Source organism: Coregonus lavaretus, assembly GCF_964263955.1.
Source record: "Coregonus lavaretus genome assembly, chromosome: 2".
Classification (NCBI taxonomy): Eukaryota; Metazoa; Chordata; class Actinopteri; order Salmoniformes; family Salmonidae; genus Coregonus; species Coregonus lavaretus.
In genome coordinates this window covers 54,615,814-54,676,761 of record NC_139989.1, presented here as the reverse complement: position 1 = coordinate 54,676,761, position 60,948 = coordinate 54,615,814, and the positions used below count along the sequence as shown (strand labels likewise).

Genomic DNA, 60,948 nt, shown 5'->3' with positions numbered 1-60,948 from the left:
TCTTCTTGAAATAAGGAGTTGTCAAAGAATATGATTCCTTAACCAATGAGGTTAAAAAAGGGCCATCCTGGGATTATGATAATGTTTGCCTGGAAACCCAATGTTGAATTTAATAGAATTCTACGTCGAGCAGAAATAAGAATTTGAACCAAAGTTTCCTCTCACGACCTCTACAAGCCAGAATGTTGAATACAATTATATTTTAAACTACTTTAACGGTTGTCTGTGCAGTTGGTCGTTTTGGCGGTAGGAATGTGAGACAATATACCCACAGGAAAGTATAATGCAACAATTTCAATGATTTTACTGAGTTACAGTTCATATAAGGAAATCAGTCAATTGAAAAAGTCATTAGGACCTAATCTATGGATTTCACATGATTGGGCACAGCCATGGGTGGGCCTGTGAGGGAATAGGCCCACCCACTTGTGAGCCAGGCCCACCCACTTGTGAGCCAGACCCACCCACCCACAGGGGAGCCAGGCCCAGCCAATCAGAATGAGCTTTTCCCCACAAAAGGGCTTTATTACAGACAGAAATACTCCTCAGTTTCATCAGCTGTCCGGGTGGCCGGTCTCAGACGATCCCACAGGTGAAGAAGCCGGATATGGAGGTCCTGGGCTGGCGTGGTTACACGTGGTCTGCGGTTGTGAGGCCGGTTGGACGTACTGCCAAATTCTCTAGGTGGCTTATTGTAGAGAAATGAACATTACATTCTCTGGCGACAGCTCTGTTGGACATTCCTGCAGTCAGCATGCCAATTGCACGCTCCCTCAAAACTTGAGACATCTGTGGCATTGTGTTGTGTGACAAAACTGCACATTTTAGAGTGCCCTTTTATTGTCTCCAGCACAAGGTGCACGTGTGTAATGATCATGCTGTTTAATCAACTTCTTGATATGCCACACCTGTCAGGGGGATGGATTATCTTGGCAAAGGAGAAATGCTCACTAACAGGGATGTAAACAAATGTGTGCACAAAATGTGTGAGAAATAAGGGATCTGAATTCTGGGATCTTTTATTTCAGCTCATGAAACACGGGACCAACACTTTATGTGTTGCGTTAATTATTTTGTTCTGTATACATACATTTTTCAAAGCACTGGCAGTGCCTTGAGATTTCTATCACCTGAAGCATGCACAGAACCATGTAAACACATGCACAGAACCATGTAAACACATGCACAGAACCATGTAAACACATGCACAGAACCATGTAAACACATGCACAAACTCGGCAAGTAGTGCTGAGGGATTAGTGCTTTATGATTAGTGCTTTTTGAGGTCAGTTCGGTTTCGGTTCGATTATAAAAAAATAATCACTGTTTTGATTTCGGTTTAGATAATTTTTTCAACATTAAATGCATTGTGCATTATGTGGGTTGAGTGCTGTAACGACACAGAATAAAACAATTAATACAAGTCCCATGATGGTAGTGACTGTCCATTACTGCTTATCACTTATTAACCATCATTTATTCACATTACTTAACTTTAATAAAATATTTAAATTGTTGTTTTATTTGATGACTTTATTATTTCATTCCAAGTCATCTAATCTCTATAGAGCTGCTGCTTGTGCTGTCTGACAAAATCACTATTTTAGTAGTTCTTCAAAGTAAATAAGGCAGACTTTTATGACTGCTGAATACCAACTATCAATCACTTAGATCATGTATTTTCAGGTAGAGATACCTCACGAAGCAACAGCTGCTTTCTATATCACCTCACCATCACGCATTCTTCTCTCTTCAGTAGCAGGTGTAAAAGAAACACAGACCGGACAAGTAGATGCACAATGGATTATGGTCATTGTAGTTAATTACCACATTTTATGGGTTAAACTAGGTAGAATATTGGCCTACTACTTCGCAAGGTTCAGGCTGGATCTGATTTATCTCTAGAGAAACTGTGCGATGTGCGCATTGAGCTCACAGAAAAAAAACGAACGAAATGGAATTCAAATAATTGAACCTACAGTGGGGAGAACAAGTATTTGATACACTGCCAATTGTGCAGGTTTTCCTACTTACAAAGCATGTAGAGGTCTGTAATTTGTATCATAGGTACACTTCAAATGTGAGAGACGGAATCTAAAACAAAAATCCAGAAAATCACATTGTATGATTTTTAAGTAATTAATTTGCATTTTATTGCATGACATATGTATTTGATACATCAGAAAAGCAGAACTTAATATTTGGTACAGAAACCTTTGTTTGCAATTACAGAGATCATACGTTTCCTGTAGGTCTTGACCAGGTTTGCACACACTGCAGCAGGGATTTTGGCCTGCTCCTCCATACAGACCTTCTCCAGATCCTTCAGGTTTCGGGGCTGTCACTGGGCAATACGGACTTTCAGCTCCCTCCAAAGATTTTCTATTGGGTTCAGGACTGGAGACTGGCTAGGCCACTCCAGGACCTTGAGATGCTTCTTACGGAGCCACTCCTTACTTGCCCTGGCTGTGTGTTTCGGGTCGTTGTCATGCTGGAAGACCCAGCCACGACCCATCTTCAATGCTCTTACTGAGGGAAGGAGGTTGTTGGCCAAGATCTCACGATACATGGCCCCATCCATCCTCCCCTCAATAATGTGCAGTCGTCCTGTCCCCTTTGCAGAAAAGCATCCCCAAGGAATGATGTTTCCACCTCCATGCTTCACGGTTGGGATGTTGTTCTTGGGGTTGTACTCATCCTTCTTCTTCCTCCAAACACGGCGAGTAGAGTTTAGACCAAACAGCTATATTTTTGTTTCATCAGACCACATGACCTTCTCCCATTCCTCCTCTGGAACATCCAGATGGTCATTGGCAAACTTCAGACAGGCCTGGACATGCGCTGGCTTGAGCAGGGGGACCTTGCGTGCGCTGCAGGATTTTAATCCATGACGGCGTAGTGTGTTACTAATGGTTTTCTTTGAGACTGTGGTCCCAGCTCTCTTCAGGTCATTGACCAGGTCCTGCCATGTAGTTCTGGGCTGATCCCTCACCTTCCTCATGATCATTGATGCCCCACGAGGTGAGATCTTGCATGGAGCCCCAGACCGAGGGTGATTGACCGTCATCTTGAACTTCTTCCATTTTCTAATAATTGCGCCAACAGTTGTTGCCTTCTCACCAAGCTGCTTGCCTATTGTCCTGTAGCCCATCCCAGCCTTGTGCAGGTCTACAATTTTATCCCTGATGTCCTTACACAGCTCTCTGGTCTTGGCCATTGTGGAGAGGTTGGAGTCTGTTTGATTGAGTGTGTGGACAGGTGTCTTTTATACAGGTAACGAGTTCAAACAGGTGCAGTTAATACAGGTAATGAGTGGAGAACAGGAGGGCTTCTTAAAGAAAAACTAACAGGTCTGTGAGAGCCGGAATTCTTACTGGTTGGTAGGTGATCAAATACTTATGTCATGCAATAAAATGCAAATCAATTACTTAAAAATCATACAATGTGATTTTCTGGATTTTTGTTTTAGATTCCGTCTCTCACAGTTGAAGTGTACCTATGATAAAAATTACAGACCTCTACATGCTTTGTAAGTAGGAAAACCTGCAAAATCGGCAGTGTATCAAATACTTGTTCTCCCCACTGTATGTCTGTCAATTAGTTTTTTTTTTTTACGCTTCAGGTGATAGAAATCTGAAGGCACTACCTTCCCTCCCTTCTTATCCTCTCCTGTAAAGTCTGTGTACAGCAGAGGAGGCTGGTTGGAGGAGCTATTGGAGGACGGGCTCATTGTAATGGCAGGAATGGAATAAATGGAACGGTATCAAACACAAACATAAGGAAACCGTATGTTTGTTTGACTCTGGTCCATCAGTTCCAGTCCAGTCATTACAATGTGCCGGTCCTTTTATAGCTCCTCCCACCAGCCTCCTCTGGTGGACAGGTGTCTGACAGATGGCTGTATGGCTAAGATCATTCATGAACAGAATCAATGGGTATTGATCACACTGAAGCCCCAGTCAGTCTGTGACAGTGCTGTGCTGCTGTTTTGTTATTCCCCCGTGGCCACAGAGCTCACAGGGTTACTGCCTCTGTCTGAACTGTGTCTCACTACAAACTCTACTTACTACTCTGAATGGCTCCAACTGTTCCTCTAGGCCTACACTACAGGGAGCTGCTGGCTTCTGCCCTTTCTTAAGGGTTGCGCAAAGAGGATGCTAGTTACTTTGGCTTGTCTTACAGATGCCTTTGAGTAACTCTTTTAGAAGAAGAAGTCAAGAGTGTCATACTGTGTTGTATGTCATTAGATAAGAGGTGATGCCCAATTTATCCATGTTAATAAGCCCCCGGCCTATGGGGATGTTGCACACTGCAAAGGTGTTGCAGAAGGTTGCACACTTTTACCAAGGGTTGCATAATGCACAATATTGCTATTCTGAATGAAGGTTGGAGTGGGTTTTATAGTGGGTTTTCATAGGTGAACAGGTGTGATGGAAGCGGCCAGTACTTCCCTCAGAGATGACTGCCCTCCCTGGGAAGATGTGTCTCTGTCTGCCCCTCACAGAGATGATGGGTCAGAACTTTTTCACTGAGGCGCTTTGTGAATACGTGCCCAGGTCCCTAGCACCCCTAGCTCGTTCCATGTTACAAATGCATGCCCTATCAGCCTCCATCCAACTTAGCCCATCTGGGAAGTTATTGCCTGAGCAAGGCTGCCTGAACAGCCACGTATGACCTAATAGCAGTTGCCCTTGTCCCCTGCTCTGACCTCTCTCTGTTGGTGGCAGGGCTGGGGAGGACAGAGGCCTCAGCAGACAGCTGGAGATCACTGCTGCAGCACTCACTCACTTTGACTTCCAGCTGTATCAGTGAGTACTCCTCTCTTAGCACCCACACACACACACAAAATGCGTGCAAACTCACACACACACACTGGCATGTGGTGCCACGCACGCATAGGCACACATACACACACTGGCATGCACCTACGCAGGCATGCAAGCATGGACGCGCACACACACACAAAACATGTGCTGTCAACCACACTCACATAGCTGCAACCGTGACTGCCACTGTTTGTGATAATGAATTTGTTGTTTGGACTCTACAGGGCCATTGAGCTGTACCATGGCAGGATAAGATGGCTGAACCAAGGAAGTATGAAGGTATGGCATAGTAGATCTTCTTCTTCTTCTTCTTCTTCTTCTTCATCAACACCCTCACCATCACCATCATCATAATATACAGTATATAACTATTGCTATACAAACTAAAGTGTCCAGAGTGACTGTATAACTGTACCATTCCCCTGTGGGTGTGGCAGGTGTTTGGGCTGGTGAAGGGGTCCAGAGTAGGGGTCATAGTTGAAACCTCAGATGCAGTGGCGGCTCCTGAAAAAATTCTCAGGAGGGGCAATTTTTCTGATGATTTAGGTGACCTACACACATTTTAAAAAAGATATGTCCAGCAACAACATGAAGACAGGGGCAGCATATAAGTCAATACCAGAAGCATTTATTGACTGATCTGGGGAGATGGATTCCAGTTTCTGTGACAGATTATAAATAATCTCTGATGCCTTTGTTATATTAGCTTTTGGTTGAATGTACTGTCGTAGTAAATATATAATGTTATAGCTTGGTCTGACTAAAATCTTGTGCATGACCCATTTTGTGTTGGGCATTTGTTTTCAATCAATGCTGTTCCTATCCTATAACAATGGACAAAAGAGTCCTATCTTGTCAGCCTTGTCAGCAGGTGGCCAAGGACAACACCCACGCCATAGGTCTCTCAGTTCTTCCAACTCACGAGTTCTTGCTCTGAGGACACACACACACACACACACACACACACACACACACACACACACACACACACACACACACACACACACACACACACACACACACATCATCACTGATAACACACACACACACATCATCACTGTTAAACACACACACACACACACACACACAAAAATCCCCTCTCTTTAGGCTGAACATTTGAAGACAGAGAACCCGACTCAGAGCCAATGCAACAGTGGAGGGGACCTCGCCCAACTCATCAGGACCAATCAGAAGATCAGAACTACTAGATTCAACCTACATCATTTATTGTATAAAATGTCTGCACACAATGTTTTCGGGGCTCTCTTCAGATAGCTCCCTAAGAGTTTGACGAACGAGTCCGTGCACGCGATTCCAGATATCTTTACCTCTGAATAAACTGCCTTTATTATACCATATCCACCCTGTCCAAAGTCTCTACTTGGTCTCAGTTCTCCAGTAAACTTGTGATTATCAACAGTACACAACGGTAACAAACAATTGGTGGAACTCACGGGGCAGATAGTAAGGTCGCAGTGACACAGAAAGCAGTTCAATGTCGGGGGTACAGAGTCGCTCTCTTACCAGGATCGATTTTCCCTGTGACTGTCAGACCGGCCGGCTCCACTTCTCTGTCCGGGACTCTGTCATCCAGCCAAGTCTCCCAGCTGTATTGGATTCCGCTGCCAGCAGCGTTTTCATTATTTAGTCCGTTCGTAGCGGGTATGTACACGATCAACAAGATCAGTCCAAAACCCACCACTGGAAATCCATGGTTGGCAGAATGTTTGTAAACTAAGTGTACAAATTAAAAACATAAAATAACGCCACACTGCAGGTCGCAACAGAGACGCTGCTAGCCGCTATTTTCTTAGTTACGTTCATGGTTACGTCACGTATGACGAAAGCGCGTAAGTGCAAGCCCACAGAAGCCCATAGAGATTGTATTGAAAGCTTTGAAATTTGAAAAAAATAGATTTTACATGACAGGCTATGAGAGACTTCTGGGCGATTTTCAACCTGACTGAAATCGCCCCAAAAACGGGCGGGGCCATTTGAAGCACGACTTTAGCCTGATTTGACATTTAGTGGCTGGCAGATCAGACGTGAACACTGATAACTACTGTATAATTGATTAGAAAAAAAATCCCTTCCTTTACCCGTTTGGCAGTGCGTCGCCCATATCGCCCTATTGAACAGGCCGTCCCTGCTCAGATGTTAACTGCACCAAGGACAGACTGCCAGATCTACAGAGGAACCTCCTGGTAAGATAGATATACATTTAGACCCCTGGTTTCACCCAGTGATGTTTATAAACCCTGGATGACTGACAAGGGGCGCTGTAATGAAGCTACCGCACAGCCATCTTGGTACTCCTCCGTTGTAAAAAAGATTTTGGAAGCTATAGAAATGCATTTATTAACGTCTAGATTCGTTTTTGACATGTTTTTTCTATTACAGACACTTTAATGCGTACTTTTAAATGATATTATGTGAGCTAAACATACAAATAGAACATTTATAATTATATTTAAAAAATGTCCTTAAAGTCTTTCTTTAGAGAATACTAATATTACTGTCCTCACTTCAACAAAACATACTTAAATACAACAAAAACATACTTATGTACATGTCATTTTGTCCTTGAAACATTTTATTGAAATACTGTAGAATTCCATTCATTCCTATGGAGGCCTGCTCTTACTAGGGAGTGCCAATATGGCCGACTGGTGGCTTCAAAGCCTCTCAATGGCCAATATATTTAATCAGTAATCCAGGGTTTGTATACATCATTGGTTTCACCTCATCGTTTACTGGTAAGATAAATAGACATTTAAACCCCTGGTTTCACCTCATCATTTACTTCATTAATACAATATGTGTAAACAATATGTTTACTATGGGCTTTGTCTCTCAGCAAGCATTGAAGGTGTGTGTGTTTATGTATGTATGTTTGTGTGTGTGTGTGTGTGTGTCAGTCTCTGATAGAAGAGCAGCTCAGCTGTAAGAGTCAGCTGTACCTGATGTCCTGTGGTACTGAGACCAGCAGCCTTTGGGATGGCCCCAGAGATGTCAACCCCTTCAGGTGAGAAGTCCTAAGAGAGGTCATCAAGGTCATAATATAGTGCTTTAAAGGTGTATCCCGTAACCTTTTTGCCCCCTGTGGCCAAAAGACTAAATGCTGAAATAATCCATGCTCAAACACACATACACACACACACACACACACCGTTTAGGCATAGCTGCGGGAAGTAGGGGTGCTCCCCCTGAAAAATCAGAATATTTTTATATACACTGCTCAAAAAAATAAAGGGAACACTAAAATAACACATCCTAGATCTGAATGAATGAAATAATCATATTAAATACTTTTTTCTTTACATAGTTGAATGTGCTGACAACAAAATCACACAAAAATTATCAATGGAAATCAAATTTATCAACCCATGGAGGTCTGGATTTGGAGTCACGCTCAAAATTAAAGTGGAAAACCACACTACAGGCTGATCCAACTTTGATGTAATGTCCTTAAAACAAGTCAAAATGAGGCTCAGTAGTGTGTGTGGCCTCCACGTGCCTGTATGACCTCCCTACAACGCCTGGGCATGCTCCTGATGAGGTGGCGGATGGTCTCCTGAGGGATCTCCTCCCAGACCTGGACTAAAGCATCCGCCAACTCCTGAACAGTCTGTGGTGCAACGTGGCGTTGGTGGATGGAGCGAGACATGATGTCCCAGATGTGCTCAATTGGATTCAGGTCTGGGGAACGGGCGGGCCAGTCCATAGCATCAATGCCTTCCTCTTGCAGGAACTGCTGACACACTCCAGCCACATGAGGTCTAGCATTGTCTTGCATTAGGAGGAACCCAGGGCCAACCGCACCAGCATATGGTCTCACAAGGGGTCTGAGGATCTCATCTCGGTACCTAATGGAAGTCAGGCTACCTCTGGCGGCCCCCCAAAGAAATGCCACCCCACACCATGACTGACCCACCGCCAAACCGGTCATGCTGGAGGATGTTGCAGGCAGCAGAACGTTCTCCACGGCGTCACGTCTGTCACATGTGCTCAGTGTGAACCTGCTTTCATCTGTGAAGAGCACAGGGCGCCAGTGGTGAATTTGCCAATCTTGGTGTTCTCTGGCAAATGCCAAACGTCCTGCACGGTGTTGGGCTGTAAGCACAACCCCTACCTGTGGACGTCGGGCCCTCATAACACCCTCATGGAGTCTGTTTCTGACCATTTGAGCAGACACATGCACATTTGTGGCCTGCTGGAGGTCATTTTGCAGGGCTCTGGCAGTGCTCCTCCTGCTCCTCCTTGCACAAAGGCGGAGGTAGCAGTCCTGCTGCTGGGTTGTTGCCCTCCTACGGCCTCCTCTACGTCTCCTGATGTACTGGCCTGTCTCCTAGTAGCGCCTCCATGCTTTGGACACTACGCTGACAGACACAGCAAACCTTCTTGCCACAGCTCGCATTGATGTGCCATCCTGGATGAGCTGCACTACCTGAGCCACTTGTGTGGGTTGTAGACTCCGTCTCATGCTACCACTAGAGTGAAAGCACTGCCAGCATTCAAAAGTGACCAAAACATCAGCCAGGCAGCATAGGAACTGAGAAGTGGTCTGTGGTCACCACCTGCAGAACCACTCCTTTATTAGGGGTGTCTTGCTAATTACCTATAATTTCCACCTGTTGTCTATTCCATTTGCACAACAGCATGTGAAATGTATTGTCAATCAGTGTTGCTTCCTAAGTGGACAGTTTGATTTCACAGAAGTGTGATTGACTTGGAGTTACATTGTGTTGTTTAAGTGTTCCCTTTATTTTTTTGAGCAGTGTATATATAATTTTTTAAAATCACAAAGGTAGTGCACTGGGCCTTTAATAGTCCTGTATTAGCAGACCGATATATCCGTCTGCAGCGTGGGCAAAACCGTTTTTTCAGCCCCCCCAAACTACTTCCCGCAGCTATGCATTTTGGTACCCCGTCAGCCCTGCAAAGTAGTTTTCTTTAACCAGAAATGAAACTACAGATTACACCTTTAACCTAGAGGGGTGACGGGCATATTATTTTCGACCACAAAATAGTCCACTCTAGAATTCCAGTTGTTCACAATTGAGAGGATATTATAGCTGACATGTATCCCTCAAGTGTTTTGGTGGGATAAAATACTATTATTTTTCAGATGTTGCTATAGTATCCTTAAAAAGCTGCTCAGTCACTTTAGGTCAAGTTCCATGATGATACCAGAGAAGTCTGGATGTTGATGTAACAGCATGGTACTGAAAGGGAGAGGCCTGGAGGACTGTCTCACGGCCTTGGTGTGTGTGTGTGTCCCTGCAGTCTCACAGCCCTGACGCAGCACAGCGCCCACTGTTTATTTCAGCTCGCTCCTGCGTTTATTTTCATTAAGGTATAATGTCTATTTTAGTATGCCTCTTATGCCTCTTGTGTTATTTTAGATGAGTCATTTGGGAATGCGTGGGTACATGCGAGAACACTTTGTGCCTGTGTTAGGAGAGGAAGACACACACACAGGGAAGAGTGAGGGACAGTGAGAGCTACTGTGCACTGTTCTGTGGTGACTGACTGGGTGTATTCAACACCAATGCCAAAGAATACAAGCAGAATGTGTTTTCATACTGAACACTTCAGTATCTATTAGTGTAAATAAATGTTAAGTGTTCCATCGTTTAATACCCTCATAGATCATCACTCATTCCTACAGTTAAGTGTATCTGTGCTTTAAAAAAACATTCCATTCCTACATTCGTTTGTTAAAACATAAACTGTGTATAGTTTGGGGGAAGCCCATATTTTCAGTTACAGTAATACACTCATGTTTCCTCAATGAAATAGCACAACATACAGCTGGTCTACTACTGTAGGATGTAAAATACCTACAGTGTTGGGTTTGAAGGATGGGTTAGAATAAAAATAGATCAAATAAAAATAAGTTCTGTGTGAAACGTCCGTATACAGTGGCTTGCGAAAGTATTCACCCCCCTTGGCATTTTTCCTATTTTGTTGCCTTACAACCTGGAATTAAAATTGATTTTGGGGGGGGTTGTATCTTTTGATTTACACAACATGCCTACTACTTTGAAGATGCAAAATATTATTTATTGTGAAACATAAAAAACATAACTTTTCACCAAGCCAAAGTCAATACTTTGTAGAGACGTCTTTTGCAGCAATTACAGCTGCAAGTCTCTTGGGGTATGTCTCTGTAAGCTTGGCACATCTAGCCACTGGGATTTTTGCCCATTCTTCAAGACAAAACTGCTCCAGCTCCTTCAAGTTGGATGGGTTCCGCTGGTGTACAGCAATCTTTAAGTTATACCACAGATTCTCAATTGGATTGAGGTCTGGGATTTGACTAGGCCATTCCAAGACATTTAAATGTTTCCCCTTAAACCACTCGAGTGTTGATTTAGCAGTATGCTTAGGGTCATTGTCCTGCTGGAAGGTGAACCTCTGTCCCAGTCTCAAATCTCTGGAAGACTGAAACAGGTTTCCCTCAAGAATTTCCCTGTATTTAGTGCCATCCATCATTCCTTCAATTCTGACCAGTTTCCCAGTCCCCACAGCATGATGCTGCCACCACCATGCTTCACTGTGAGGATGGTGTTCCCGGGGTGATGAGATGTGTTGGGTTTGCGCCAGACATAGCGTTTTCCTTGATGGCCAAAAAGCTCAATTTTAGTCTCATCTGACCAGAGTACCTTCTTCCATATGTTTGGGGAGTCTCCCACATGCCTTTTGGCGAACACCATATTTTTTCTTTAAGCAATGGCTTTTTTCTGCCCACTCTTCCGTAAAGCCCAGCTCTGTGGAATGTACGTCTTAAAGTGGTCCTATGGACAGATACTCCAATCTCCGCTGTGGAGCTTTGCAGCTCCTTCAGGGTTATCTTTGGTGTCTTCGTTGCCTTTCATTTAATGCCCTCCTTGCCTGGTCTGTGAGTTTTGGTGGGCGGCCCTCTCTTGGCAGGTTTGTTTTGGTGCCATATTCTTTCCATTATTTAATGGTGCTCCGTGGGATGTTCAAAGTTTCGGATATTTTTTTATAACCCAACCCTGATCTGTACTTCTCCACAACTTTGTCCCTGACCTATTTGGAGTGCTCCTTGGCCTTCATGGTGCCGCTTGCTTGGTGGTGCCCCTTGCTTAGTGGTGTTGCAGACTCTGGGGCCTTTCAGAACAGGTGTATATATACTGAGATCATGTGACACTTAGATTGCACCCAGGTGGACTTTATTTAACTAATTATGTGACTTCTGAAGGTAATTGGTTGCACCAGATCTTATTTAGGGGCTTCATAGCAAAGGGGGTGAATACATACAGTGGGGAAAAAAAGTATTTAGTCAGCCACCAATTGTGCAAGTTCTCCCACTTAAAAAGATGAGAGAGGCCTGTAATTTTCATCATAGGTACACGTCAACTATGACAGACAAATTGAGAGAAAAAAATCCAGAAAATCACATTGTAGGATTTTTAATGAATTTATTTGCAAATTATGGTGGAAAATAAGTATTTGGTCACCTACAAACAAGCAAGATTTCTGGCTCTCACAGACCTGTAACAACTTCTTTAAGAGGCTCCTCTGTCCTCCACTCGTTACCTGTATTAATGGCACCTGTTTGAACTTGTTATCAGTATAAAAGACACCTGTCCACAACCTCAAACAGTCACACTCCAAACTCCACTATGGCCAAGACCAAAGAGCTGTCAAAGGACACCAGAAACAAAATTGTAGACCTGCACCAGGCTGGGAAGACTGAATCTGCAATAGGTAAGCAGCTTGGTTTGAAGAAATCAACTGTGGGAGCAATTATTAGGAAATGGAAGACATACAAGACCACTGATAATCTCCCTCGATCTGGGGCTCCACGCAAGATCTCACCCCGTGGGGTCAAAATTATCACAAGAACGGTGAGCAAAAATCCCAGAACCACACGGGGGGACCTAGTGAATGAACTGCAGAGAGCTGGGACCAAAGTAACAAAGCCTACCATCAGTAACACACTACGCCGCCAGGGACTCAAATCCTGCAGTGCAAGACGTGTCCCCCTGCTTAAGCCAGTACATGTCCAGGCCAGTCTGAAGTTTGCTAGAGTGCATTTGGATGATCCAGAAGAGGATTGGGAGAATGTCATATGGTCAGATGAAACCAAAATATAACTTTTTGGTAAAAACTCAACTCGTCGTGTTTGGAGGACAAAGAATGCTGAGTTGCATCCAAAGAACACCATACCTACTGTGAAGCATGGGGGTAGAAACATCATGCTTTGGGGCTGTTTTTCTGCAAAGGGACCAGGACGACTGATCCGTGTAAAGGAAAGAATGAATGGGGCCATGTATCGTGAGATTTTGAGTGAAAACCTTCCATCAGCAAGGGCATTGAAGATGAAACGTGGCTGGGTCTTTCAGCATGACAATGATCCCAAACACACCGCCCGGGCAACGAAGGAGTGGCTTCGTAAGGAGCATTTCAAGGTCCTGGAGTGGCCTAGCCAGTCTCCAGATCTCAACCCCATAGAAAATCTTTGGAGGGAGTTGAAAGTCTGTGTTGCCCAGCGACAGCCCCAAAACATCACTGCTCTAGAGGAGATCTGCATGGAGGAATGGGCCAAAATACCAGCAACAGTGTGTGAAAACCTTGTGAAGACTTACAGAAAATGTTTGACCTGTGTCATTGCCAACAAAGGGTATATAACAAAGTATTGAGAAACTTTTGATATTGACCAAATACTTATTTTCCACCATAATTTGCAAATAAATTCATTAAAAATCCTACAATGTGATTTTCAGGATATTCTTTCCTCATTTTGTCTGTCATAGTTGACGTGTACCTATGATGAAAATTACAGGCCTCTCTCATCTTTTTAAGTGGGAGAACTTGCACAATTGGTGGCTGACTAAATACTTTTTTCCCCCACTGTATGCACGCACCACTTTTCCGTTATTTATTTTTTTGAATTTTTTGAAACAAGTGTCACGAATACCGCCGAGGCTGCTCCTCCTCCTTGTTCAGGCAGGCTTCGGCGTTCGTCGTCCCCGGAGTACTAGCTGCCACAGTTTGATGTTTTCGATGTTTGTTTTGTCATGTCTAGTTAAGTGCACCTGTTTCGTATTCTGTCATGATTATGTCACCTATAAGTTTCCCTGTGTTATGTTTTGTAGTTGTGTGTTATTGTCCGCCTGTCGTTTGTTTCGAGGTTCGGTACTTTTGTTTGTGAGTGTTTTTACGCATTTCGCGTATTAGTTTGCCTCCGGTGTTTCGAGGCCATTTATTTTGTATTTGTTCAAGTATTTCAGTAAAGTCGTTTTGACTTATCCTCTGTGTCCTGCGCCTGACTTCACCACCGCATCCACATCAGTACCGTGACAACAAGTTATTTTTTTCATTTCACTATTTTGTGGATGTCCATTACATGAAATCCAAATAAAAATCCATTTAAATTACAGGTTGTAATGCAACAAAATAGGAAAAACGCCAAGGGGGATGAATACTTTTACAAGGCACTGTACACACTTAATGCTAGTTTGTTTGTGTTGTTCTTATTGTTGTAAGTATATATGTCTTCCAATCATTTTATCCATTTATAAATATGTTTTAGATAGACCTATGCCATTTGTATGCTCATGGATTTCAGTTTGTATTGACTGCTGTATGGGTGTAATTGAACATGAACTTGAACTGGACCTAAACTGCAAGTTTCTATAAGCTGACTCATTGTCAGTCGATCTGTGTAGGCTGCCTTCTACAGTAGACTGTGTCTCTATGGCCTGTTCACTCTCTCCAGACTGCAGGAGGCTCATGGCTGAGTGGATGAGCTGGGAGCCAGGGGGGGGCTGTAACCTCCTCCAGGCCCTGAAAAGAGGCTGCACTCAGCTTGACTCCCTGGTCATCATCCTGGGCTCCAGGTGAATCAACTTGAACAGGACAGTGATGTAGTGGGACTGTTAATGAAAGGACAGAAATAACTGCATTGGGTTGTATTATGTATTATAAATGGACTAATCAGAGAGCAGGGCTAGGATGACCATTCAGAGAGCAGGTGTATAACAATGTCATTATGATTATGTCATTATTAAGGGATTAATCAGAGCAGGGTTATGACGATCTTATGATGAAAGGACCAATCAGATAGCGGGGTTATGATGTCACTGTGAAGGTACCAATCAGAGAGCAGGGTTATGATGATGTCATTTTGAAGGGACCAATCAGAGAGCGGGGTTATGATGATGTCATTTTGAAGAGACCAATCAGAGACCGGGGTTATGACGATGTCATTATAAAGCGACCGATCAGAGAGCAGGGTTATTCTTACACATAACAAGTAGCAAGTCCTCTGTGTTTGATGATAGTACTTCCTCCTCTTTAACTTCTCTCCTTCCTCTCCTTCCCTCTCTCTAGCCCTGACCAGACCTCAGATGCGCTCTTTGATTACGTAGAGCAAAGCATTTTGGGAAGGGCGTTGTCGATCCATGTGGTGTCCTATTGTAGCATTAGCCCTCTGACCATTGTGAGTCAAACTGCTGGACCTTCATGTCACCAACAATCGTGTGTTTTTATTAATAGAGGGACAGATTTACAAAAATTTTGAATCTGTGCAAAGTTTGGTCAACGATTCACTGTGTCTCTACCTCAAACAGGCAACTGTAAAGAGACTAGCTGAAGTTACATGGGGACGCCACCACATCTTCTCAGCTTCACTGGTAACCTGTCTGTCCTGACTGTGCTATTTGGGTTTGTGTTTTAGTGTGGTGTGGTCAAAAATGACTTTCTCTCCTGTTTGTGTGTGTGTGTGTGTGTGTGTGGTGTGTGTGTGTGTGTGTGTGTGTGGTGTGTGGATCAGGGTGTAGTGGACAGCAGTACAGACGTGGAGCTGCTGTGGACAGAGATCAAGGCAGCCAGAGAGCTGCTGGGACACACTGAGGCCCTAGTCAGGGACGACTGGGGGACATGACTGTCACTGTGGTGGGACACAATGTGAATGGACTCTGTGTGTGCGTGTCTGTGCGTCTGTGCCTGTGTCTGTGTCTGTGTGTACAGCATTTTTCTTGAACATCTTACATAAACCTTTTAGTGAATCTTTCCTCTTATTGTACTCCCCCAGATTTCCACAGAGTTGGACAGCCTATCACTCTCTCCCTCGCTCCCTCGCTCCCCAGTCCACCCAACCACAATGCCCCCCTGAGCATCAAGCCCCCAGGTGTCCAGCCCACCTCCTCGGCTGATTGGCTGAGGAACCATGGACTGAAAGGTACAGTGAGGGAAAAAGGTATTTGATCCCCTGCTGATTTTGTACGTTTGCCCACTGACAAAAAAATTATCAGTCTATAATTTTAATGGTGGGTTTATTTGAACAGTGAGAGACAGAATAACAACAAAAAAATCCAGAAAAACACATGTCAAAAATGTTATAAATTGATATGCATTTTAATGAGGGAAATAGGTATTTGACCCCCTCTCAATCAGAAGGATTTCTGGCTCCCAGGTGTCTTTTATACAGGTAACGAGCTGAGATTAGGAGCACACTCTTAAAGGGAGTGCTCCTAATCTCAGTTTGTTACCTGTATAAAAGACACCTGTCCACAGAAGCAATCAATCAATCAGATTCCAAACTCTCCACCATGGCCAAGACCAAAGAGCTCTCCAAGGATGTCAGGGACAAGATTGTAGACCTACACAAGGCTGGAATGGGCTACAAGACCATCGCCAAGCAGCTTGGTGAGAAGGTGACAACAGTTGGTGCGATTATTCACAAATGGAAGAAACCCAAAATAACTGTCAATCTCCCTCGGCCTGGGGCTCCATGCAAGATCTCACCTCGTGGAGTTGCAATGATCATGAGAACGGTAAGGAATCAGCCCAGAACTACACGGGAGGATCTTGTCAATGATCTCAAGGCAGCTGGGACCATAGTCACCAAGAAAACAATTGGTAACACACTACGCCGTGAAGGACTGAAATCCTGCAGCGCCCGCAAGGTCCCCCTGCTCAAGAAAGCACATATACAGGGCTGTCTGAAGTTTGCCAATGAACATCTGAATGATTCAGAGGAGAACTGGGTGAAAGTGTTGTGGTCAGATGAGACCAAAATCGAGCTCTTTGGCATCAACTCAACTCGCCATGTTTGGAGGAGGAGGAATGCTGCCTATGACCCCAAGAACACCATCCCCACCGTAAAACATGGAGGTGTAAACATTATGCTTTGGGGGTGTTTTTCTGCTAAGGGGACAGGACAACTTCACCGCATCAAAGGGACGATGGACGGGGCCATGTACCGTCAAATCTTGGGTGAGAACCTCCTTCCCTCAGCCAGGGCATTGAAAATGGGTTGTGGATGGGTATTCTATCATGACAATGTCCCAAAACACACGGCCAAGGCAACAAAGGAGTGGCTCAAGAAGAAGCACATTAAGGTCCTGGAGTGGCCTAGCCAGTCTCCAGACCTTAATCCCATAGAAAATCTGTGGAGGGAGCTGAAGGTTTGAGTTGCCAGTGTTGATTCCAAAAGCCATTGGCCATGACAAGAATAGATTCAGATTGAAACTGGAATGAAGCCTCTGTCCTAAACTCTGATGTCTGATGTACTATCTAATCCTGTCTGCCTGTAGCTAAGAGACTGGGACTGTACCAGGTTCTGTCTATCTAATCCTGTCTGCCTGTAGCTAAGAGACTGGGACTGTACCAGGTTCTGTCTATCTAATCCTGTCTGCCTGTAGCTAAGAGACTGGGGCTGTACCAGGTTCTGTCTATCTAATCCTGTCTGCCTGTAGCTAAGAGACTGGGGCTGTACCAGGTTCTGTCTATCTAATCCTCTCTCTCTGTCTGTAGCTAAGAGACTGGGGCTGTACCAGGTTCTGTCTATCTAATCCTCTCTCTCTGCCTGTAGCTAAGAGACTGGGGCTGTACCAGGTTCTGTCTATCTAATCCTCTCTCTGCCTGTAGCTAAGAGACTGGGGCTGTACCAGGTTCTGTCTATCTAATCCTCTCTCTCTCTGCCTGTAGCTAAGAGACTGGGGCTGTACCAGGTTCTGTCTCCCAATGCCTATTCTCTACTGGAGGGGTTTGTACCTATCCTGAACAAGACTGTCAGCTCAACAGTCCATGAGGTACCACTGTCTGTCTCTTCTTTCTTATTTCTCTCCTTGTAGCCTTTTTTATTTTCTCATTCTCTTGTAATGGCCTAACAGTCGATGGTTCATGAGGTACCACTGTCTGGCTATTTTTATCTTCTGCACACACAGTCCTTTCTCTCATTTTCTTCTGTCTCATCTTTTTGTGGCCAGATCACAGTACATGATGTACCACTCTGTCAATCCCTCTATCCCTTTCTTTCTTTCTTTCTTTCTTTCTTTCTTTCTTTCTTTCTTTCTTTCTTTCTTTCTTTCTTTCTTTCTTTCTTTCTTTCTTTCTTTCTTTCTTTCTTTCTTTCTTTCTCTTTCCTTTTCTCTCTTATCTCCCTGTCTTTTGATGTTCCAGTCAATCTTAATGTGGTCCTTGAACAAACCTCTTTAGGTGGTGCAGGGGAGTGGGGCCCAATGCTTATTAGACTGGGCGTAATTAACTTATATCAGTTAATCAATGCTGCTTTATCAATTACTCTTCCTAGCTCAGTGATCTTTCATTCTGTCTGGGCAGCGGAAGACTTGGAGGTAAAGCATTTAGAGTAATTGCGTCGGTCACGCTTGGTTATCAGTAAGCTTTGTATTTACAACTGTTCTGTCCTTTTTCATTTATTTTATCTCAGGGTGGGAGGGGTTATCTCAAGGTGGGAGGGGTTATCTCAGGGTGGGAGGGGTTATCTCAAGGTGGGAGGATGGGAGATGGGTGATATGTCTTAGCCTGGTCAAGCAGGCTGATCACTGCACTCACATTTCGTTACAAGTGAAACAGCATGTCAGATCAGACTGTTTCCACCAGGCTAGATATGTCTCTAGTCTCTTGTACCTTTCTAGCTGTGAAATAAAAAACATTTGGTCACAAAATATTATGTTTATGAATGTATTTGTCCTGTACTTCCTCCCTCCATGTTGGATCCCACCCAGAAGGCCATGGTGCAGTTTGAGTGGCATGATGGAACGGTGAAGAACATCCATGTGGACCTGCCCTTAATCTACCACTACCAGGTGGGTTCACCAGTCAGGATGTGATGTCAGAAGCACATGACGTCTTGTCTGTCTTTTGATTTGATTATTAGTATTAGTCTAACCCTCCTTTCTTCTCTTCCTGACCAATACAACCAGTTCTCTTACTAGACTAGGTGTGTTGATAGTGATGATGTTCTCGCTCAGCTTTCACCTGTATCTGTCTCAGCCATCACCCCTTCCAACCTCTCTTTCTATCTTCCATCCCTGTCTCTCTCACCCATCTCTCCATCCCTCTCTTTGTCACCTACAGAAGCAGCTGATGTCTGCTGTGGCTGTGTTGGAGAGGAGGGTGCAGTGCCTGAGCAGTGGGAGCAGACAGATCTGGGGGACAGTGTGTGAACAGAGGTACAGTAGGACACTGGGCTTCTCTCCTCTCACACACAGCTATCAGTCTGCTATCACTCACAAAATAATGATGTCCATTATCTCTCTAGCCTGTGTCGGGGGCAGTTATTTTCTGTCACAGTATACAGATGTAGGATCTTAATTTGTTGCTGAGAAATGATCCTGTACAGCAGGAAATGCAAACGTGTAGTGTATTTGAGGTTTAAAAAGTCCACTTTAAAATGACAGACTTGATTTGCCCTAACAAAAAATGTATCAACCCCTACAAAAAAGGTCAGTTAATTATAATCTACATAATAATTCACATTTCCTGTTGCTTCAGGATTATTTTCCTGCTGTAGCAAACTGACTCAAATTAAGCAGTTTCGAAGGTCCACCAATCTCTCTCTCTCTCTCTCTCTCTCTCTCTCTCTCTCTCTCTCTCTCTCTCTCTCTCTCTCTCTCTCTCTCTCTCTCTCACTCTGTCTCTCTCTTTCTTTCTCGCTGTCCCTCTCTCTCTTTCTCTCTCTCGCTCTGTCCCTCTCCCTCTCTTTCTCTCTCTCTTTCTGTCTCTCTCTGTCTCTCTTTTTATGTCTCTCTGTAAGGTGGTGATTGTGGTAGACATGTCTATGATGATCTCTGGCTTCTCTCTCCACATCCAGCACTCCCTCAGGGTGCTACTGGAGGAGCAGCTGGCCAACTAACACAGCTTCAACATCATCGCGTAGGTCACACACACACACCACAGGAGGTTGGTGGCACCTTAATTGGGGAGGACGGGCTCGTGGGAATGGTTGGAGCGGAATTGGTTGATTGGTATCAAATACATCAAATACATGGTTTCCAGGTGTTTATTCCATTCCGGCCATTATTATGAGCCGTCCTCATCTCAGCAGCCTCCAATGACACACACACACACACACACACACACACACACACACACACACACACCCCCACACCCACACCCACACCCACACACACACAGTCGCATGCAGAAACACACACACATGCACAATCCCCATTTGATAGCACATTGAGCTCACATGAATCCAATCACAACACAAGCGCTGCATGTTCTAATCCTTGATAATAGATCAAGGAAAAAATACAACTCTTTCACATAACAACCCTGTACACTCAAATAAATCAAATGTATTGGTCACATACACATGGTTAGCAGATGTTATTGCGAGTGTAGCGAAATGCTTGTGGTTCTAGTTCCGACAGTGCAGCAATATCTAGCAAGTAATATCTACAGTTCCACAACAAAAACCTAATACACACAAATATAAGTGTCTCTCCAACACTCTCTCACCTCCACTCCCCCAATCTCCAGTTGAATCAAGTGTGATTTGGTTACGTTCTGCATGAGTATAGATCTAATTGATTTGGCTGTCAAAGCCTCCCCCTGCATTAGCACATTTACCTGCCTGTCAGACCGTGACCTCACCTCACCACATACGTTTTTAACAGACATTTGCTTGATCCTTAATGGGGATGGTTAATAGAGTGAAATGACTCACTCGAATAAGAATCCAAATTATAGCCCTGCTCATTCAAATTAAGATATAAAAAGCCTGGGGCCTTAGATAATCGTCGGAGTTCAATCTATTTATAATGCAGATTGGATGTGGTATTGAAATATGGAGTTGTTACTGGGATTTAAGTGCATATACTGTATGTGGATGATGTTTCTGTAGTATGTGCAGTACATTGCAGAGTACATTGTTGCATGTTGTGATCCCTAATCTGCTATCTCGTTATTGTCAGTTGACAAGGTTACAATGGAGTTGGATGGTTGGTTGTTTATTGCATCACCAACATTTAAGTTTCATGTTTTATTGTCACGTGCACAAGTACAGTGAAATGCCTCTCTTGCAAGCTCTTTTCCAACGATGCAGTAATCAATATCAGTAGTACTATAAAATATAGTAAAGTAGAACAAAAACACACAAGAAAATAGAAATTAGAAGAACAGGAGAATGTAAGTAAGTGCCTTCGGAAAGTATTCAGACTCCTTGACTTTTTCCATATTTGGTTACGTTACATGCTTGTTCTAAAGTGGATTAAATACATTTTTTCCTCATCAATCTACACACAATACCCCATAATGACAAAGCGAAAACAGATTTTTTTTTTGTGTGCAAATGTATTAAAAATAAAAACAGCAATACCTTATTTACCGTATTTTCCGCACTATAAGGCGCACCGGAGTATAAGCCGCAGCAGCTAAATTGAATGATATTGAATGATGTGTACATATATAAGCCGCACTGGACTATAAGCCGCAGGTGTTTTAATTTTTAATTACCATATGTAAGGGTTCGTGCACAGAGGGGATTGTCGGGAAAGAGACAAGACAGACAGACATCACTCTCGTAATGTCTGTCTGTCTTGCTCTCGTTCTGTCTCTCGTTCTGTCTATCGTACCACTCTCGGTTCCACTTTTACTTTTGCGCGCTACCTGTCTCACTCTTTTCCGGCCTCCAGCTTTTCCTGCTGGAGCCCGCCGCTTAAAGGTGGGGGGCGCGGACCGGTCATAGAGCCCATAGAGTTAAAGTTGGTGGACTGTAACCTGTAAAATCCATAGATTTAGGAGGTCTTCTAGTGGCCGTTAGCTGTAAAAATCCATAGATTAGCCGCACCGTTATATAAGCCGCAGGGTCGAGAAATTGGAAAAAAGGCGCGGCTTATAGTCCGAAAATTACGGTACATAAGTATTCAGACCCTTTGCTATGAGACTCAAAATTGAGCTCAGGTGCATCCTGTTTCCATTGATCATCCTTGAGATGTTTCGACAACTTGATTGGAGTCCACTTGTGGTAAATTCAATCGATTGGACATGATTTTGAAAGGCACACACCTGTCTATATAAGGTCCCACAGTTGACAGTGCATGTCAGAGCAAAAATCAAGCCATGAGGTCAAAGGAATTGTCCGTAGAGCTCCGAGACAGGATTGTGTCAAGGCACAGATCTGGGGAAGGGTACCAAAAAATGTCTGCAGCATTGAAGGTCCCCAAGAACACAGTGGCCTCCATCATTCTTAAATGGAAGATGTTTGGAACCACCAAGACTTCCTAGAGCTGGCCATCCGGCCAAACTGAGCAATCGGGGGAGAAGGGCCTTGGTCAGGGAGGTGACCAAGAACCTGGTGGTCACTCTGACAGAGCTCTAGAGTTCCTCTGTGGAGATGGGAGAACCTTCCAGAAGGACAACCATCTCTGCATTACGTCTGGATGAAACCTGGCACCATCCCTATGGTGAAGCATGGTGGTGGCAGCATCATGCTGTGGGATGTTTTTCAGCGGCAGGGACTGGGAGACTAGTCAGGATCGAGGCAAAGATGAACGGAGCAAAGTACAGAGAGATCCTTGATGAAAACCTGCTCCAGAGCGCTCTGGACTTCAGACTGGGGCGAAGGTTCACCTTCCAACAGGACAACGACCCTAAGCACACAGCCAAGACAACGCAGGAGTGGCTTTGGAACAAGTCTCTGATAGTCTTTGAGTGGCCCAGCCACAGCCCGGACTTGAACCCGATCGAACATCTTTGGAGAGACCTGAAAATAGCTTTGCAGCAACGCTCCCCATCCAACCTGACAGAGCTTGAGAGGATCTGCAGAGAAGAATGGGAGAAACTCCCCAAATACAGGTCTGCCAAGCTTGTAGCGTCATACCCAAGAAGACTCAATGCTGTAATCGCTGCCAAAGATGCTTCAACAAAGTACTGAGTAAAGGGTCTGAATACTTATGTAAATGTGACATTTCCGTTATTTATTTGTAATAAATTAGCAAACATTTCTTTTTTTTGTCATTATGGGGTATTGTGTGTAGATTGATGAGGGGAAAAAAATATTTTAATCAATTTTAGAATAAGGCTGTAACGTAACAAAATGTGGAAAGATTCAAGGGATCTCAATACTTTCCAAAGGCACTGTATATACAGGGTCAGTTACAGGGTCAGTTCCAATACCAAATGTACAATGTGTAGGGATACTGGAGTGGTAGAGGTAGATATGTATAGGGGTAAGGTGACTAGGCATCAGGATATATGATAAACAGAGTAGCAGCAGCGTATATGAGGATTGTATGTGAGTGTGTGCGTCTGTGTGTGCGTGTGTATAGAGTCAGTATGAATGTGTGTGTGTGTAGAGTTAGTATGAATGTGTGCGTGTGTGTATAGAGTCAGTATGAGTTTGTGTGTGTGTGTGTGTGTGTAGAGTCAGTATGAATGTGTGTGTGTGTGTCCCTGTACTGTATATTTTCACTCTTTCTTTCCTTTCATACATTTGAGATGAATTTTTAATATGTTCATATGCTTGTAGGTTGATATGTTTCCAGTCTTCACCCCTCTACTATTTTTAATCTTTTTTAATATCAGTCCTCCACATTGCTTTGATCCAAGTAGGCATGTGGCGCCCATATCTCTAGAACTTTTTCCCCTTTAATCTTCTTCATTCCTCGGTTTCAAGTTGTTATCACTCTCTCACCTCTCTTTCTCCCCCACCATCAGTCTGTAGAAGACATATCCTGTCCTCTCTCACTGTAACTTCTACAGATCAGATCAGTTGTACAAGTTTGAGATAGTGTCTTTCTTCTACCGTACAAAACGTTGTTTCAAGGTTGTCATTGTGTTCCTCTCTGTAGTACTATACAGTGTGTAGTATAATAACTCCACTGTGTTCCTCTCTGTAGTACTATACAGTGTGTAGTATAATAACTCCACTGTGTTCCTCTCTGTAGTACTATACAGTGTGTAGTATAATAACTCCACTGTGTTCCTCTCTGTAGTACTAAACAGTGTGTAGTATAATAACTCCACTGTGTTCCTCTCTGTAGTACTAAACAGTGTGTAGTATAATAACTCCACTGTGTTCCTCTCTGTAGTACAATACAGTGTGTAGTATAATAACTCCACTGTGTTCCTCTCTGTAGTACAATACAGTGTGTAGTATAATAACTCCACTGTGTTCTAATCTATGTGTCTTTCTCTCCTCTGTCAGGTTCGACTCAGCTGTCAGAACTTGGAGGGAGAGGTTGGCCCCCCCCCCCACACCAGAGAACCTGCAGGAAGCCTGGCAGTAAGGTCCTCAAAGTGTGTGTGTGTGTGTGTGTGTGTGTGTGTAAGCCTGGCTGTGAGGCTGTCTTATGTTTCTGTCTGGTGTCTCTGCTTTTGAGGGCTCTTTGCTGTTCTCTCTCTCTCTCACTCTCTTTCCCTGGTCTCTAGCTCTACTTCAGTAGAGAGGCAGTTCTCTGCTGGTGTGGAGACTGGAGAGACTTCACATACTGCTTTAGTCACATGCTATGCAGTGACGTCGTTCAAAAGTATTTCAAAGTGTGTGTGTGTGCGCGTGTGCGTGCATGCATTTGTGCATCCGTGTGTGTGTGCGTTTGCGTGTGTGTGTGCCTTTGTGCATGTGCGTATATTTGTGAGTGTGTGTGCAAGCATGCTTGCGTGTGTGTTTGTGTGGCTGCACACAGATGTGTATGGCTCTGACCATGTGTCTCTCTCTCTCCTCCAGGTGAGTCCAGGGTTTACAGTGTTCAGGGAGCAGGAACACCATGGCTGCTCTGAGGCTGCTTCTGGAGGGGGACCTCCATGGGGGTGGGACACCCCCACCCTCTCCCTCTCCTCTTCTCCCTCCGTCCCCCCCTCTCATCCAGGGCCTCTACCTCTTCACCAGTGGAGTGCCTGACCAGGAAATGGTATGACACTGTCCTGGCAGCAGTTTTATCAGTTGGTGATGATGACTGATAATGGTGAACATTAGAACTGGTATAGGAAGAGCTGATCTGAAATCAGTTCTTAGGCGCAGAGAGTAACCATACTGTTACACTGGCTGTACTTCATCCCAACAGGGCACTATAATAGAGACATGCTTCCCTCTGGTGCCCTCTGCTGCTGGAAACTGCTTAATGCGCTAGCTAGGTGTCACTAATATACTATGCCTACATATTCATATGCCCATGCTTGTTCCCAGGCAATGGTGTCTTCATATGTGTCAGAGCGCTGCAGTGGCCTGCCTCTATGTCTCCACGTCTGTCTGTTCACTGGAGAGGAGACAGAGGCACAGACAGGGGGGTTGCCCTCCACCTCGCCATGCCACCAGGGAGGAGACTGCGGGGTCACTGAGGGAACTGGCACAAGCTGGCAACGGACGCTTCCACTGGATCAGTGAGACAGGTACGCAATAATTCACACACACATACACACACAAAATCTTAATGAAAGACTTCAGAAAGTGCTATGGAAAAATAGATTGACCCACCATCAAGTGGCACCTTGAAGAAATTAGCGCTAGTGATGACGGTAGAAGTAGAAACACTTACCCACCACAGAGGTGATTACTTCCTGGAGAGGCTACCAGCCAGCTGTGTGAACCCACTGATCCCCCAGCTAATGTCCCATTCAACAGTTACAGTTGAAGTCGTAAGTTTACATACACTTAGGTTGGAGTCATTAAAACTTGTTTTTCAACCACTCCACAAATTTCTTGTTAACAAACTATAGTTTTGGCAAGTCGGTTAGGACATCTACTTTGTGCATGACACAAGTAATTTTTCCAACAATTGTTTACAGACAGATTATTTCACTTATAATTCACTGTATCACAATTCCAGTGGGTCAGAAGTTTACATACACTAAGTTAACTGTGCCTTTAAACAGCTTGAAAAATTCCAGAAAATGATGTCATGGCTTTAGAAGCTTTTGATAGGCTAATTGACATCATTTGAGGCAATTGGAGGTGTACCTGTGGATGTATTTCAAGGCCTACCTTCAAACTCAGTGCCTCTTTGCTTGACATCATGGGAAAATCAAAAGAAATCAGCCAAGACTTCAGAAAAAGAATTGTAGACCTCCACAAGTCTGGTTCATCCTTGGGAGCAATTTCCAAACGCCTGAAGGTACCACGTTCATCTGTACAAACAATAGTACCCAAGTATAAACACCATGGGACCACACAGCCGTCATTCCGCTCAGGAAGGAGACGCGTTCTGTCTCCTAGAGATGAACGTACTTTGGTGCGAAAAGTGCAAATCAATCCCAGAACAACAGCAAAGGACCTTGTGAAGATGCTGGAGGAAACAGGTACAAAAGTATCTATATCCACAGTAAAACGAGTCCTATATCAACATAACCTGAAAGGTCGCTCAGCAAGGAAGAAGCCACTGCTCTAAAACCGCCATAAAAAAGCCAGACTACGGTTTGCAACTGCACATGGGGACAAAGATCGTACTTTTTGGAGAAATGTCCTCTGGTCTGATGAAACAAAAATAGAACTGTTTGGCCATGATGACCATTGTTATGTTTGGAGGAAAAAGGGGGTACCTTGCAAGCCGAAGAACACCATCCCAACCGTGAAGCACAGGGGTGGCAGCATCATGCTGTGGGGGTGCTTTGCTGCAGGAGGGGGAAATAATGTGGATATAATGAAGCAAAATCTCAAGACATCAGTCAGGTTAAAGCTTGGTTGCAAATGGGTCTTCCAAATGGACAATGACCCCAAGCATACTTCCAAAGTTGTGGCAAAATGGCTTAAGGACAACAAAGTCAAGGTATTGGAGTGGCCATCACAAAGCCCTGACCTCAATCATATAGAAAATGTGTGGGCAGAACTGGAAAAGCGTGTGCGAGGAAGGAGGCCTACAAACCTGACTCAGTTACACCAGCTCTGTCAGGAGGAATGGGCCAAAATTCACCCAACTTTATTGTGGGAAGCTTGTGGAAGGCTACCCGAAATGTTTGACCCAAGTTAAACAATTTAAAGGCAATGCTACCAAATACTAATTGAGTGTATATAAACTTTTGACCCACTGGGAATGTGATGAAAGAAATAAAAGCTGAAATAAATAATTCTCTCTACTATTATTCTGACATTTCACATTCTTAAAATAAAGTGGTGATCCTAACTGACCTAAAACAGGGAATTTTTACTAGGATTAAATGTCAGGAATTGTGAAAAACTGAGTTTAAATGTATTTGGCTAAGGTGTATGTAAACTTCCGACTTCAACTGTACTCCTTCTATACAGTGTGTGTGTGTGTAAGTTGCCTGTGTGTGTGTGTGTGTATGCATGTTGCCTGTCTGACTGTGTGTGTGTGTGTGTGTATGGATGCGTGTGTGTGTGTGTGTGTTATGCTGGGTGGAAACCCTGAGCCCTGGTCTGTCCTGTCCTCTCCCTGCAGGCATCCTGGAGAGCGATGACATCACTGCTCTGATTGGAGAGATGGCAAGGGCTGCTAATTATTGGCAGAAGGTGAGATTGGAACAGCATGGGGAAGGGAGAGTGCTAAACAGCACAATCTGTCCTAAACTGCTCAAAACATTTAGATTCAGATACTAGTCATATGTATTGATAACATACTGTAAGGTATTCTGTTTACATTATTTTATTTTAAAAAATTACTTCAACCACTTTAACATTGTAAGACTGGCATTGCAAATAGATCCATTGCTAGTTAATGGATGACCTCTATCTCTTTGCATTTATGTGTGTGGCTCCAGAGCTCCATGCTGGTGGACTCCCTGACCCAGAAGTCTGGCTGTAGGTGCCCAGGGGATAATCTCTCTCCTGGGGACAAAGCACCGGCCCAACCCCCCCTTGCCTGGAGACGCAGAGACGGACCACTGCCCCCACCGCGACCCACAGCACTCACCCTCGCCAGGCTGGTTAGAGCACACACATACGCACGCACATACAAACACACATACAAACACACATACGAACACACATACAAACACACATACGCACGCACATACAAACACACATACGAACACACATACGCACGCACATACAAACACACATACGAACACACATACGCACGCACATACGAACACACATACGAACACACTTACGAACACACATATGAACACACATATGAACACACATACGAACACACATACGAACACACACACACACTTGTATTTTCTCCTCTTTTTCTCCTCTTCAACATCAAACAACACTTTCAACTTTTATTTCTCAACTAACAAACAGAATATCAGATGAATGAGGGAGTGAAATTATTTTAGAAATGCCTCATCTTTGGCAGAGATAAAGTAGGCTGCTAATAAATATGGAGTGGGTGTTATAATGTTTTATGTCGATGCTACATAAGACTGCATGAAAGCATTTATGAAGATTATATAAACATATGTAGGGCATTATGACACTTTATGTCATGCAAATAAAGGTTTTATGAATGCTTTATGCTACATATCACCACTCCAAGTAAAGGGTCACATAAGTCATTTTTTTCTGCTGATAGCAAATGAAGGAAGGCCGAGCAAACGAGCGTTCCTACTCTCAGAAGGCTCTCACATGGCGTCCCAGCAGTGCCACATCTGGTATCCCACCGGGTGAGTCAGCATTCTAGCCTGGTTAAACCAGACTGAATCAGTTTTAATGCCAGGCTGGAAGTTTACCACCGGTACCTAAGTGAACCTTCCCCCTTGGGTGACTGAAAGTTCAGTTGAGTGGAGGTTCTATCTCAGGTGAGTGTCAGGCAAGGGCTAGAGCAGGGCCGAGTTCATTAGGCACCAAACAGAAGCAAATGGTCTGAAACATGGAGTGCCAGACAGAGCAACTATCACCTTTCTGTGCAACAGTACCAGTTTAGTGCTACTCCGGTCCCAACCCCACTCAAAGCGAGAGCCAGACTAAAAATTAATAAACTATTAATCAAATGGAGGATGTCTCCAGTTCATCAAAGTCCTTTACATGAGGAATTAAATCCATGTTGGGTCGGTAAGGTGTTACCCGTATTTCCAAAGGGTATGTTGACCTGCACTTTATCTTTCTCTCTACAGATGCTGTGTGTCTTCAAGATGCTTTTAAAGATGTGAAGAGTAGACTAGGGCTTTGTCCCAAATGGCACCCTTTTCCCTATATTGTGCACTACTTTTGACCAGAGCCCTATGGGCTATATAGGGAATGGGGTGGCGTTTGAGACACAGCCTAGCAGTCACTTAGGTCTTGTTTTTCTCAGTAGTGAGGTGAGGTACATCATCACCCCGTCAGCCAGGGTTAGGGTTTCTCCCCTCAGGTACATCATCACCCTGTCAGCCAGGGTTAGGGTTTCTCCCCTCAGGTACATCATCACCCTGTCAGCCAGGGTTAGGGTTTCTCCCCTCAGGTACATCATCACCCTGTCAGCCAGGGTTAGGGTTTCTCCCCTCAGGTACATCATCACCCTTTCAGCCAGGGTTAGGGTTTCTCCCCTCAGGTACATCATCACCCCGTCAGCCAGGGTTAGGGTTTCTCCCCTCAGGTACATCATCACCCCGTCAGCCAGGGTTAGGGTTTCTCCCCTCAGGTACATCATCACCCTGTCAGCCAGGGTTAGGGTTTCTCCCCTCAGGTACATCATCACCCTGTCAGCCAGGGTTAGGGTTTCTCCCCTCAGGTACATCATCACCCTGTCAGCCAGGGTTAGGGTTTCTCCCCTCAGGTACATCATCACCCCGTCAGCCAGGGTTAGGGTTTCTCCCCTCAGGTACATCATCACCCTGTCAGCCAGGGTTAGGGTTTCTCCCCTCAGGTACATCATCACCCTGTCAGCCAGGGTTAGGGTTTCTCCCCTCAGGTACATCATCACCCTGTCAGCCAGGGTTAGGGTTTCTCCCCTCAGGTACATCATCACCCTGTCAGCCAGGGTTAGGGTTTCTCCCCTCAGTGTACTGAATGAAGGATGACTCCGCTCTATTTTTGTCCTCTCCTAAAACGTCACCCGTTTACCTCAGATTAGCGTTGTTGTTGTTATTGTATTTATAATTGTTTTACTTTGTGTTTTCCCAGGGATACACACATGGGATGAACCGTTGTGTTTTGATAATACAGAACTGTAGATGTTTTTATAAAGTGGTAGCTGATTTTCAAGTTTAAATGATTGTATGATGTAAAATTGGTATAGCCTTTTATTAGTTAGCTTGTTTGTTTGTTGTGTGTCCTTCAGCACAGCCCACTTCTGGTATTTTTTTCTCATATGTCTCTTGGCCCTGACCTGTAGTGGCTGAAGAGGTTCAGTATTAAGAAGCAGAAGCTTGACCTCTATAAGCTGGTGTCTGGACCTGACTGTACTCATCATAAGAAGCTGGTCCCCTCGGTCCTCAAGAGAGTGTCTGCCAAATACTGCTCCATCTTCCCCAGTGTCCATATCAACGTGAGTCAGAGGAGAATGGCTTCAATAACATATTTTGGCATGAATACAAATTAAAATGCTAGCAACTAAGTACAAGTTCAAGTACGAGTACAAATGTCCAATGCGGCCAAATGCTGAAAATTTTATTAATTAATTAAATAAAAATAACAGGTTATCCAACCAGCTACCTATCCACATAGTGCCACTCCCATGCTGGTCTGAGCCTCCTGTCTCTCTCTATCTGTGGTTGTTGTTTCAGGGGATGGTGAAGCACCTGCAGCTGACTCCAGCAGAGTTAAAACTGACTCAGACTGAGAGACTCCTGCAGCGCTACACACAGAGGCTGCAATGGCTGCTCTCCGGTATGCCTCTCTCTCGCTCTATGTCCCTGTCTCTGTCACTCTCTCTGTATCTTGTCTGTCTCTCTCTGTTCTAGTCATTCTAATTATATGGTACCAAACTACGGAAATATCTATGAATGCCCGATTGAAGGTTGAAGTAACCCTAGTGTCTGGCTCCTTCCGCTCTCTTCCTCCCCAGGTAGCAGGCGTGTGTTTGGGGCGGTGCTGGAGAGGGAGGTGTGTGTGCTGCTGGATGTGTCCGGCTCAATGGCTCCCTGCCTGGGGGAGCTGAAGACCAAGCTGGCCTCTCATCTGGGAACAGCTGCATCACAACACAGTCAGGTAAACTGAACCTAAAAATCTTTGCTTACCCCTGGACACTTCCACTGTTGACTATCCCAGAAAAATAATGAAAAGGGAACACTATGTTTATATAATCATGTTATAACCTCTGTATGTATGCTCCTCGTCATGTTATAACGTCTGTATGTATGCTCCCCAGACTGGCAGTGGGTTTGGGGACAGTATGGGCCTGTACCTGCTGAGTGATGGGAAGCCAGATTCCAGCTGCAGCCTGGTGCTGAAAGAGACAGAGAGACTGACCACAGGGAACCACATCACTATCCACACTGTCTCATTCAACTACACAGACAGGTCTGACTATATGATTGATTGATTGATTGATTGATTTGTACATTGATTGATTTGTACATTTAATATATTACACAATGACGCTCACTACGTGCACTAAGAATAGTGGGCTGGACCAACCAATTATTTAGAATGTAAATAATTGGATAGACTGGGGAGGGCCTGGCGCACCCATAAAATAACCCATATCAGTGTCACACTGCATGTATTACTATTATTCTGACAGCTCAGCCAATGACTTTCTGAAGAAGCTGGCCCACCAAACTGGGGGTCGGTACCACCACTGTCATGACAATGTGGATGCGCTCAGTGGGCTGTTGGAATCGGGCCTTAGTGATGGAGACGTGAGTAGACACACACACCCACACAAACGCACGTACGCATGTATGCACACCTGAGCATCATAGCCTCTGGGCTATTAGTCAAACACTGAACCAGCTTTCCCTGTCTCATACCAGTCAGGGGTACAAAGGACGAGTACACAGTAGAGACAGATATACAAGTTTGAGGGAGACCTATTGTGAACTGATTCCAACAGGAACCTACCCTGGCGGCCCTCGAGGGAGATGACTTGAGGAGACTGGCTCAGGAAATTGACAAACTGAGACATTTCCGGAAACAGGCACAGGTCTTCAGGTTTGTCTTACAGTGAGCTAATTGGTTCAATTTTGCATAAAAACTCTGTTGTCCATGACTGACCTTGACCTGTTTTTGACAGAGAAATCATTTTGGAAAAGAAGAATCCAGAGGAAACAACAAGAATCAACAAAACAGTCTCGATTACTGTAAACCCAAGAACTTGACTTCAATGATTTTATATACACATTTGTAATTCAGATTTATAATTACTAAATATATGAAGAAAGTGTTTTTTACAAGATTATAACCAGTGTGCATAAATTTAGTCGGATTAACCATATACTGTACACAGTTCTATTTGACCTAATTTGGGTGTGCAGTATGCTTTGTTCAGATTGACAAACCTCTGCATTTCTTTAATTTAAAGCTAGAATCCTTAGTTGCTACATCCATTTATAGACTTTGAAATTATTGATACCCATTGATTCTTGAAGAATATAACTTATAAATGCCTCATGAACTTATTTTAACTGTCATACCCCATCAGAACCCAAGCTTGTTTTACTCCAATGTTTGTAAACAAAGTAAATGTAAACAAACACTGTATAGCCTCAAAACTATAATTAGATATCATGGATGGTCAGTCCTTGCATCCATAACTCTGTCTATTTGAGAGTGGTTACATTTCTCCAGGCCCATCCCTCAGCTTTTTACCAAAACAGAGGCGGGGCTAACCGCTTTGTTATTGTTTTTCTAGCTTGAACTAAAAACAGCTATTAACCTTATTGTGTTTTATTGTTTCTATGTACTACTATACATATCGGCATGAATAAAACAAATGATTCCATGATGTCTGTTATAAATAATATGAACATGCCTGATATGAGCATGCCTGATATGAGCATGCCTAATATGAACATGCCTAATATGAACATGTCTAATATGAACATGTCTAATATGAACATGCCTAATATGAACATGCCTAGCATGTCATACATCTTTATTAGGTGTAATGAAGGCAATAAACAAACATAGAAGCACAAAAAAGCAGCAATAATTTCAGACACCATCAGACACCACTTACTGCACTGAAAACCCAATCATCCCACATTTCATCAGGATCTTTTTGTCAAAAGGACATTTTTGATAAGTCAACACAGCTCCATACTGTTCACTTCCCAAGCACTGGGTTGATGCACATTACACATTACAATGAAAGAATGAGGGTTGGGAAAGCTTTCCCAGTGAACTTGACCTTTAAAGGGGTAATGTGCAGTTGCTACATCCATTTTTGGACTTACAAATGCAAATAGTCCGGGTAGCCATTTGATTAGCTGTTCAGGAGTCTAATGGCTTGGGGGAAGAAGCTGTTAAGAATACTTTTGGACCTAGACTTGGCGCTCCGGTACCGCAGCGAAGAGAACAGTCTTTGACTAGGGTGGCTGGAGTCTTTGGCAATTTTTAGGGCCTTCCTCTGACACCACCTGGTATATTTTTACATTTTAGTCATTTAGCAGACGCTCTTATCCAGAGCGACTTACAGTTAGTGAGTGCATACATTTTTCATACTGGCCCCCCCGTGGGAATCAAACCCACAACCCTGGCGTTGCAAGCGCCATGCTCTACCAACTGAGCTACAGGAGGCCTGGATGGTATAGAGGTCATGGATGGCAGGAAGCTTGGCCCCAGTGATGTACTGGGCTGTACGCATTACCCTCAGTAGTGCCTTGCGGTTGGAGGCCGAGCAGTTGCCATACCAGGCAGTGATGCAACCAGTCAGGATGCTCTTGATGGTGCAGCTGTAGAACCTTTTGAGAATCTGAGGACCCATACCAAATCTTTTCAGTCTCCTGAGGGGGAATAGGCGTTGTCGTGCCCTCTTCAAGACTGTCTTGGTGTTTGGACCGTGATGTGGACACCAAGGAACATGAAGCTCTCAACCTGCTCCACTACAGCCCGGTCGATGAGAATGGCTGCGTGCTCGGCCCTCCTTTTCCTGTAGTCCACGATCATCTCCTTTGTCTTGATCACGTTGAGGGAGAGGTTGTTATCCTGGCACCACACTGCCAGGTCTCTGACCTCCCTATAGGCTGTCTCATCGTTGTCGGTGATCAGGCCTACCGTTGTTGTGTCGTCGGCAAACTTAATGATGGTGTTGGAGTCGTGCTTGGCCATGCAGTCATAGGTGAACAGGGAGTACAGGAGGGGACTGAGCACACACCCCTGAGGGGCACCCGTGTTGAGGATCAGTGTGGCAGATGTGTTGTTACCTACCCTTACCACCTGGGGGCGGCCCGTCAGGAAGTCCAGGATCCAGTTGCAGAGGGAGGTGTTTAGTCCCAGGGTCCCTAGCTTAGTGACGAGCTTTGAGGGCACTATGGTGTTGAACACTGAGCTGTAGTCAATGAATAGCATTCTCACGTAGGTGTTCCTTTTGTCCAGGTGGGAAAGGGCAGTGTGGGGTGCAATAGAGATTGCGTCATCTGTGGATCTGTTGGGGCGGTATGCAAATTGGAGTGGGTCTAGGGTTTCTGGGATAATGGTGTTGATGTGAGCCATGACCAGCCTTTCAAAGCACTTCATGGCTACAGATGTGAGTGCTAAGGGTCGGTAGTCATTTAGGCAGGTTACCTTGGAGTTCTTGGGCACAGGGACTATGGTGGTCTGCTTGAAACATGTTGGTATTACAGAATCGGTCAGGGACAGGTTGAAAATGTCAGTGAAGACACTTGCCAGTTGGTGAGCGCATGCTCAGAGTACACGTCCTGGCAATCCGTCTGGCCCTGTGGCCTTGTGAATGTTGACCTGTTTAAAGGACTTACTCACATCGGCTACGGAGAGAGTGATCACACAGTGGTGCTCTCATACGTGCTTCAGTGTTGCTTGCCTCGAAGCGTGCATAGAAGTCATTTAGCTCGTCTGGTAGGCTCATGTCACTGGGCAGCTCGCGGCTGTGCTTCCCTTTGCCGTCCGTAATAGTTTGCAAGCCCTGCCACATCCGATGAGCGTCGGAACCGGTGTAGTAGGAATCTTAGTCCTGTATTGACGCTTTGCCTGTTTGATGGTTCGTCAGAGGGCATAGCGGGATTTCTTATAAGCGTCTGGGTTAGAGTCCCGCTCCTTGAAAGCGGCAGCTCTACCCTTTAGCTCAGTGCGGATGTTGCCTGTAATCCATGGCTTCTGTACGTTGAAAGGTAAAGTAGGTCCATGAGCTTAGTTCAACTATCGTACCCCATCAGAACCCAAAATATAAGCTTGTTTTACCCCAATGTCTGTAAACAAAGTAAATGTAAACAAATACTACAGTGGGGGAAAAAAGTATTTAGTCAGCCACCAATTGTGCAAGTTCTCCCACTTAAAAAGATGAGAGAGGCCTGTAATTTTCATCATAGGTACACGTCAACTATGACAGACAAATTGAGGAGAAAAACATCCAGAAAATCACATTGTAGGATTTTTAATGACTTTATTTGCAAATTATGGTGGAAAATAAGTATTTGGTCACCTACAAACAAGCAAGATTTCTGGCTCTCACAGACCTGTAACTTCTTCTTTAAGAGGCTCCTCTCTCCTCCACTCGTTACCTGTATTAATGGCACCTGTTTGAACTTGTTATCAGTATAAAAGACACCTGTCCACAACCTCAAACAGTCAAACTCCAAACTCCACTATGGCCAAGACCAAAGAGCTGTCAAAGGACACCAGAAACAAAATTGTAGACCTGCACCAGGCTGGGAAGACTGAATCTGCAATAGGTAAGCAGCTTGGTTTGAAGAAATCAACTGTGGGAGCAATTATTAGGAAATGGAAGACATACAAGACCCCTGATAATCTCCCTCGTGTTTGGAGGACAAAGAATGCTGAGTTGCATCCAAAGAACACCATACCTACTATGAAGCATAGGGGTGGAAACATCATGCTTTGGGGCTGTTTTTCTGCAAAGGGACCAGGACGACTGATCCGTGTAAAGGAAAGAATGAATGGGGCCATGTATCGTGAGATTTTGAGTGAAAACCTCCTTCCTTCAGCAAGGGCATTGAAGATGAAACGTGGCTGGGTCTTTAAGCATGACAATGATCCCAAACACACCGCCCGGGCAACGAAGGAGTGGCTTCGTAAGAAGCATTTCAAGGTCCTGGAGTGGCCTAGCCAGTCTCCAGATCTCAACCCCATAGAAAATCTTTGGAGGGAGTTGAAAGTCTGTGTTACCCAGCGACAGCCCCAAAACATCACTGCTCTAGAGGAGATCTGCATGGAGGAATGGGCCAAAATACCAGCAACAGTGTGTGAAAACCTTGTGAAGACTTACAGAAAACGTTTGACCTGTGTCATTGCCAACAAAGGGTATATAACAAAGTATTGAGAAACTTTTGTTATTGACCAAATACTTATTTTCCACCATAATTTGCAAATAAATTCATAAAAAATCCTACAATGTGATTTTCTGGAGAAAAAAAATCTCATTTTGTCTGTCATAGTTGACGTGTACCTATGATGAAAATTACAGGCCTCTCTCATCTTTTTAAGTGGGAGAACTTGCACAATTGGTGGCTGACTAAACACTTTTCCCCCCCACTGTATATAGCCTCAAAACATAATCAAACTATAATGTTGATATCAGTCCTTGTATCCATAGCTCTGTCTCTGAATTTGAGAGTGGTTACATTTCTCCAGCCCCGACCCTCAGCTTTTTACCGAAACAGGAGCCGGGAACATCTTTGTTATTGTTTCAACTGCTGATTGCAGCTTTAAAGTGTTAACATTTCATCAAGAAGCAAGCAGCTGAGCCAGCAATTGCCCAAGGATGCTGGGGAGTTGGATGGGAGTTAGAGAGGTTTGAGAAGTGCAGGGTTGAGACAGGACTAGGGGAGGGGCGAGGTCTGAGGAGGAGGAATGACAAATAGATATTCTGTAGATTTGCTGATTTTGTACCTGTGCCGCGGTGAAACATGATTTTAGTCAGAGGCATGCGCGTTTCATCCAGACCCTACGGTAAGTCCCAGGTGAAGCCACAAGTGATTGTCAGGCGAAGGTTGTCAGCGAAGATCGCAGGGACCTGAGGGGTGTCAAAATAGAAAAAGGGGGGTATTTTAATGATATGTACTCAATGGACATAAGCAGGGATATGGCAGTACGTTGAAAGGGTAAGTAGTTTTTATTGACATAATTTACAATGGAAAGTAGTGTGGCAACCTGATCCGCGCATCACTGGGTAGGCCTATCTTTTGGTTTATTCATAAGGTTGATGGGATATTGTATGTTTATTTTAGGACCGTTGTAAAATATGCAATATAATTGCACAGAAAAAAAAACATTTACAATCTGCGCATTTAGGCTTTGCGTAAATGTTAGAAAACCATACCTTTAACGCAACTTTGTCGTAGGAAATCATCAGTGTAGTATAGTGGAGGATATAGTACCACGGAACTAGTATTCATGTGTATGTGACATTTAAGATAAAATAACTAGAGTTTGACATTCGAATACACAATGGCACATGGTGTCTGTCTGCATCTGTGATGTCTGCGCCGAGCGCAACAGTGCGTTTCCGCGAGGACTCATTGTACAGACTGACACATAGTCAAACTTGTTTTAGTCCTGTAGTTTACTCTATTGATTACACAGTCAAATGAATTAGTATTTCTTAGTTCATTTTTTAATAGTCTGGTCATGTAAATTAATTGGCAAAGAAAATGCTATCAGTTATAGCCGATGAAGGTGGCTACCATGTATCTTATGGAGAATAGCTGTCATGATGAGGTATGATACCATTTGAACCCCCTGTCACTCACAGGGTTCTGAATTCATCTATCCCAAGAGGAGTCTGAATGGAGTTGTGTGGCCCCAGTATGAAGGACAACGGAGGCTCTCTGTGCCAGGTGGAGCAGCTGCCCTACACCTGTGTCCCCCTGCCCGACCCAGGCAGTGCTGGGTGCCGTATACAGGCCAATGGACACCTCCTCAACCACCACCTCAACCATCAGCTCCAGTCCTTGGTGAGCCGACCAGCCCCCGACCTAACCTCGACCCCAACTCCAGCCACCCGACACAGGGCCAACGGGGCGGTGGGTGCCCGGTGCAGAAGCCCAGAGTGTGCAGCCTCCCGCCTGGATGAAGTGAATGATCAGGCCTTGAGAGGGGCAGTGTCGGGGGCAGGCAGGGTGCTGGTGACCGGGGGAGCAGGGTATTTCGGGTTGAGGCTGGGGAGTGCTCTGGCCAGCCAGGGAGTGTCTGTGGTGCTGCTGGACCTTCACAAGCCACCGTGGGATACTCCAGACGGCACTGTCTTCCATCAGGTAGGTAGACTAGACACACTAGTCGCTTCGGGGCAAATCCTAACTTTCAACTTTCAAATGTTTACTTAGTATCCCACTGTCATCAATGCATGACAAGTAAACATTTTACTTAAGTGGAAATTAAGATTCACCCCGGGAATGGTGTTGGGGTACGCAACTCCAGTCCTGGATTTTGCAGGGTTTTGTTGCTTTCCTTTTGTTTTCAATCATTGTACCTAAATGATTACTAGCTTGAAATTCCCCCACTTGGTTTGTTAAGATCTTAATTGAAAAAGTAAAGAGAGAGAACACTGTGTGTTATCAGGGGGATACATTGAAATTCAAGTGTCTTTAGTGTAGTATTTTTCCTCATATACCCCAGGGTAGACAGGGCTAATAAGGTTGGGTATACTTGGTTCAGGTATAAAGACACAGGTAAGTGATCTCGTTAAGGGTGCCAGGTGTTGACTAGGACAGAAGGGGGTGGGGCTCTGATTCAGGTTTCAGGTGCAGCCTTCATGGCACTTTACCTTAATTGTACTTACTAATCATTGCCTAATTTATGGACATACCATGTATTATATGTTCAAGCTGTCATCTTACCCAACAAGATAGTTCACTGTGAAAAGAAGGCGGAGAGCTCCATAGCAGACTGGATGAATTGTGTCAAATGTTTTCTGACACTCATATCAGAGCCGCTCTTTCTAATATGAATAAAACAAAGGGTTGACTGTTTCTAACATGAGACAGTTGAGTCCGATGGTTTATCATGCTGTTACATTACATACTGTATAACAGTGAAGTACAGTCATAGGGAAGAGGAATAAACACTGCATATTATTGTCTTTCATAGTACTGATTTTCTCCCCTTGCAGAGCGATATCCGGGACTATGATTCTCTGTATAAGATCTGTGAGGGGGTCGACTGTATATTCCACACCGCTTCCTATGGGATGTCAGGCCCAGAGCAGGTGAGTGCCTGAACAGATGGAGGGTAGAATTGAACCCTTCTCCTTTCTTTATTAATTTAGCTGACTGGGAATGTAAACAATTCAAAAACGATCACTCATAGTTGCTGGTCTCCCGTAACACTGTTCCAAGAATGAAGGATGTGGACCGCACACCAGACACATGTGCCATGAGAATGTACATTTTTTGTCTTAAGTGCAACGACTTGAGTGGCGGGTGACAGAGATGGAATTGATGCCTGTCTATGTATTCCAGTGTAGGATAAATCATAACATATAGAATGCAGGCTTTGTTAGTGAAACTCATCTGTTCACATTGTAGTATCACCTGTGTCTCTAGTCCCTCTCTGGCTACACTGCCTGATACTGAGTCTCTCTCCCTCGCTCTGAAATATTTACAGTCAGCTAGGAGATAATTATGTAACTTAGAAAGCTTGTCTGGGTGTTTGGCTGGGTGGGTAAGGACAGGCCGAAGGTAGTGGTCATATAGCAGGAGATTTACTAACTTTTTGAAGTGACGTTATAAAGGGTGTCATTACACATTAGTTCCCACACATACAGTGTTAAAATGTTCTTTTAAAAAGTTATTCTGTTCTGTGTCTCACAGCTGAGGAAAGAGCAGGTGGAGTCGGTCAACGTCGGAGGGACGAACAACGTCATTAATGGTAACAAGCTCCCCGCCTTCCTCCCCTCCCTTCTCCCCTCCCTCCTCCCCTCCCTCCTCACCTCACTCTTCAACTATTGTACCACGGTGTGTCACACTCATCACTTTCCCCTCTCACACAGACAGGTAGATCATTCTTTAGATTAACAACACATTCTTTACATTACATACATTATTATCTTTGCACAACATACTGTATGTAACTGAATTTATATAAGCCCAAGACGTTCTAGGAGGTGGGAAATGTTTGGCCCTCCTGCGCAATAATGTGTAAACATTTGGCCCCTATGATGAAATAGTGGAAGAGACCTGTTGAAGGGCTTCTAATGGGGTGCAGTGTAATGGTACAGCCATATATGAGTAGCCATATAATGCCTGCTAAATGTAGTTGGAGGTGGTGTAGAACAGTCTCTTTGTCCGAGACCTAAAGACTTGTATTAGCTCCCAGAGCTATTGACTAGGCTTGAGCTCAGTGGGCTAATAGGCTTTTAAGTCATGCCGATGACCCAGGTTTAGAAAATTCAATGGTGTTTTCAATCCAACGACTTCAAAATGAAACGACTTGGCCCAATGATAACCATGTCTGTGTGTGTGCTGGTTTCAGTGTGTGTGGAGAAGGGTATCACCAGGCTGGTCTACACCAGTACGATCAACGTGACGTTTGCTGGCAAACCCATAGAGGAGGGCGACGAGGACTCATTGCCCTGTGTGCCCCTGGACATGGTGAGTAAGAACAGGATGTCCCCATGAGGAGCAGCTTTACTGTAGCCTGGGTAAACCAGACTGAATGCTAGTGAGTGCAGTATTCTGTCTGCTTTACCCAGGCTAGCTTTGCTGTGTCTGTTTAGAATAATTGTTTGCTCTGAAAACTAAACTTACTGCGCATATAGAATGTATGATCTTTTTTCATAGTTGACTTTTCATATTGATGTGGTACTATTGGGTAAAGGACTGGGCACCTTTGCAATGTGATGTTTTACAGTAAGCCTTGAGATTGAAGCTGACATGGTGTACATGACATCCAAAACCAGGATAATAAAGGAAGCTCATGAATGTAATCTTCCACCAGAGCTGCTCCTTCCAGCTTACTTGGCTTTGCATGACTGTAGAAGGCCCTCATGAATAGAGTTACACAGTTTAGGATAGCTTAGAGGCTCAAAGCCTGTCAACCTGAGACTGGCATGGTGTGTGTGAGAGAGAGTGAGTGTGTGTGGTGTGTACAGTATGGGTGTCACGCATCTGACATGCATCTACAGTGGGGAAAAAAAGTATTTAGTCAGCCACCAATTGTGCAAGTTCTCCCACTTAAAAATATGAGAGAGGCCTGTAATTTTCATCATAGGTACACGTCAAGAGGAGAACTTGCACAATTGGTGGCTGACTAAATACTTTTTTTCCCCACTGTATCTTGCAACCCCTTCTGAAGGACATACAGGTAACTGCCAAAATAAAGGAAACACCAACATAAAAATGTCTTAATTAATAGGGCGTTGGGCCATCAATAGCTGCCAGAACAGCTTCAATGCGCCTTGGAATAGATTCTACAAGTGTCTGGAACTCTATTGGAGGGATGCGACACCATTCTTCCATATTTTGGTGTTTTGTTGATGGTTGTGGAAAACGCTTGCCTGATGACTCAAACTGAATTCTTCCTCTGCTCTATCATTCGCTACATACTTCAGTCTGAGACTGCCATCAAAAACAACTCTGTATTTTTATACATGACCCTAAGCATGATGTTAATAGCTTAATTAACTCAGGAACCACACCTGTATGGAAGCACCTGCTTTCAATATACTTTGTAAAACTAATTTACTCAAGTGTTTCCTTTATTCTGACAGTTACCTGTACTTTCCTCAGCCGCAGCAGTAACAATAAATAAGTCCTCTGATAGCTCTCTTAGGAAATAATAGAAAACATGTATTGATATAAATGGATATGATGCGTTCTCCTGTCCCAGCACATAGACCACTACTCCAGGACCAAATCTATCTCTGACCAGATGGTCCTAACAGCCAATGGACGCTCACTCAAAGGTAGGAGAGACCCTAGAAATAGAATAAAGATATGCAGTATTGGATCTATTAATATAATTATATTTCTATGGGAGAGACACTGTGACGTTGTCTGGCATGGTCTTGAGGTGATAGGATGGGGGTTACTTATAGCATCAAGACGTCCATCATATCCTCAAATGGAAATGGAGTGTTCAGTTCATTGACATTGTCTTATGGTTCTCAGTGTGTATGAATGGATGCTGTGTGTATCCACAGCCAAACTGTTTGTGTGTGCATGTGTGTGCATGTGTGTGTGTGTGTGTGTGTGTGACTGAGGTTGGCATGGAAACCAAGCTTTCTATGTGCGTGCAACCTAATCCAACTGGACCTGCTGACACCAGTTAAATTTAGAGCTGGAAAGCCCAATGCCACTTGAGACTGGAGAGCAGTGTTCACCCGACACTGTTTTGTCTCAAACACACACATAGTGATGTACTTACACACACAGACAAACACAGCTAGTAGCAGCAGTACAAGACATGCACTACAGACATGCATCACAGACACACGTCACGTATAGTACCAGTCAAAAGTTTGGACACACCTACTCATTCAAGGGTTTTTATTTATTTTTACAATTTTTTACATTGTAGAATAATAGTGAAGACATCAAAACTATGAAATAACACATATGGAATCATGTAGTTACCAAAAAAGTGTTAAACAAATCAAAATATATTTTATATTTGAGATTCTTAAAATAGTCACCCTTTGCCTTGATGACAGCTTTGCACACTCTTGGCATTCTCTCAACCAGCTTCACCTTGAAGGAGTTCAGTCTTGAAGGAGTTCCCACATATGCTGAGCATTTGTTGGCTGCTTTTCCTTCACTCTGCCGTCAGACTCATTCCAAACCATCTCAATTGGGTTGAGGTCGGGGGATTGTGGAGGCCAGGTCATCTGATGCAGCACTCCATCACTCTCCTTCTTGGTAAAATAGCCCTTACACTGCCTGGAGGTGTGTTGGGTCATTGTCCTGTTGAAAAACAAATGATAGTCCCACTAAGCCCAAACCAAATGGGATGGCGTATCGCTGCAGAATGCTGTGGTAGCCATGCTGGTTAAGTGTGCCTTGAATTCTAAATAAATCACAGACAGTGTCACCAGCAAAGCACCCCCACACCATAACACCTCCTCCTTCGTGCTTTAAGGTGGGAAATACACATGTGGAGATCATCCGTTCACCCACACTGCGTCTCACAAAGACATGGCAGTTTGAACCAAAAATCTCAAATTTGGACTCCAGACCAAAGGACACATTTCCACTGGCCTAATGTCCATTGCTCGTGTTTCTTGGCCCAAGAAACTGGTCTCTTCTTCTTATTGGTTTGCTTTAGTAGTGGTTTCTTTGCAGCAATTCAACCATGAAGGCCTGATTCACACAGTCGCCTCTGAACAGTTGATGTTGAGATGTGTATGTTACATGAACTCTGTGACGCATTTATTTGGGCTGCAATTTCTGAGGCTGGTAACTCTAATGAACTTATCCACTGCAGCAGAGGTAACTCTGGGTCTTCCATTCCTGTGGCGGTCCTCATGAGAGCCAGTTTCATCATAGCGCTTGATGGTTTTTGCGACTGCATTTGAAGACACTTTCAAAGTTCTTGAATTGTTCCAAAATTGACTGACCTTCATGTCTTAAAGTAATGATGGACTGTCGTTTCTCTTTGCTTATTTGAGCTGTTCTTGCCATAATATGGACTTGGTCTTTTACCAAATAGGGCTATGTTCTGTATACCACCCCTACCTTGTCACAACACAACTGATTGGCTCAAACACATTAAGATGGAAGTAAATTCCACAAATTAACTTTTAACAAGGCACACCTGTTAATTGAAATGCATTCCAGGTGACTACCTCATGAAGCTGATTAAGAGAATGCCAAGAGTGTGCAAAGCTGTCATCAAGGCAAAGGGTGGCTATTTGAAGAATCTCAAATATAATATTTGTTTAACACTTTTTTGGTTACTACATGATTCCATATGTGTTATTTCATAATGTTGATGTCTTCACTATTATTCTACAATGTAGAAAATAGTAAAAATATAGAAAAAGGTGTGTCCAAACTTTTGACTGGTAGTGTACATACTTACTGTAAAACTGACAGTCAGAATCACAGGATACATTGATACACACACACACACACACACACACACACACACAATGTATCCATTAACGTAAACCCATGTACAGTTCATCTCTCTCAAAGGTGTGTAGGAATGATCTTACTACATTAGTGTGATTCCAGTGATTTTTAGAGCTGTTCTATGTGCGCTATTTTTATGCTTCCTGTTCTTAAGTTTAGTTTTTGCATCTTTTACTTTGGTCAAACAGCTGAAACAACAATATTTTTGGTTATGGAAATTATATTTCACAGCGGTTTAGATGGTACAATGATTCTCTACACTATACTATCTTATTTGGTCACATAAACTGAAATTAGGCAAACTATTTGAATTTTAGCAACCAGGAAATGGCAGAGTGGATTTCTGCATAGTGCAACATTAAATTAAGCTAGGAGCATGGCGCTATGTCATTATATACCCTACTGGACCATTCATGCATTTATTAAGAGGGGATGTAGAGGAAATATATTAACACTGGAAGCTTGGTTCAGGTTGAAGCAAAGGTTAACATATTATATATGTTGATGAGCTATTACTACTACCTACATACAGTATTACAATAACCTACATACATTTGCACAGTACACTACCTTGCAGTGACATGGAATTTACATTTCTACACTCAATTACAAGTAATTACACAGTGGAGTAACTCATTTGTAACAAACTTTCAGTTTTGCCAAAAAGAAATCATTATTCAATGCCATTCTCTCCTGTAAAGGTGGGGGTCTCTTGCGGACCTGTGTCCTGAGACCCTCAGGCATCTACGGGCCAGAAGAGAGACGACACCTACACAGGGTTATGGTGAGTGTCCGTCCACCTAACTACCACATATAATCACAATGAAAATAACTGACATAGCCCTACATTCCACCTGATTTATCACTTTCCATTCAAGATAGCGGCACCATAGAGATAAATATCTGTGTACTATTTAATTGTGGGTGGCACAATAAAATGACAGCCCAGTCTCATTGCCCTTCTATTGGGTATAGAGGTTCTCTGCCAGTACATTGTTAGGGTTTAGATCCTTGGCTGGCAGAATGTGTACCTGGTGAGGATATATTATTAATGGATCATCTTAAGGTATCCTGTTTCACCCCTCTCTCTCTCCCCTGGGGAGAATGAAGGGAAGCTGGGCTGGGTAGAACAGGGCTGGGATGCTGCGGTTCTCGGTTCACTATGGGGCAAGCTGCTTAGAGGCTCTTTAATCTTTCTTCCCCTAATACAGTTTACCTCTCCCCTCACTCACTGTCAGACCATTGTACACACACGAACCCATGCATGCCCTGACACACGTACACAACCACAAACACACTCATATGAGAACAGACATACTCTCAGCACAACAATACAGTCTAACCTGAATTCAGTCTGATTATCCCGCCCCCACCCTCCGTCTCTCTCTCTCTCTCCACTTCTCCTTCTCTCTCTCCCCAGGTGAATGTGGAGCGGCGGTTGTTCAGTTTCAGCTTTGGGAACCGCCAGGCCAAGATGAACTGGGTCCATGTGGACAACCTGGTGTTGGCCCACGTACTGGCTGCCGAAAGCCTCACACCCAAGAGGAACTGTGTGGCTGTGAGTTTACTACTACTCACCATCTCCATCGGAGCACTAAAGGAAGACTTTACAAAGGACTGTTATTACATGATCTATAATTTGATTTATACTATAGACCACTTCTTTGTTCTACCTTCAGTTGGCATTTGTACACATTGTACATATTTAGGCCTGTGTGTGTGTGTTTGGGGGGAGGGTGTGTGTGTGTTTGGGGGGAGGGTGTGTGTGTGTGTTTGGGGTAGAGGGTGTGTGTGTGTGTGTGTTTGGGGGGAGGGTGTGTGTGTGTGTTTGGGGTAGAGGGTGTGTGTGTGTGTGTGTTTTGGAGGGGATGGGAGAGGGTGTGTGTATACATAGTAATATCAACCTTTCTCCCCCAGAGTGGACAGGCCTACTTCATCAATGACGGGGAATCTGTCAACCTGTTTGAATGGTTAACACCACTGGTGAGTAACTCTAAATATTCTTTGGGTGATTAACACATATAGTTTATCTTGTCTTGGTCTTTGATATCCTCTCTGTCTTTCCCCTCCTCTCTAGTTTGAGAAGCTGGGGTACAGCCGACCGTTGATACACCTGCCTGTCTCACTGGTCTATACAGCAGGTAGGAGACACAAACGGGCACGCATGCACACACACACACGCAAGCACACAAGTACCCACACTGCTGTAACAGTACGCTGATCATGCCCAACACCAGCCACACTCTGTCAGGATACACACCAGTTTCATACTTGTCAAACTGTTGTAATAGTACGCTGCTCATAGCTCAGACTTGCCACACTGCTGTCTTCCTTCCTCATCCAAGGTGTGTATTTCACAGCCATTCTGATGGAATGTTTACACCTGGCTCTGAGGCCAATAGTGGAGATCCCTCTGCTCTTCACCAGAAATGAGGTAAGCATGCTGGAATACCCAGTGGGGAAAAAAAGTATTTAGTCAGCCACCAATTGTGCAAGTTCTCCCACTTAAAAAGATGAGAGAGGCCTGTAATTTTCATCATAGGTACACGTCAACTATGACAGACAAAATGAAGAAAAAAAATCATGAAAATCACATTGTAGGATTTTTAATGAATTTATTTGCAAATTATGGTGGAAAATAAGTATTTGGTCAATAACAAAAGTTTCTCAATACTTTGTTATATACCCTTTGTTGGCAATGACACAGGTCAAACATTTTCTGTAAGTCTTCACAAGGTTTTCACACACTGTTGCTGGTATTTTGGCCCATTCCTCCATGCAGATCTCCTCTAGAGCAGTGATGTTTTGGGGCTGTTGCTGGGCAACACAGACTTTCAACTCCCTCCAAAGATTTTCTATGGGGTTGAGATCTGGAGGCTGGCTAGGCCACTCCAGGACATTTAAATGCTTCTTACGAAGCCACTCCTTCGTTGCCCGGGCGGTGTGTTTGGGATCATTGTCATGCTGAAAGACCCAGCCACGTTTCATCTTCAATGCCCTTGCTGATGGAAGGAGGTTTTCACAAAAAATCTCACAATACATGGCCCCATTCATTCTTTCCTTTACACGGATCAGTCGTCCTGGTCCCTTTGCAGAAAAACATCCCCAAAGCATGATGTTTCCACCCCCATGCTTCACAGTAGGTATGGTGTTCTTTGGATGCAACTCAGCATTCTTTGTCCTCCAAACACGACGAGTTGAGTTTTTACCAAAAAGTTATATTTTGGTTTCATCTGACCATATGACATTCTCCCAATCCTCTTCTGGATCATCCAAATGCACTCTAGCAAACTTCAGACGGGCCTGGACATGTACTGGCTTAAGCAGGGGGACACGTCTTGCACTGCAGGATTTGAGTCCCTGGCGGCGAAGTGTGTTACTGATGGTAGGCTTTGTTACTTTGGTCCCAGCTCTCTGCAGGTCATTCACTAGGTCCCCCCGTGTGGTTCTGGGATTTTTGCTCACCGTTCTTGTGATCATATTGACCCCATGGGGTGAGATCTTGCGTGGAGCCCCAGATCGAGGGAGATTATCAGTGGTCTTGTATGTCTTCCATTTCCTAATAATTGCTCCCACAGTTGATTTCTTCAAACCAAGCTGCTTACCTATTGCAGATTCAGTCTTCCCAGCCTGGTGCAGGTCTACAATTTTGTTTCTGGTGTCCTTTGACAGCTCTTTGGTCTTGGCCATAGTGGAGTTTGGAGTGTGACTGTTTGAGGTTGTGGACAGGTGTCTTTTATACTGATAACAAGTTCAAACAGGTGCCATTAATACAGGTAACAAGTGGAGGACAGAGGAGCCTCTTAAAGAAGAAGTTACAGGTCTGTGAGAGCCAGAAATCTTGCTTGTTTGTAGGTGACCAAATACTTATTTTCCACCATAATTTGCAAATAAATTCATTAAAAATCCTACAATGTGATTTTCTGGAAAATAAATTCTCAATTTGTCTGTCATAGTTGACGTGTACCTATGATGAAAATTACAGGCCTCTCTCATCGTTTTAAGTGTGAGAACTTGCACAATTGGTGGCTGACTAAATACTTTTTTTCCCCACTGTATCTACAGTACCTATCTACAACTTACCTACGTATCTACTGTACCTACAGTGAGGGAAAAAAGTATTTGATCCCCTGCTGATTTTGTACGTTTGCCCACTGACAAAGACATGATCAGTCTATCATTTTAATGGTAGGTTTATTTGAACAGTGAGAGACAGAATAACAACAAAAAAATCCAGAAAAACGCATGTCAAAAATGTTATAAATTGATTTGCATTTTAATGAGGGAAATAAGTATTTGACCCCTCTGCAAAACATGACTTAGTACTTGGTGGAAAAACCCTTGTTGGCAATCACAGAGGTCAGACATTTCTTGTAGTTGGCCACCAGGTTTGCACACATCTCAGGAGGGATTTTGTTCCACTCCTCTTTGCAGATCTTCTCCAAGTCATTAAGGTTTCGAGGCTGACGTTTGGCAACTCGAACCTTCAGCTCCCTCCACAGATTTTCTATGCGATTAAGGTCAGGAGACTGGCTAGGCCACTCCAGGACCTTAATGTGCTTCTTCTTGAGCCACTCCTTTGTTGCCTTGGCCGTGTGTTTTGGGTCATTGTCATGCTGGAATACCCATCCGCGACCCATTTTCAATGCCCTGGCTGAGGGAAGGAGGTTCTCACCCAAGATTTGACGGTACATGGCCCCGTCCATCGTCCCTTTGATGCGGTGAAGTTGTCCTGTCCCCTTAGCAGAAAAACACCCCCAAAGCATAATGTTTCCACCTCCATGTTTGACGGTGGGGATGGTGTTCTTGGGGTCATAGGCAGCATTCCTCCTCCTCCAAACACGGCGAGTTGAGTTGATGCCAAAGAGCTCGATTTTGGTCTCATCTGACCACAACACTTTCACCCAGTTCTCCTCTGAATCATTCAGATGTTCATTGGCAAACTTCAGACAGGCCTGTATATGTGCTTTCTTGAGCAGGGGGACCTTGCGGGCGCTGCAGGATTTCAGTCCTTCACGGCGTATTGTGTTACCAATTGTTTTCTTGGTGACTATGGTCCCAGCTGCCTTGAGATCATTGACAAGATCCTCCCGTGTAGTTCTGGGCTGATTCCTCAACGTTCTCATGATCATTGCAACTCCACGAGGTGAGATCTTGCATGGAGCCCCAGGCCGAGGGAGATTGACAGTTCTTTTGTGTTTCTTCCATTTGTGAATAATCGCACCAACTGTTGTCACCTTCTCACCAAGCTGCTTGGCGATGGTCTTGTAGCCCATTCCAGCCTTGTGTAGGTCTACAATCTTGACCCTGACATCCTTGGAGAGCTCTTTGGTCTTGGCCTACCTACCTACTTACCTACCTACCTTCATAGCACTTTCTACACCTAACCCCTCTTCCCTCTTCCCATTTTAACTCCTCCTTTCTACACTTTCTTCTTCTTTCCTCCTTTCTCCTAAGCTGTTTTACATTGCAGCCAAGCACTGATGTGAGTACCAACCTTCCTCACCACACTTGCAAGAAAACGTTGTTGAGAAATATGCCATGTTTTCCAGTGTTGCATATATTCAGTGTATTCATTAAGTGTAACAGTCTAAGAGTCTCTTTCCTGTCACATGCTCGATACAAAGAGCAAACACACGGAAGGGAGAACATTTTGAATTTTCCCAAGCATTTACTTAGACCTTTCACTCTGTTTGAGTTCTAAAGTTCTGAAGTGTTGCATTCTGGGTCATGGTGACATGTCTCAGTCAGTGTCAGAACCCCACTGGGCCACGGTGGCAGGGTCTTCCACAAAATGAGTGCCTTTGATATTTTAAGTAGAAATTGTGCACAAATTGGAAATCCTTTTATATTAAATGAAGTGCCCTTTAATATAGACCACATGGAAAATTCAATAAATTTGTATATGAATAAAGACTTGCTAAAGTGCTACAATTCTGCATTTGGACATATCCCTCTGTACATCCTCTGTGTCTTCTATGAATATTTTAACACACATTTATCCAAGTTTTCACCATCATTGTAAAGCCCTAGTTATTTTGTTGCTTTGACAAAGTCATTTCTGAAGATTATTATTTATTCATGTGATTAGTGATCCATTTTAAGGTAAAATAAATCCTAACCCTCATTTTAAGGTCAACCCTGTTACGTGAACTGCACTTTCGATTTAATATGGTGAAACAATTCATTTTTAAAAAACTTTTTAAAAATAAACATTGAACATCTAATAGTCAAATCATAGTGTAAAATCAGGTGAGCTGGTTCTATTCTTTTTGGCCATTTTCTAGTGTTTTGTGGTGGAACACTGAGCGGGTTGAGCATGAACACGTCAACCTTGTTACCCATAGATAGACAGGCTAGAAATGTTTTAATAATAAATAAATACATTGTGAAGCTTGCATTCAATTGCCCCTCCCTGTTGCACACAACAAGCATCCATTCCCCCTGTCACAAGTCGTCAACCCTGTTACTTTATTTAGCGCTTAATAGGCACTTACTATAGTCATTTTTTTATTGAACCTCTTGAGATGGGAAACATGTTTTTTAAGTTGAACATGTGCTCTTTATGACAGAATGTTAAAATCTGGTGAAATACAGTCGTGGTCAAAAGTTTTGAGAATGACACAAATACTAATTTTCACAAAGTCTGCTGTCTCAGTTTTGATGATGGCAATTTGCATATACTCCAGAATGTCATGAAGAGTGATCAGATGAATTGCAATTAATTGCAAAGTCCCTCTGTGCCATGAAAATTAACTTAATCCCCAAAAAACATTTCCACTGCATTTCAGCCCTGCCACAAAAGGACCAGCTGCCATGACGTCAGTGATTCTCTCGTTAACACAGGTGAGAGTGTTGACGAGGACAAGGCTGGAGATCACTCTGTCATGCTGATTGAGTTAGAATAACAGACTGGAAGCTTTAAAAGGAGGGTGGTGCTTGAAATCATTGTTCTTCCTCTGTTAGCCATGGTTACCTGCAAGGAAACACGTGCCGTCATCATTGCTTTGCACAAAAAGGGCTTCACAGGCAAGGATATTGCTGCTAGTAAGATTGCACCTAAATTAACCATTTATCGGATCATCAACAACTGCGGGATCGGGGCACCACCAGTGCAGAGCTTGCTCAGGAATGGCAGCAGGCAGGTGTGAGTGCATCTGCACGCACAGTGAGGTGAAGACTTTTGGAGGATGGCCTGGAGGATGGCCTGGTGTCAAGAAGGGCAGCAAAGAAGCCACTTGTTGTGAAGAAGGCGTCAGGGCGCCCAAGAACGTCCAGCAAGTGCCAGGACCGTCTCCTAAAGTTGATTCAGCTGCGGGATCGGGGCACCACCAGTGCAGAGCTTGCTCAGGAATGGCAGCAGGCAGGTGTGAGTGCATCTGCACGCACAGTGAGGCGAAGACTTTTGGAGGATGGCCTGGTGTCAAGAAGGGCAGCAAAGAAGCCACTTCTCTCCAGGAAAAACATCAGGGACAGACTGATATTCTGCAAAAGGTACAGGGATTGGACTGCTGAGGACTGGGGTAAAGTACTTTTCTCTGATGAATCCCCTTTCCGATTGTTTGGGGCATCCGGAAAACACCTTGACAAGACAAGACAAGGTGAGCGCTACCATCAGTCCTGTGTCATGCCAACAGTAAAGCATCCTGAGACCATTCATGTGGGGGTTGCTTCTCAGCCAAGGGAGTGGGCTCACTCACAATTTTGCCTAAGAACACAGCCATGAATAAAGAATGGTACCAACACATCCTCCGAGAGCAACTTCTCCCAACCATCCAAGAACAGTTTGGTGACGACCAATGCCTTTTCCAGCATGATGGAGCACCTTGCCATAAGGCAAAAGTGATAACTAAGTGGCTCTGGGAACAAAACATCTAAATTTTGGGTCCATGGCCAGGAAACTCCCCAGACCTTAATCCCATTGAGAACTTGTGGTCGATCCTCAAGAGGCGGGTGGACAAACAAAAACCCACAAATTCTGACAAACCAAACTTCAAGCATTGATTATGCAAGAATGGGCTGCCATCAGTCAGGATCTGGCCCAGAAGTTAATTGACAGCATGCCAGGGCGGATTGCAGAGATCTTGAAAAAGAAGGGTCAACACTGCAAATATTGACTCTTTGCATAAACTTAATGTAATTGTCAATAAAAGCCTTTGACACTTATGAATGCTTGTAATTATACTTCAGTATACCATAGTAACATCTGACAAAAATATCTCATAACACTGAAGCAGCGAACTTTGTGAAGACCAATACTTGTGTCATTCTCATAACATTTGACCACGACTGTATATATATATTTACATTACTCAAAACGCACCTAATTGGTGGAATGACCCAGCACACAGACAGTGTTGTGTGTGTGTGTGTGTGTGTGTGTGTGTGTGTGTGCGTGCGTGCATGTTTGGGTTAAGGGGGGCTTAGACCACTGCGTCTCCTGAGTGGCGCAGTGGTCTAAGGCACTGCATCGCAGTGCTAGCTGTTCCACTAGAGATCCTGGTTCGAATCCAGGCTCTGTCGTAGCCGGTCGTGACCGGGAGACCCATGGGGCGGCGCGCAATTGGCCCAGCGTCGTCCAGGGTAGGGGAGGGAATGGCCGGCAGGGATGTAGCTCAGTTGATAGAGCATGGTGTTTGCAACGCCAGGGTTGTGGGTTCGATTCCCACAGGGGGTATGAAAAAATAAATAATGTAAGTCGCTCTGGATAAGAGCGTCTGCTAAATGACGTAAATGTAATGTAAATGGGTTACTAGATCCTTCATTAGATTCTTGTTTAAGTCTCACGGAGGCCCCTTCAGCCAGATCTGCAGACAGATTTCATTAGGGGAAGTATTTTCCAGGCGCACCGACCCCCCTTCCTTCCTGATCCAATCTCTTATACATACTGTATATTATGGATCAGGGTTATTCAAAATGAGACATTTAATGAATTCACAGCTTTAGGCATTGGTAGATGGAGGGGGGATGCTTCTTTACACCGTTTGCCAGGAGAGGTACTGATGAGACCATTGAGATGCAGTCAGGAGAGGAACTGACGAGACCATTGAGATGCATTCAGGAAAGGAATTGACGAGACCATTGAGATGCAGTCAGGAAAGGAACTGACAAGACCATTGCGATGCAGTTGGAAAAAGTCAATCTGTTACTGCAAACAGCAATAACTGCCAAAAATGTATGGGCACCTTTATTTCTCTATGTGTGCTTAATGCTAGGTCAACTTGTTCTTCTCTGATTAACCCATTGTCTGAATGAAAGGTAGGAGTAACTGATTATCCAAAGTCACAGCTAATACAGTCCTATTGCGTTGCAATTCAAAAAGCACCCTCCTTCTACCCTTGTTCCGTGTAGCTCAGTTGGTATAGCATGGTACTTGCAATGCCAGCGCAAAACAAGTACTTTTATTTGAGTATTTGAATGGTTATTTGTAAAAAACCAAATAGTCAACCAAATTGTATTTTAAAGGATTTTCAAATACTTCTTTCAAATACCTGGGTTAAACGCATGGGAGTGTATTTGAGTCAGTGTATTTTAATTTTTGTATACTTTCCAAGTGTACACTGAGTGTACAAAACATTAGGAACACCTGCTCTTTCCATGACATAGACTGACCAGGGGAATCCAGGTGAAAACTATGATCTCTTATTGATGTCACAATCAGTGTTGATGAAGGAGATAGGTTAAAGAAGGATTTTAAAGCCTTGAGATAATTGAGACGTATTGTGTATGTATGCCGTTCAGAGGGTGAATGGGCAAGACAAAAGATTTGTGCCTTTGAACGGGGTGGGTATGGTAGTAGGTGCCAGCCGCACCGATTTAAGTGTGTCAAGAACTGCAACGCTGTTGGGTTTTTCACGCTCAATAGTTTCCCGTGTGTACCAAGAATGGTCCACCACCCAAAGGAAATCCAGCCAACTTGACACAACTGTGGGAAGCATTGGAGTCAACATGGGCCAGCATTCCTGTGGAACGCTTTTGACACCTTGTAGTCCATGCCCCGATGAATTGAGGCTGTTCTGAGGGTAAAAGGGCAATAATTAGGAAGGTGTTCCTAATGTTTTATACAATGTTTTATTTTCAAATATATTAAAATGTTAAATTACTTGTCTTTTCAAATAAAATACATCTGAATACTTACTTCGAATGTATGTGAAAGTAACTGAGATAGTTGAAATAGTATTTGAACCCAGGTCTGATGCCACACATCTCAGGCCTTTCAAGGTCTATAAAAGGAGGTAGAAATGAAGGTAGGAGATATGTTTTTGGAATGGAAAGCAGCCATGTATGGAGAAGGTGACTGATGGCAGTAGTATTGCATACATGCTGCCCTGGCACTGAGGAGGGCCCGAGGAGCTGTTTGTAGTAGGAGCTGCTATCTGTCGTACCCAGGAAGGCATTACTTCATGAATGTGTGATGAGACAGAAACCAAAGCCGTGCCCACATGGCTGCTGGTCCAGGAGCTGCTTCAGTCAGACATTCTGGCGGCTGCCACCGGGAGATCGATAATTGTCCTGTGAATAAAATAGTGGCCTGCTGTGTGTATTTCTCTTGGAAGGGTGGGATGGAGTAGGGAGAAGTTGCCCCCTAATCACTGATCCAGGGTCAGACATTATTTTCCTCCACCTAGGATTGTCTGTGACTTACGGTAAGGTAATTTGATCCTAGATCTGTGGAAGATCAACACTGGGGACACAGGAACTGACCTCAGTGCAGGCTCAATTCCAACTGGCTCCCTTGCTTTAGGGTTATCTCCTAACCTGAAACATTACTGGACAACATCACTACTCTGCTCAACGGTCCTGTTGCTGGGCTAACAAGAGACAGCAGTCAGTGGTCCGTCAGATACAGACAGGTGTACAGAGAGACATACATGCTAAGTCTCTAAAGGGTAAATCCATTTGAATTCAATCATTTTTTGACAGCATTCCTTTTGTTTTTATCAAAACTTTCCATAAGTTTGCCCACGGAAGAAGTGGTCAGAAAGTGACTTTTTATACCTGAATACCAAAACATTCAAGAGATACACTACATGACCAAAAGTTACATTGAAACATTGCTGTGGGGACTTGCTTCCATTCAGCCACAAGAGCATTAGTGAGGTCGGGTGCTGATGTTGGGCAATTAGGCCTGGCTCGCAGTCGGCGTTCCAATTCATCCCAAAGGTGTTCAATGGGGTTGAGGTCAGGGCTCTGTGCAGGCCAGTCAAGTTCTTCCACACCGATCTCGACAAACCATTTCTGTATGAACCTTGCTTTGTGCACGGGGGCATTGTCATGCTGAAACAGGAAAGGCCCCTCCCCAAACTGTTGCCACAAAGTTGGAAGCACAGAATCGTCTAGAATGTCATTGTATGCTGTAGCGTTAAGATTTCCCTTCACTGGAACTAAGGGGCCTAGCCCAAACCATGAAAAACAGCCCCAGACCATTATTCCTCCTCCACCTAACTTTACAGTTGTCACTATGCATTGGCAGCGTTCTTCTGGCATCCGCCAAACCCAGATTCGTCCTTTGGACTGCCAGATGGTGAAGCGTGATTCATCACTCCAAAGAATGCTTTTCCACTGCTCCAGAGTCCAATAGCGGCGAGCTTTACACCACTCCAGCCGACACTTGGCATTGCGCATGGTGATCTTAGGCTTGTGTGCAGCTGCTCGGCCATGGAAACCCATTTCATGAAGTTCCCGACGAATAGTTATTGTGCTGACGTTGCTTCCAGAGGCAGTTTGAACTCGATAGTGAGTGTTGCAACCGAGGACAGACAATTTTTACGCGCTACACACTTCAGCACTTGGCGGTCCCGTTCTGTGAGCTTGTGTGGCCTACCACTTCGCGGCTGAGCCGTTGTTGTTCCTAGACGTTTCCATTTCACACTAACAGTATTTACAGTTGACCAGGGCAGCTCTAGCAGGGCAGAAATTTGACGAACTGACTTATTGGAAAGGTGGCATCCTGTGACGGTGCCACGTTGAAAGTCACTGAGCTCTTCAGTAAGGCCATTCTACTGCCAATGTTTGTCTATGGAGATTGCAAGGCTGTGTGCTCGATTTTATACACCTGTCAGCAATGGGTGTGGCTGAAATAGCCGAATCCACTAATTTGAAGGGGTGTCCACATACTTTTGTATATATAGTGTAAAAGTGCTCAAAGTTTGATCCTTTTGCATACCCCACCATACCATGAGACATCCATGTCTTCATCACTGGAAAAGATAAACGGTTGATATAGTTTTTAATCAAAACAAATACTTTTTTCATATTTGCAGATGTTGTAGCTTAGACCCTATTTTACATCATTTAAGGTTTTTGTCTTGTGCCCACCATCAGTTAAGACACAATATACTCTTGAATAAAAAGGTGGGTGTCATTTCAATCATAGAAATATAATTCATAGAATGGACCTATCCCTTCAGATAGAATTCATAGAATGGACCTATCCCTTCAGACCACTGCAATTGATCTGGTACACCATTGAAATGTCAATTTAATTGAAATTTTAACTTCTTATTAATACCACAAAGATGGCAGCTGGTCCACCCGCCATTGAATGTCAATTTAAATGGTAATGTCTATTCTATTATCTATATTTCTATGATTTCAATATGTTTCCTATGGAGGATTGACAGTATAATTTAAAACAACACATATTCCCATCCAAGTCAACATTCTCTTATGTCTGGACCTCCAACCATCTTTGTGGTACCATTTGAAAATTGAAATCTATCAGCCAAAACATGACACCCACCCTGTATTCACGAGCATGTGTCTCAACCAACAGTGGGCACAACACAAAAACCTCAGATTATGTAAAATAGGGTCTAAGCCACAACATATGCAAATATTAAAATAATTGAAGTTTACGCATTCTTAGACAATTGACGTTAATGGTTAAAAAGTACAATCTTTATTAAAAAACATTTTTTCAATAAATTATTAAATAGTTTGAAACCCTGTTCATAAGCTTTTAAATTATATCAATCTCAACCATTTATATTTTCCAGTGATGAGGACATGGATGTCTCATGGTATGGTGGGCTATGCAAAAGGGGTCAACTTTGAGCACTTTCATATATTTTGACATTCAGGTTCAAAAAGTCCCTTTCTGAGCACTTCTACAATGGGCAAATATGTATGGAAGGTTTCATTCACATCAAAAGGGGTGCTGTCAAAAAGTGATTTAATTCAAATGGATTTTCCCCAAAGAGACAATAGTATATTTGCTGAATCTCTGTTACACGTTACACTGAGCCACCGGGTTTGTCTGAGAGCTTCTGTCACTACAGGTATTTTCCATGCAGACATCGTATCCTCCGTGCGGTAAGGGGATATAGGGACCAGAGAGACATCCGTCACACAGGAGGCGGCAGGATGTTGGTAAACTGAGGTTATTCAAATCCATTAGCATGGAGTCTAACCCCCTTGAAGCTCCAGTGCTCCTAACCTGCCTCCCAGGCAGTACTGAGCACTATGCCCATCTCAGTACACCCTGATTGGGCATGAGTGGAGGAGTGCTGTTGAGTTTCTTAAGCTGCCTTCTTGGCAAGGAGGTGGGGGCTAGAGACAGGGGCACAGTACAGACCACTAACACTCTTCTCCTAAACAGCTTGTATAACTCTATTTCCTTTAACTGGGTGTTGGGTGGCAGTCTGTTTCTGCTTTAACCAACAGGTCATTGTCTTAACAACCAAGACAGTTAACTTTGTTGAATGCAGAAACAGTCAGGTACCTGGCTACCATTTCCCTGAATCTTCTCTCCATCCTCCCAGGTGAGGAACATTGCAGTGAGCCACACCTTCAAGATCGAGAAGGCCCGTCGAGACCTGGGCTACTGCCCCAGACGCTACAGCCTGAGGGACTCAGTGGACCAGTACATACGGTCCCGACCATCCCGCTCCAGGCCCTCCCTCCTAGGCCCCTCTCGGACTGTTCCCCTGCTCCTGGTCCTTCTGCTGGTTTTGGGGTTCAGCCTGGCTGTCCTCCTGCTTTGCTCCTGTCTCTGGGAACACTAGGCAGCTACTGTGGCTAAAACTCAAATAACAGCCCACTAAGACCCAGCCTAAATCTTAACACAGCTAATACACTCACTAATACGTTTCATTTGTTATCCGCCTTTCCCGGATACCTATGGTCTTGGCCTTACGCCAAGCTAAAAGCAATGATAGAAAGCATGCATAGTGCACATCCAGATACACATAGAAGACCACATTAATATACCACATACGGTTGACCTAATGCTAGCAACTCCGTCCTTCTATAATGTTTGTCATGGTATATCATGTTATAGTACAGTTAACTAGGGCTGTAGATGGATGATGATAAAATGTGTAGTATGTAGAATATGTTGAAATAATATGGTGCTTTGTTCAAACTCTATTGCCTTCCATAGGGTGGAGTGTATCATATATATGGGGTTATTTTCTTGAGAAAGAGGTTCTTATATTGAACCAGAGAATCATAATGTGAATACAGGACAGTGCTTTAATATGGTCATAAACCTATTGACCATTCCTTAAACGTATTTTGATTTTTTAAGTAGTTTTGTTTAGGTGTGTGTAGGTGTACGTCATACCAGACTCCCAAAGTATTAGGCTACTACATGGTATGACTTTCTGTGAAATTAGGAATTAAACATTTTGTTGGACTGAAGTGAAAACTGAAGTTTTAGTAAAAATAATTCATCTTTGCATTGATTGATATATGCACTACCAGTCAAAGGTTTGGACACACCTACTCATTACACATTTTTTATGTTGTAGAATAATAGTGAAGACATCAAAACTATGAAATAACACCTATGGAATCAAATAGTAACCAAAAAAGTGTTACACAAATCAAAATAAATATTATATTTGAGATTCTTTAAATAGCCACCCTTTAAAAAAAAGATATATATATAAACATGTTGATTGTCATTCATAATAATGCATGCTTCCCTCCTCATCTACTTTGGTGAGGGATTTGTTGTGATTCACATTTAGTCTGTAGGATTTAATCAACCAGTCATAGTCATTTTATAAGCTTTTGGAAAAAAGAGAAAGCCTTTCCATGTTGAATGCCAATTACTATTTTGTATTAAGAATCGTTTTTATGTTTATGGTGTGTATCTGATAAATATTTAATTGCTCCCAGTGCTCTTCCATTTTTCTTCAATTCAAATATTGCAATATGATAAACCAGTTATTAAATAATATGTTTTGCTGAATGACATGAACGGAATAAAGCCTTACTAAACACAACTGTTTGTTGTTTTTGTGACAATGGGACAGAAAGTCATAAAATCTGATTTTAAACCTAACCCTAACCTTCAGGAAACAGCAGAGGGTGCACCCCCCATCCACATCGACGGGACCGCAGTGGAGAAGGTAGAAAGCTTCAAGTTCCTTGGCGTACACGTCACTGACAAACTGAAATGGTCCACCCACGCAGACAGTGTGGTGAAGAAGGCGCAACAGAGCCTCTTCAACCTCAGGAGGCTGAAGAAATTTGGCTTGTCACCTAAAACCCTCACAAACTTTTACAGATGCACAATTGAGAGCATCCTGTCGGGCTGTGTCACCACCTGGTACGGCAACTGCACCGCCCGCAACCGCAGGGCTCTCCAGAGGGTGGTGCGGTCTGCCGAATGCATTACTGGGGGCAAACTACCCACCCTCCAAGACACCTACAGCACCCGATGTCACAGGAAGGCCAAAAAGATCATCAAGGACATCAACCACCCGTGCCACTGCGTGTTCACCCCGCTATCATCCAGAAGGCGAGGTCAGTACAGGTGCATCAAAGCTGGGACCGAGAGAATGAAAAACAGCTTCTATCTAAAGGCCATCAGACTGTTAAATAGCCATCACTTGCACATTAGAGGCTGCTGCTGCCTATTGAAATCACTGGCCACTGGAACACTAGTCACTTTAATAATGTTTACATATCTTGCACTACTCATCTCATATGTATATACTGTATTCTATTCTATAATATTCTACTGTATCTTAGTCCATGCCGCTCTGTCATTGCTTGTCCATATATGTAAATATTCTTAAATTCCATTCCTTACTAGATTTGTGTGTATTGGGTATATGTTGTGAAATTGTTAGATATTACTTGTTAGATATTACTGCACTGTTGGCGCAAGAAGCACAAGCATTTCGCTACACCCGCAATAACATCTGCTAAACACGTGTATGTGACAAATATAATTTGATTTGATTTGATTTGAACCCTTACCGTAACCACACTGCTAAACCTAATGCCTAACCCTAACGCCTAACCCTAATCTTAAATTAATATAGCCAATATTGACTTTGCAGCTGGCCTATACAAGGGGACATCGTTCTGCCTCCAGAAAAAAGACTCATGACAATAAACGACAAGATGCGTTAACCTGTTTCAAATGCCAGGCTGTACTATGATACATGCGCCACATTGGGGAGCAACTCATACAGCAACACCATAAAAGGTTGCAGTTGAAATTACGTCAAGGTCAAGTGGTCTATAATGTACGTTTTGCCAGTACGTACATTATATGAAAAATGTATGCACTCACTAACTGTAAGTCACTCTGGATAAGAGTGTCTGCTAAATGACTAAAATGTAAATGTATTTCTCAAAATGAATGCAAGGCAAGGTTTTTAAAAAACGTACTGGCAGCGGTGGGATTCGAACCCACGCCATCGAAATGACTGGAGCCTAAATCCAGCGCCTTAGACCACTCGGCCACGCTACCTTGACGAGCACTTAATAAAATTCATGGCCTATACATTTTGTTTTTTGCGACAGCGTGTTATGTGTTTAGGGAACTTTCATACATTTCATGCAATATTAAGTGATATTCAAGTATCATGAAATCTATATAAAATATTCGACACATTAATTAACGTAT

General features: G+C 43.8%; 1 protein-coding gene and 1 pseudogene across 2 annotated transcripts; both read left to right on the top strand.

Moving 5' to 3' along the window:
* The first annotated feature begins 4,430 nt into the window (after positions 1-4,430).
* On the top strand, positions 4,431-32,192 carry LOC311139688 (von Willebrand factor A domain-containing protein 3A-like; annotated as a pseudogene). Its single transcript has 28 exons — positions 4,431-4,513; positions 4,728-4,808; positions 5,051-5,105; positions 5,264-5,315; positions 6,981-7,030; positions 7,745-7,851; positions 14,578-14,698; positions 15,192-15,300; positions 15,431-15,493; positions 15,634-15,767; positions 15,895-16,041; positions 17,793-17,896; positions 18,833-18,913; positions 19,185-19,279; positions 19,863-19,982; positions 24,262-24,339; positions 24,781-24,964; positions 25,240-25,442; positions 27,446-27,516; positions 27,765-27,929; positions 28,526-28,616; positions 29,067-29,071; positions 30,266-30,418; positions 30,657-30,759; positions 30,938-31,392; positions 31,616-31,733; positions 31,928-32,025; positions 32,108-32,192. The product of its transcript is annotated as a von Willebrand factor A domain-containing protein 3A-like (transcript).
* Positions 32,193-37,796: 5,604 nt separating this feature from the next.
* LOC311104129 (putative short-chain dehydrogenase/reductase family 42E member 2) lies at positions 37,797-58,084 on the top strand (the record flags this gene model as incomplete). The annotated part of the gene is made up of 11 exons (XM_084145803.1): positions 37,797-38,264; positions 39,119-39,214; positions 39,819-39,876; positions 40,480-40,598; positions 41,836-41,911; positions 44,780-44,862; positions 45,499-45,636; positions 45,996-46,061; positions 46,156-46,219; positions 46,439-46,512; positions 57,842-58,084. 11 exons carry the CDS (start codon positions 37,797-37,799, stop codon positions 58,082-58,084), a joined length of 1,485 nt encoding a protein of 494 aa, XP_084001929.1.
* Positions 58,085-60,948: the final 2,864 nt, after the last annotated feature.